This window comes from Platalea leucorodia (assembly GCF_965183815.1).
Source record: "Platalea leucorodia genome assembly, chromosome: 9".
Lineage (NCBI taxonomy): Eukaryota > Metazoa > Chordata > Aves > Pelecaniformes > Threskiornithidae > Platalea > Platalea leucorodia.
In genome coordinates, this window is record NC_138831.1 from 47,093,452 (window position 1) to 47,160,810 (window position 67,359).

Below are 67,359 nucleotides of genomic sequence, written 5' to 3' on the forward strand. Positions count from 1 at the left end.
GCAATTCACTTCACTCATCTATGCCTTGGTATCCCTTGTCTAAATGGGGATGACAGTACTTTCCCATGCCTTGGTGGTTTTGTGAGGTTTAACCCTTATTAACATTTGCAAAGCAGATTGGGACCATTGAATGTAAGGCTGAAAAGAATTTTCAAAGCTTTATTACTTGAGAGAAAAATATTGGGGGAAAAAATATCCCAGTTAGGAGCAGAAGACAGTTCCCCTTCTTGATGTGGCAGTATTCAACTCTTTGGGACCAGTTTAACCCTGTTCTGTAAGGCCGTTCTCTGGCTCAGCTGACTCTGAACGATCATGCTCTGCAACCACCTCTTTTCATACCCATTACAAAAGGTGAGCAATATTTATTGGTTCAAGCAGGGCCAAGGGCTGACATTAAGCAAATTTCAAGGGTTATTTGAAGTTAATTGAGTTTAATCATGTAATGATTTTATAATTAGTCATAGTTCCCAGTCTTGTACTGAAAAAGTCACACTTAAGAATTATTTAAAAGAAAATTAAAGCCAATTTAGAATAAGCAGGAGGAAACTACATTAGTGGTTGGTGGCACTGGGTGAGGGGACCAGAAAGCGTGCTGGCTAAATGCACTAACTGCTTTAGTGCACTGAACCTCTGCCTTTAAGCGCAGTGAGCTGAAGTCCCAGCTGGGGACTTGCAGTAAGGGTAAGGACAGCAGTAAGTTTCTGAGTGTTGGTCATGCTGACTTGGCGATATTTCTCACTGGCAATGAGCTGGACGGATCCTGCCCCAGGGGAAAAGAAACTTCAGAGTTTTTCCACCTCACTGGAGCCAGGTCCACCTAGCTGATTCAAAAGCAAAGGCCAGGAAATTGTGTTTATACAGCCTTAAGACAGGATTTGCCAGTGGAAAACTATACTCCTCAGTTATATAGGAGAAGGTAAGTCCTACAACATAGTTACTCTAGAACTTGAATCAGGTGCTTGGAAGTTGAATCTGAAATGCAATTTTTTTTTTTTTTTTTTAAAGATACACATGCAAATGGCATGCACAGCAATAAATGAGGCGTAAACAAAATCAACGAGTTCAGTGAAGTTACGACAATAACGCACCATCCATTCTATCCCCAGCTCTGCAAGGCATTCAGGACACAGGCAAATAACCACCTGTGAAACATAGCACCTCAGAAAGTAAAACTAAACCCGTGCTTAGAGATAAAGGACCTGCTTAGGGATAAAGACCTCACAGATCATACAGCTAACTACCTGCTTGGTGACAAGTACCACTGCTCCTCGCTTCCTGCTAATCCAGGACACCCCTTACAGCACCGTTACATGGTCTCGATGAGCTGGCTTTCACCATGTGGTATTAAAACACAGCATATAATGGTGGGAGTTTGCTGTGGGTTTAAACACCATGTGATTCTCTCAAGGGTGGAGGCAACATGCAAGGCAGCCTCATATATTTTCACTGTCTGTGTCTCTGAGTCTCTGTACACCATGAAAATCCAGTCTCTGAAAGTTAGCATATTCCTAGGAAGAGAAAACCCATTCCTTCCAGAGAAGAACTGGTATGATTCCCACCAAAGCTGTCCTAAGGTGCAGAAAAAGTTGGCAGCAGCATGGGAACCACCTGCAATTGTGACTTTTGGGGTTGAGGAGGTCAAAATGTAAGGCTGTAACATCTTAGAGAAGCAGGAAAGTGTTTCCCAACAATAGCTCTGGCCTGCCTCACCACCCAGTGGCAAAAGCCTCCTCCTGCTGTCCCTCCTGGTTCTGTTCTACTTCTATCTCAAACCCTCCAGAGCAACCAGCACCTGGCCCAGCTCCTTCCCCTCGTCTTGCCTCTCAAGACTAAAACACACCCGAAGTTTTACCTGTGCAACTGAGCAGCCTCGCAGGGACGCTGACTGGCTCCATGCCTTGTCCTGCCGCGCACAAGGCACTGCAAGATTTCACTGCGGGCTTCGCCCTTCGGTGTGGTGTGGAACGGCACTGTCGCCATGCGCTGGCCTGCCCACGAACGGCAGCGTGGCCGTGTTCAGGGCAGGCCCCAAGGACTATGTGACTCATCCGGATTTAAGAAGTCCTCCTGAAAAACAGTTAAGCCTTTATAGGTACCAGTTCGGTAAAGATACTTATCACCCTGCACAGAAACATAATTATTTATAAAATTATACTTCTCCTCATCACCCACTGATAATTCTTCTATAATTGTCTTGCTTATTTTCACCAAATTATGGAACTGATGTGTCCCCAGCCACTTGGCAATGATGAGCCACAAGCAAGACGAGCTGTGACAAATTTTTTCTTTCAAGTGCTCGAATTGCGTGGAAAATTCAGTCAAGGAAAAATAATGAGACAAACAAAAATTCGGAGGAAAAATAAAAATTAAGTAGAACACTCTCTAACTACAATATATTAAAAATGAAATTAATTTGATTTTTCACTTCAGAAATAAGATTTTTAAGTGATACCTTCCTAACTTTGTTTACAAATAAATATTATAAATATACATATATATTTCAACTTGAAATGACTGGTTCTGCTTTTAATGAGGTAGAGAGGATTTCAGTGATAAAGCTGTGAGACAAGACTTTCAGAGCAGCCCAGTAAATATCAGGCCTTCCTCCTCTTAAGCAAAGGAGTCACTTGGAGGCGATGCTCTACATGCGCTGCCGGAGGACCCGAGCAGTTGTAAAGCCTGACGACGCAGCGGTGTCTGCCCAGGACAGCACTGCCATTCAAAACACCACAATGCTGAGTGCCGCCTGATGCAAAACCTTTGGTCCTTCTTGAGAGAAAAATCAAGAACAAGGTCTGCGAGACCGATCTGCGTTCAGCAGGGGCCACGCCATGGGACACGTGATGTGCCCAACAGACAGGAGAATCAGAGACAGTCAACTTGGTGGCTAAGTCCTTCAGAGCAAATCCACCTCCCAGGACAGTTTCCAAAAGCTAATGCCTTAACTCCAGAAGGCGGTATTTAAAACGATGAGCCTAACGAAGGCTTCTTTTCATTTTAAACACAATCTTATCCACAGTATTCTTACCCTCTCCCTACAGCCATAAATAATACCAGTGTATTACTTAATGATATGACTTATTTATTATTTATTTAAATGATTTATGTAGAGCCTATAGCCTTAACAACTATAACGATAACGATTCAAAAACCAGAAGCAACATGAAAAGGAGATGCTTAAATAATTAAAAGCCTCCCTCCTTTCCCGAAAGAGAGCCAAGCAGCAGTGTGTTTTTCTTTCTTTAGGTTTTTAGTTCTCCTACAAGTGAAAGGGCAGACTGCCATTGGCTAAACGCTGGCTTAGCAAAGGAAAAACAATAAATCAGAATAACCACTGTTACTGTAGCTCTCGTCTAGCCTTTCCCATCCATGCATCTCAGAGGAGGGTAAGTACCACAGGACCTATTTTACAGAAGGTGAAACTGAGGATGAGGAGGTGATACAAATGGTCCATGGTCACCCAGAAGTTCACGTGCAACTCTGGGCATAAATCTTTTCTTCCATCTGCTAGACCAGACCTCATCCACCAAGCCACACTGCTTTCATATTTTCTCTTCTTGATTTTTTTTTCTTTCATGGTTCTCTGCCTTTTCAGCATTGACCGTGTTTCTTCTTTATGTCCATCTCTCTTCCAGTGCCTCTGTTCTCAACATCAAGCATTCCTCCTCCCCTGGTAGCCTTTCCCTCCAAGTTTACCTCTCCTGGCATTCACTTTTTACCCAATTTTTCCAAATAGGTTTTATCCTCTGCAACTAGGCAAATACTTGGCAACTCACAGCACAAGTGGGTAATTGAGCACAGTTGTAAGTGGATTATCATTGAAATGACTGATTTTACACAATGCAGAAAGCTCAAGGCAGCAACAGGGTGCTTTGCAATTTAAACATTGTAAAGAGAGGGAAAATATTTTCAGGTTTCATTTTAAAACTTTCTAAATGCAAAAATGGAAGCCGATTCCCCAATGGCAAGGCATAAATACACATTGTAAACTCAAATCACCAAATGTTTGCCTAGTTCTATTAAGGGGAACAGATGAATTATCAGAATCAGACTTTACAGAGCAGCTGGAGCAGTAAAAAAAACCATAAAACTTTAAAAGATATTCTGGACTACTGTTCAAACAAGCCAAGGAGACAGAAGTTTCTTGACATTGGTCTTGGGGTGCAATGAAAAAATTACCGAAGTAGATGGACAAGTATCTCCAAGAAAAAACCCTAAATACTTAAACTTTGAGATCTCAAAGTTTACACCCATGTTATGGAGCATTCACAAAAACAGCACTGAGAACTCATGGTCTTGACTGGAAAGTCCTAAAACCAAACCCAACAGCTCTCTAATCTAGGGATCCTCTCTGTCAATTTAACACAAAACTAACTCTTTAGCAAAGGGAATTTTTTTAATTTCTCACTGATTTAATTGGGAGTACAGAAAGATAAATGCTTATGGATGTTTGAAAATCTTTTTAAAAAAAAAAACACTGGACTGAGACTCAGTAAACCTATTCAATATCCAGCTCTGCCACAAACTTTCTGTGTGACCTTGGAAAAGTCATTTAGGCCTATGCATCAACATTAGGAAGCTAATCCACCTAGATAATGCAGAGAGAGAGAGACAGGCACCAAAAGAGTGGGGATGCAGACCACCTAAATAATACATAAAGATATAATTTTCTCCTACTCTTCATCTCCTCTATTGAGTATTGCTCGTTCGATGCTGCATTATCTTTATGGCGTAGACTTTTCTCCCACCCCCAATAGGTTCCCAGTTTCATATACCATCTTGAAGTATTGCATTAATAAAAATAAAAATAAGAATACAAATTCCAAATTGTTATACTTATCTCATCAGAGCTGCTTACATTTAAAAGACGTAACTGTCACAGTGAACAGCTCACAAGCAATCTGCAAATTAAAAAGGCAAATAAATGTTTTGTTAAAAGTTATTTGAGGAATGATTCTAAAAACCACAATCAACACAAGAAAACCACAGTCTGCTCAGTGACCCATTGAGAACATAAAGAGATATGAAGTTTGAATGAAAAAATTCACAACTTAATCTGCCAAACTACCTTCTTTATTCTCAGAAACAGCAAATAAAGGAAAGCATTTGTGAATAAGAACTATTCAAGACTGGAAGCAGGTACATTAGATATGGTGGACTGAGAAAGCAGATTCAGTCTGCTGGAGACAGACAGTCGCAACAATTTCCAGTGTCAAAGAAAAATCTGGCACCTTGTTAAATATTAATAAGCTGTCGAGGTCAAAATGTTTAGGTCCTCCCAACTCAATCACTTTCATTTCTACTTCTCAGAAGCCATTCAATTGGAAATACCCTTTCCTGTCTTGCCCCTCCTCATCCTGCCTTCTCACCAAGAACCATGCAGAATCAGATGAAAATGGACAGTAAATGAGTTGGCAGCCAAATGATGTTTTTGTCTCCCCTGCCTTTGCTGGTATGCATTCTGTTATTTTTAGCGAGGCACAGAAAACTTGAATACAAGAAAAAGAACAATGTGAAGAGTTGGTTTAGCAAATCTCTGCCGCATTTTCTGCAGGTTAGTGTTATTGATTACTGACACCTAAGGGTCTGACACATAATCGATAGACCTCATGACCCACATATGTGACATGGCCTGTGGGGGCTTTAGAAACAAGAATGAACATGGCAGCTCCATCCGAAGCTTTTCATATAATATTTATTTATTTATTTGCAGGCAAAGCTGTTTCTACTCAAATTACTGTCATGGTGAAAACTGGTGTCAGAGGGGTTTGCTCATTTCTTCTCCCGGTACCTGAAGACTAGAGAAAAAAAAATAACTGTTAGTGAAACAAAAATCTAACTCTACATCAGCAATCTAGGAGCTGAAACTCCCCTTGCTTCCCAAATTTAGTTACTCGCAATGAGAACTAGTCATTTGAAGGAGAAAGAACTGCTTGAATAAGAGAAAGAGGCAGAAGGTGTCTCACTATCTTACCTTTATCTTTCTGCAAGGTGCCGGAATAGCACAGACTAGCGTGGATAGCACCAGTTTGACTTCAGAAGATTGGAGGGGCTCTTTTCTGGTGCACAGTCCTCAAAGGCAGATGGTGAGAAAAGCTTTTGTACTGCAGTTTGGAGACCACAATCTTCTCCAAGCATAATTCTTTGTTTCACTGTTGTCTTCTCCCAATACAAACTGGTCGCTCAGGATTACTGCTGGGTCTCAAGGAGCTACACCAGATGTGCTCATTTCCTTGACTGCAGCATTGGTTTTAGCTGGGATTTTACATTCCCAGAGCCTTCCTTCTTCTCACAGGTCACGATCTTTGCTGTTTCTGAACAGATGTTGTCTTCTCTCAACATTGTTCCCTTTTAGTTTGAGGAGTCTCAGTGCTGAATTCCTACCTATGCAGCCTTCAAATGAAGGCAAACATCTGAAATTCTCCATCTGGATTTTCAGATATCGCTGAAGTTCTTCCTCCCATTTCTCCAGTCTATTGCCAGTTACCTCCACAATTTTTCTAGTTTGTTTGGTTTTTTACTGTCTGAGGGGCAATTACTATAAATTAGTCATTACATTGTTATTGCAATATTTTAAGACCAGCCCATACGCATAGGCCATATGCAGGCTGCTTATGATGGCACCTAAGATAAATGCAGGCATGTAATTTCATGAGCACAATGAACAATCGAGAGCACAATGAACAACTGAGAGCACTCACTATATAGTTAGTGGATCCTGGCTGGAAGAAGACAGGAAACCAAGGAAAGTTAAACATGATCAGGCAGTCTGAATACGGCTCTGGGTATGCATCTTCACCCACATAAACTGGTACTGTCATATAGCAGGGCTGACACCAAGGCTGAAGATCAGCAGGCATAAGTCTTAGTCCAGTCTCATGTTGCTGGAGCGCTCTGCTGCATGAGGGCCAGATTCTTCATTGCTTTGGAGACTTCCGTATATAGAGCAGATAATGTCCTACTACAACTAGGCACCCTGCCCAATCATGGCAAGTTAATTCTTTCCTGGATAAGCAAATCCATGCCAGAATAGCCTAGACTTTTTCATAAGTGAGCAATGGCTTTTGTACAGTATCTGCCTTTTTACAGTAATAAAGCTTGCTTTCAAGCCAGGCCCCAGAAATCACTTGGTGGGGCTATCTGAGGCCACAGAAGGCATCCTGCTGTTCTCTTCCTTGTAGACTTTATACCCCGCTTCTGTCACATTGACACTTTCCTGGCATATTTTGAAGGAGAATACGTTTCTGACCCAAAGCTACGTGGACTCCAAATGCTTCTTCCAAATCACAAAGAACCAAACTCCTGGAACCAAAGAGTTCCCACCAATAGCAAATAACCAGGACAGAAGCTAAGATCTCACAGCAATCCTTTCTTACATTAAATGCCTTACAATAGCACCTAATCTTGAAATATCAGTCAGCAAAAGTCAATTGAGAGGCTGTTGACAAGTCCCTCCACAGTCCTGTTCTCTGTGCCAGCTTCTGTGTAATGCTGGAAAGATTTCACTTCTAATAAATTCTTTGTCGACATGAGCAAAGTTTTTATTAGGCCAGTGAAGCATGCATTCTGTAATGCATGTAGTGTACCGCACTGTGTGTTGTAGAAGGGCAAACGCAGCTTAAGACAGAGGTAGGAGCAAAGTGGGGACACACATACACACATACACACACCCCACACTCACCTGGTGGCCTTAAAGCCACTACAGTCCTATAGAGGTTCACTATAGCTCAGTTCTCAGGATAGTAAATATTTCAAATGCTCGCTACCGAGCAAAGCTTGGCAATTAAACCCTTTCCACTCAAGTCCTTTCCTGAACATCTAACTCCAGTGCTTTTCTGCCCTCCCTTAATAAAAACATCGATTCCTGATGCTGGGCAGCTTCACCTCAGTGTTGTGCTCCACCCCAAGGTGGCTGCATTTAAGGGAGGGTGGCACGTAGCGTCCGGCATTCTTGGTCTGTGAAGCGTTCTGAATCCTTCAAGACAGAGAACACTATACATTTTATCCCCACACCTCTCACATAAGCCAACTACCTACTTTTATTTCTCCTCTAGTTTTCAATTTCTTGCAAGACACTGTTATTTTATGGAGAGCTGAAAAATACCCATAAGTAAGTCAGAGGCAAATAATAATACCCATTCAGTGCACCACTAGAAACCCTATGAAGATTTTCTCTTTCCACAAGACCCAGCAATATCCTGCATGAGAGATGGCCTGCTGCTATTGCTTCAGAGGTGCAATCTCTTTTTTTTCATCCTTCCTGCTGCAGAAAATTCTTCATCAGCTCTTTGTAAACACTATTTCTGTTTTACTCTGTTGTGCCACATGGGGAAACACACTGCTGGGTGCAGGATCTTCCTGGTATCTATTTTATGCCTCCGGGAGTTTTCCAGCAGCCAGCAATAATATAAAAGATCACCACGGACTGTGATGTGACCAATTACAGCAGACAGCAGTTATTTATAGAAAAGTCAGCAGCACTGAAGCTTTAACACCAGCCAGCGCACCCCTCTGCTTCCCATCACTTAGTGTGTGTGCTAGCATCCTGCAACACCCTGTGTAGCAAGGAGTTTTAAGGCAATTACCTTGGTACCTCACAAAACTGTGGAGACACATGGCATATGCCCAGAGGACACCAAAGGAGTAGCACTTTACATACACCGTATCTTCGAGCTGCCACAGCATATTTCATTTTCATAAACTGCTGACCCCAGATGTCACTTTCATTCCGAAATCCTTGTCCGCCTACTCAGCAGCATAGCACATTAGGGCACAGCACAGTCGATGCGTGTAAGACCCTGTAACACACACCTTCCTGATTCCTAGCTCTTTGCAAAGTCTCTCTTCTCATCTTCTCCAGGACCTGCTATAAGGTCTGTCCAAATATTACAGTACAAAGGCAGACAACATGTCAGCTAGATACCTTTCTGAACTTCCCCAATCACGATATAAACTAAACGAGTCGATACAGCTTTCACTCTCTCGATGCAAAGGTGGAAAATCCACCAAAAAGCTAGAAAAATCACAGTAACCAAGTGGGAGATGTTACTTCCAGGGGTCATATACTGCCTCGTTGAATCCCTGCTACAAGACAGACAATTCTGACAGTCCCTAACGTGCAAACGCCCATTCTCAGAGGTGACACGCAGGAGCAGGACTGTTGGGTGCTGCGGTTTGTAACTCAGGCACCTGACACCAGTCACTGCAGAAATTTAGATTCAAAATGGATTTTCGAATTATTTTGCTTCTGGAATATTTAATATACTATGTAAGTGCAAACCCGCTCTTGGAAGCTGAGGGAAAAAGTTCATGGCCCCTTTCTGAGGCGAGCATTTCTAGCGGAGCAGACTGCAGAATGAAATGCAATATTGCCATCTACTGCCCAGAGGTGAAAACATCCCCTCTCCGCCCGAGACGTTCAGCTGAAGATGAGATCAATGTTTCAGGACAAGGAATCTTTTAATCATAATGAAAATGTGATCTTGACTGATCCGAGGTCACATTACATTAATACAGTCTTCAAAGCTTTTTTAATAATACAATTAACGATTTCTGCCATACCATTAAGAGAATTAAAGACCAAAAAGCTTAAGGGGTATTGACCTATTCAGTTTCAGTTTTTAAAATAACCTCAAAGCAACGTGGACTTTTTTCCTTTTTTTACCCGCCCCCCCCCCTTTAAACTCCCAGATACATAATTCTTAAATGTGTTGTTCTATTTGTGTTCATGGATATCACATGTTTAGTAAAGATATGGATAAGCCAGTAGAGGGGATCTCCATTCTGAGTAGCTAACCCTTTTTATCTTGTGAACCAATAGGTCAGGCTGGGACAGCTTGCACTACGGTAAGAAGAAGAAGAACAACATTAATTAGGAAGGGCGAAACTACAGTTTGATGCAGAAAGAGACTTACTTCCACAAAGGCGCTTTAATTCATCACCCCCCTTTCTCCAAGCCAACAGTCTCATTCTCTTCCTTAACCTACCATCTCGCTAAAGCTCTCATCTGCGTCTTTGCAAATGACTTGGAAAGCTTTAAGGAATTTAATAAAGCCCAAAATATATCCTGGCTGATTTTTGCTCACAATGAGTTCACTCCTCAGTACCAGAAGCCACAAATTCAAATGGCATTTCTCAATAAGTAGTGCTATTAGTTGGCTACTAACTTTAGCCTGAGCATCCCTGGTTCAAACTGCTCCTCCCTTAGCCACCGTGCACAGCCTGGGATGCTGGTTCCCATGAACATCCACCAGCGGGACACAGTGGGGCTCAAATTCCCCGGAGGCTGTGGCCAGAAAGGCAGGACTGATGCACACCGGTACGGCTGTTGTACGAGCGAGGTCGGCATTAGAAAGCAGCAACACAGTGAATTTCACCCTAGATGAGTTCCAGTGTTCAGGAAAGATTTTAGCCAAACTGGCATTATACCACGTGCCTCTGTATCAACTGAGTTCTATTCTGTGCTTGGTTGTTTTCTTTTTTTTTTTTTCAGGCATTATATATAAAACCTGGCAGTCCATGTTTATTTTTAAGTAAGGACAAGTGAATCCAGGGTAAGTCATTTTGAATCGATTGCAGATACTGGCAGGGTTTTGTGAGGGAAAGCAGACTTGTCTGAGGCTCCACGCTACTCCTGGGCAGAATGCAAGAGGAAAGAAGCAGAACTGCGCCTGTGCATGAAAAATTGCAGATGAAACCAGGGGACTGTGAAAAATCTATAACAATAATGAAGAACACAACTCAGCCCATGTCATCACCATATGAGCTTATTGTCCCGGGCAGGGGTTCAACCATGGGATTTGGCAAAGATGATTCTTTTTGATCAGAGTTACACCAATCCGCTGCTACAAATATACAGAACAATCTAGCATCAAAGCTGCCAGGATTGTATTTCCCAGCATTTCTGGGTCCTGAGTAGCAGAATACTGGCTGCCTCCTGGATTTCTAATACCAGTGGCTTTTTCCCTTCGCTAGGACAGGCATTATTGTTTGTCCTGACCTTGCTAAGTTGAGAGGTGAATTATCAGAGTATGTCTTACCTCCCCTTCAGATCCTGTTGCTGGAAGGGGAGGGGACAGGGCTATGATTCTATCTCTGTCATTGTAATTATGCTGCATCAGAGAGACTGGCTGGTCTGAGAGTAAGTCACTGCAAGGCTGTGACCAGGCAAAGATACAGAGGCAAAAATCAAGCACTTCTATTGCTTGTAACTGAAGTCAGCTCTGTCTTTGGTAGAAACCTGCCTTCCCATTCCTCTGTAGGACCGCAGCACCACTCTGTAAGCATAGGCCTGTAAGTCAAAAGCCCAGGCAAGGACAGAGCACAGCATGGTACATCCATCTGTTGGAAGCCAAAGGCTCTCTGAAGCTCTCAGTCTCAGTTACCTCAATGAGTAGAAAGACATAAGGTCCCTCCCTCCCATCCCCAGCACGGCACAGCAACGTGCTTTGCGATCCATTTGACAACTCACAAGGATATTACCTATCGAAGTGCTAGTGTCTTTGATGCTTTAACTGTTCAGGCAGGACATGCTAAATATCATCTTGCAGAAACTTCTGATGTCTACAGGGAGCAAGACCCCTTCTTGACCTTTTCTCTTGCTATTTTGGGGTTTTGTTCTGTGCTGCTCAGAGCTGCTCCTCCATTCCAGATGCACAAAAGAGGTCAAACTAGCAGAGGTGGCTTGTGCCAAAGGCTTTGGCTTCTACCAAGAGACGCTTTAAAAGGAAGATATTTGTGCTTGTGACATAGAGCAAAGAGGGACAATACATCTTTCACTCCAATTGATTTACCCACCAACCGTCTACGCAAACAAGGATAAAAGCAGCATTTCAGTCTGTATTACAGCAGATGGGCTCTGCATGCAGCACAAGAGAAATAGCTTTAAAAAAGACTGAGCCAGCCCCAAGATCTGGAGAGGGTGGGGGAATCAGAAGGCTCTTTTATATCACACGGCTTGAAGACAGCATTTACCTAAAATGCATCTTAGTTAAGATACTATCAAAGGCTTGGAGGAGAGGGGACATGCCAAGAAAGGAGAAACTTGGAAAATGAGTCAGCTGAACTAATCCTTTTAGGAAGGGTTTGTCTCTTCTCCCTCCCCACTCCTTGCAGAAAGCTGGGAGGGGATTACTGGTTCCAGGTAGGAGGATTGAAGGTATGCTGCACATCTGTATCTTCTAAAAGCAGCATGAAATTAATGCCATTAAGCTGAGGCCACTCCTGTTGACCAGAGGGCACACATAGCTCCAAAGTGCTTCTCCTCTCATGGTCACTGACCTTTAACATACCACAGTCCAGAGAGGCTGAGCTATTAACTTACAAATCAGATGTTGCTGAATGAATACCGACATCCCCAAATGTACTCATCATGGCGAATGCAGTCTCTGATCTCGTCCCTGAGAATTTAAAAAAAAAAAAAAAAAAAAAAGAAAAAAGTTCAACATCATCTAAGCGTCAGGTGGCTGGGAGAAAAGAATTCTTCCAGATGGAGTTTATTGATCTTCCAAAAATGGAGCCTTCAGTTTAAATGAAAACCAAAAAGATTTCTTAAAAAAAACACCACCAAAAAAACCCCCAGCAACCTTCCAAGACAGAAAAATTCAATAAAGCATGGATAAAGTCTCAGGCAAATAGAGAAGATTAAACTGAGACTTCACCATCAAGTTGGATTGCAAGAGGAAACAAATTGAAAAGCAGGCTAATTACAAACTCCTAATTTTGTCTCCTGTGTACTTAAATTGTATTGCATGCTCATCAGTAACAAGAAATGTATAAAGGAAGGCCTAAGTCAATACCAAACAACTAACTATAGCTGGATGCATTCTTTGTTTATGAAGTTGAGCAATAGATTTGACAAAGCAGAAATTCTATTTGGACATCTGAATTCTGTCTGTTTCTGCAACATCCTTGATATGCAAATGTTAAGAAGGATCCGGTTAGGTAATGAAGTTTAAACTGTTCCTGCCCTTCTTCATCCACAGGAAAGGACACTAAAATATGATTTGAACTACCCCTAAAGGATTCCAAATCAACTGCTGTGTTTTACTGACCTGCCAAGGCTTTTTGTAGGGACACGGGTCAGTTAGACGGAATCAATCCCAATTACGTCAGCTAGGCACTCAGCTCTAAGGGTGCCGCTGAGCCTTTGTTTGGACACAGCCAAGCCAAAGGTGCCAAGTCAGCCTGTTTTTCAGGCTAATGAGTTCAGACAAGTTAGCTGTTTTTCCCTACTTTGGCACGTACTTATGAGGCAGTCTTTTGGATGTCTTGTATCTCATAATCAAGTAATACAAGTGAAAAGTAGTTATTTAGAAGTGTTTAATTTGTATTTCTAAACCTCTAAAAATTTTACACAAAAACAATAGCAGAAAGAAGGCATCAGAAGTTTCTGTAAGGTGACTTCTAGCAGATCCTTCAAGAGCAGTCCATGAGTGTCCGAACAGATCCCATAATACATTAATGTCATCATAGAGATGGGAGGAAAGGATATTAGCCCAAGTTACTGATGCGATAAACTAAGAGTTGCACAGAGCTCCTCCCATTTAGCACACTAATCATGGAGTGTGATATTGCAGGCCTGGAGGACTGGGAAATCACCCCAAAAATAGAGTTAGCATTGGGCTTACAAAGAGCAAGTGAAAGAACAGCGAATACTTTGAAACGTTTGCATTTCGATCTTTGATTAGGATGGAGAACTGCCTTTAATGTACAACTTCATGTTTGCACTGAAGTTTTACTATATCAATTAAAATAAACATTAAACATTTTTAAAAAATCAAAAAATAAAAATTAAATTAAATCATCTCCTTACTTAATCTGCTATTCTCTCCTTTGGAATGGTCACATATAAAACATAGTAGCAAAGGAAGAAACTTAGCCTTTAGGGCAAATATAGACCATCCTTGCTTTTCTGATGCTGAGAATATTAGCAGCATATTATATGGCAGCTGCTATTACATGAAAAAAGAAAAGCGCTCAGTAGTATGCTGGAGCAAAGTACGTAGCAGACAAGAGAAGGGTCGGAAACAGAAAATTAGATGTTCAAGTTATTTGAGCAGAGAACCATTGAGTGCTGGGAACCCATGAAATACAACCGGGAAAAGTCCCATCCAGGCTTCCTGATGAGACAAGAGCACGAAGGGATGCAATCTGGGTGCAGTCCGCATTTCGCGCTACTCTATGATTTCATCTTGGCTTCACAAATATTTGAAAACCTCAATCCCAGGCCCACTCAAAATAAACTCCACAGATACAATGAGACTGAATGGCAAACACAAGACAAGCTTTACCACACCGTCATCCTCCTTTCTCTGAACCGGTAACCTTCCTCTGAAGAAGTCAAGCCAACCAGTGATGTATTTAAATCTTGGGCACCGTCTCAAGCACCCAAGAGATGACGACAATGTTAAGCTATGTAATGGTGCCATCTCGTGGTAATAATAAAGACGACGCTGGATCAACTACATTTTCAGTAGCACACTGCAGCCATTGTGGCCACTAAAGAAAACATATTAAAACAGATACCTCTTAATTCCTCCGTGTCATTTAAGTTAACATACAGTGCATGTTCACCATTAAGACACCCACAAGCACAAAAGAATCCCGTGATGATTTACAACCACAGGTCATAGCAGCCAGGAAATGCTAACCCGTAACGGCCAGCGTGATTGTAACTGGAACTGGGTCTCTGATGATGTTCAGGCTTCTAAGAGGAATTTGAAAAATGGAAAATCTCTCTGAAAGGACAAGAAGAATGAATCAAGGTCAGGAAAATCTGCCTCACAGAGACAGATCCAAAAAACAGTGCTGTTCACTGATATCGTGATGGATCACAAGGTATCCATCCCCACATTGGAAGAATCTTGATAGTACCAGAGCCATAGCTCAGCATTAAACAGAAAAGCAAAATCCGTCATAGGAGACTAAAACAAAATGAAGTCAGACTAAAAAAATCGGCTGCACTTGTAAACACAAAACTTTAGAACAATTTGCCAACGAATGTGGCAGATTTCCCACTGCCCAACAACTGAAAATCAAAACTGTCAAATCAAAACAATCTTTCTAAAAAATGGGTTGTTTCAACGAAAACCAATGATTTTTGATACAGCAACCATGCATGAAATTGTCTGGCTTACATTATGTGAAACATCATGACAGATTAATGTAATGAAATTTCTAGCATTAGAATCCATATGTTTACTTTTCTTGAGAGCGATTCAAATACTTTATTTAGTTGGCACACACCCACCCAGATCACTGCTAACGCTGATGTTGATGTCTAACATCTTATTTGTAGGCCAGACTTAAGTGTCTATGCTTATAAGAACAATAGGTACAAATTTCCTTTCAGCAGGTCTGCCAACTCTCTCATGCACACACACTTACCTCCTTCTCTCCGAAGCAGAAATACCATCTTGTCAAACCACAACCACCAGAGTGTAGATTCAGAGAGAGATCAAATCCAAAGTTTTGAAAACTTAACTCCAAAAACTGGAATGCTCTTTCAAGCCTTTGCCAACTTTTCCAGCACTCTGAAACCATCCTACCCTTGAGTAAATGAAGATTTCTTTTAAATAAAAGAACTTCCACTGTGAGAAAAAGATGTTTGTGCTGTGGTGTTTTTTTTTTTTTTTTTTCCTATTATGTTCTATTAAGACAGTGAAGATATTGGATCTGTTTCTGCTTCAGACCCTCTTAGGATTCTTGTGATCTCCCTAAGAAGCACTTCAGACTGCCAAGAACGAGTTGCAGGTCCAAGCTTCTAAATTAATCAGATACCTTAAAGCACTAATATAACAAAAAAAAAAGAAACAAAATCAATATTCATACTAATTGTTCTGTAAGTCAACTTTTCTGAAATGATATGGAGCAAGCCTGTGTCTTCCTGCAACCTGTAGCCCAGGAGTTCAGTACTGATAAGTAGGACCTCAGAACTCCTGGCTCTGGTTCTTTACTGGATACAAATAACGGGCAAATGTCTGTATCCTCTTATTCTACTGTTTCTGCTCGGTGTGTTTCATTTGCCAGGCAGGGCAGATGAACTGAATGCAGAACATCCCTAATTGTCACAAGTTTTCATTAGAAGGATGATGTCATTGCTTTCTTTGATTAGAAAGTACCAAGCCATCTGCCAACACCATCTCATCAAATGCACCTTTGCTTACTTCTATAATATGTCCAGTTGCCATCATGAGCATTTTTGATGAAAAAGCATTACTTAGAAAACAAAAAGCTAAACATAATCAAGGAAGACAATTCTTACACAGAGGAAAGAAACTACTTTTGTGTTAAAACAGGCAGTAAAGTGGATCACTGGATAATAGAGAGGTGAAACAGAAATTCAGTTAGGGGATATTGAAAAATTACTGGGTTTTCCTCCGACTCAAAGTGTCCCTAGATACAGAATGAATTTAATCAAATTAGGTGTCTGCCCATTCCACACAGTACCTTATCCATCTTCTTCATTCTAATTCAAATTCATGTAGAGTTTCCTGGGGCCTTCTCAGATAACATTTTCTTTAAAGACTCAAGTCAGATGAAACTTCTTAACAGTTCCCACTTGCTGGAACAACTCCAGTTTACCTTTCCTTGACAATTATAATGTAGGCTGTTATATGCAAACTAGACATGAGGCTAGTCTACTAGGCTACTACAACTCCAGAATCAGCTTTCATGAGGAGAGATATAATCACTTTCTATCATGCTTAGGAGCAACTGGTATTGCAACTCTTCACAAATATTATAAGTATGTATTTAACCATACATTAAGTAAGAATGTAGGCTGCTGCACAGGAGGACACACAGTTTCTAGCGGTCTTTATAGCGTGCCCTTTGTGACTTGATGAATCAACAACCTGATGATCAACTTATAAAGTTAGTTCTAAATGCATTCTCTTTGAGACTAGAAAACCATAGCAACATGATTAAGGCTGGCACACAATTCAGTGTTTTAATTCTCTTGGCAAAAACTTGCAAGTTCCAATTATAGCAATTTTTTTTTTTTTTTAAAGAGATGCCTAGAAAGGTCTAATTTTGATGTGTCTCAGGCATATGGTTTACTGAGCAGCTCAACAGGGGAGGAGTTACTTGGATACATGAATAAATGCTATGTTAAATCACGACCTTAAACAAAAACAGGGTGAGAGGGCTATGTATGAGCAATTATACCGTACAGGGGGAAAAATATACATCCCTACAGTGTACCTACAGTGCCTGCCTACAGACCTGTCTCCCTGGAAATGCTGGATTAGTTTCTGGAAAGAAATAGCTACCTCTCCTTGTTCCAAGGCACCCACTTAAGAATTACAGGCTGCTGGATCTATTCAGGTTCACCAAGACCTTACTGCTGTTCACCACTGACCCTACCTCTTTGCAAAGCCTTCTCTGCCACTGGAGTAAAGATCTGATCCTTAAGAGTTTCACCTGTAATCATTAATACAACATTCAAGCTTTAGAAATTCCCCACTAAAAAAACAAAATCTAATACAGATCCAGCTTGTGGTGAAAGAACAAGATTTCTTTACTAAGCCATAACATGAGTAATCTAGTGAAATATGTTATACTTCCAAGTTAATTAAATGCAAAACATTAGGAAAGAGCCTACAGGAAATAAAACACGCCACATGTAATCTACACAAAGTTCTACACCCTGAACTTACACGTAGCATGATCACAGTGCCTGAATTTAAAGGCAGTTTAAGGCCTGTAGCTTGCTCACTCCTCTTCTCTGTACCAAACTTTTTCTGCGTTAATGGATTTTGTCTGCCATCTAGCCCACCACAGGGTTTAAGGCAGATTTTTCTGCTAGAAAAGCTGAAATGAAAGCAATTCAAGATCAATTGTTCTCTTTGAAAGGAAGGTTACAGCTGTCATTCTGATACCAATGTGTGTTGCAGTATCTCCCTTCCATAATGCAGGATGTGGTTTCCATAGAAGTATCTTCTCACTTCAGTATCTACAAGCCCTCCAATTATTCCCTTTCGGACATCTCGTGCAATCCAATAAAATCCTTTCAGAGCAGGGAAATAACTAGGCTTAACTACTACTTAATTACTTGGTGAGAAGAAAAAGAAAAGGACAATTAGCAAACTAAAGCTTTATTTAAAACAAAACACAAGATGGAGAACGTGTCTTGCAAAAAAATTACATCTTACCTGAAGAAATCTCTCCAGTGTTACAAATTATGAACAGTCAATTACAATTTTTAAGACCACACTGCGATTTTGCTGATTTTTGAAAGTGTAATTATGGTATAATTCTGAATTGTTCGGTGGCCTTGCCTCCAACTAAGCCCCCAGGGCCTGCCCTTTTTCTGAGTCCTTTGCATTGCTGGTTATTGCCTGCACCTTGTTCTAAGTTGTTCAGGACCCTGTGAGTTTAGAGTCCCTGCTGCTGCTGTGTCATCTTTTTCTTCTGTGGCATCTCCTGCCACTTTCTCAACACCAGGAATGTATTCAACGCCCTGAAATTAGAACCAAGACAGAGGGAACACCAAATTATACACAAACAACATAAATAGTGACTTGATTCGAATATAAAATGCCTCTGTCAACCAAGGCCACCATAACCATGCAAGGCAAGAAACTTAGCTGCATTGTTTGTATAGGACAGCTTCATTCCTGCTGCTCTGCCTGAGTTCCCAGAAGTGTCAGCATAAAGCAAACTGGGAGCACGCGGAGCCTTGATCTGCCTGGGTGGGCTCTGAAGCCATGACCACAGCACATAACGCAAGAGCGTGCACCACAGGGGCCAGTGCTGTCATAGCCCCCCAGGAGACACGTCTGAAGAAAACAAACTGATTTAATTGTGCGGCAACCAAAATGTACTGGGGAAACAACCCCTACAGCTCTTTGTTTTGCTGCCACTCGTCTCTCCTTTTTCTTTATTACTTGAAAAGGCTTCGTTACTGTGATTTGTTTCCTCAGATACATGTACCCCTAACTAGGTTTAGGCTTCCTTCAGACCTCTTAGTCTGTTTTAGGCCTCCATCCCGCAAAAAGCTAAGCGCAGTCAGATCTGCAGCTTAGTAGTGGGATAAAATAATTAGGACTGTAGAGAGCTTGGCTTACTCATTCTAAAGGTGTCACACTCAAGCTCCCTGTATATAGGGCACAGGAAAAAATCACAGTTCAGGTCAGAAAGCCACTGCATATGCAAACCTTGGAATTCACTGTATGCCAGCTTAGTTAGAGTTGCCTTGTCTCAGTAAGGATCAAACTAAAACATTTCGTGAAAACTATCACGTAATCTTTAGCCTCTCAAACTACCATAGCTATATAAATTAGCTATATTAATCAATTATATGTGTATGTATATATATTATATAGCTGTGATTGCCTACATAAACCTATGGGTCAGTAGTAAAAAACCACCTATAGTTGTCTGTGATGGTCTCTCATATTTAAACCTCACTAATTCACTAAAAAGGGAAAAGGCCACCAATGAAAAAGAAAGTAATAAAATAGCAAATTAGTCACTGTACCTTACTCATCTGGTCCACTTCTCATTGCCTGGGTTTACTGGTTTGAAAGCCTGCTTCAGCCTCTGAAGAAATTGGGCAAATAGTTTTGCCCCAGAAAGAGATTAAAAAGGAAAAAAAGTTAGCAGACTTCCATGGCAATTTTAATTTAAAACACACACCATAAAAAGCCACTTGAATGCTACCTTCAACCCCTTTTGCCTTGCTTTTGTTAATCAACCAAACCAGGGTGCCTGATGCCACTACCACAAAAGAATAAGGTGAACAACTATACTAGAAAGAAAACGTCTCTGGGTCTTTCTTAGCTTGAAAGTTCTGCTAAATAGATAATCCATTCATCTCTCTCACCAAGAAAACCCATATCCCTTCCTCCCTTTCAGAAAATGCAGATACTTTGATCAATTCAGATAAAGGATTATAAGCAATCATTTGAAATTGATTTTCATTCTTGCTCAGTCTGCTTATTTTTTGCATTAGCTTTACATTTACATGCTCTATGTGTATTACTGAACTACTTCAAAACAGCTCAATTCACTGCCTGGTAGATTTAGCAACTAGGAGCAAATCATATTAAATGATTTCTGTTCCTCCCATCAGTCCCAGAAGAGAAATGTCACTATGTTCCTGTTACTGAGATATTTGCTGTAAATAAATCTCTCCATTTTTTAAACAATAAGAATTAATTCAGAATGAACAATTGCAGCTGTGTGACAACATGCTAAAGAGCTTTATTTTTATAGATATATGTATAGATGCAGACAGAAATGTATGTATATATGTATGTCCATGTATCTGTGCACATGTATCAGTTGCAGTAAACAGAGCACTGCAGTTTATCTGTGCTGCCACTAGATGCAGCCACATAACCTTGCAAAATTTAAAATTCTGACCTCAGGGTTATAGAAACCTTTTTCGGAATATCTATGATTGCAGAATTCTCACAACAACATTAATAGTATTCAATCAAGTATTTCAAGTACTGGGGAAAGAAAATGTAATATGAGCAGAATTTTCAGTTTTTCTTCTCAGTAATTTTGTTCCAAAACATCGCATTGCAAATGTCGACAGGGATCTAAGAAATCAGAGCAGAATAAGACTTGTCTATTTTCGTGGTCGTTGCCATAGATCCAGATTGGAGCTGACAATATTGAATTACATTGTGTTTTGCTTTCTACATAACAGAGCAAGTAGGAATGAAGCACTATGTTCCCAAGTGACCCCCTGAAGATCTAAATGACGGTGCATGTATGGAACAGGTAAGCGTACAACTCCAGTGGTTTCCATTCTATGCCACATCATTTTTGTCTCCGTGTCGCTGTACCACAACTCTGGAAACACAAGCTTCTCTTTACACACATGGTAAGCAGCACACTAGGTCAGATGATAAAGGATTCCCGCACTCAGAAAATGTTTCTGCTTTATCTACTACTAACAGATAGCATGAAGCCCTGCCAAATTCTCTTGTTATTTCCTCATCAGCTATCAAACAGAGCTATGCAGGAGTCACGCTGCCTTTAGGATAAAGCAAAACCAGGGAAACTCTCCCCTAGTTTTAGCAGGCGTTATCTGTCCTGTACTCTCCCTTGGTATCTCCCTGGGTGCATGTGGTGGGTTGCCCCTGCCTGGATGCCAGGTGCCCACCAAAGCCGCTCTATCACTTCCCCTCCTCAGCTGGACAGGGGAGAGAAAATATAACAAAAGGCTCGTGGGTCAAGATAAGGGCAGGCAGAGATCACTCACCAATTACCGTCACAGGCAAAACAGACTTGACTTGGGGAAATTAGTTTAATTTATTACCAATCAAAATCAGAGCAGGGTAATGAGAAATAAAACCAAATCTTAAAACACCTTCCCCCCACCCCTCCCTTCTTCCTGGGCTTAACTTTACTCCCCATTTTCTTTACATCCTCCCCCTGAGCAGCAGCAGGGGGACGGGGAATGGGGGTTGGGGTCAGTTCATCACACACTGTCTCTGCTGCTCCTTCCTCCTCAGGGGAGGACTCCTCACACTCTGCCCCGGCTCCAGCATGGGGTCCCTCCCATGGCAGACAGTCCTCCACCAGCTTCTCCAACGTGAGTCCTTCCCACGGGCTGCAGTCCTTCACGAACTGCTCCAGCGTGGGTCCCTCCCACAGGGTGCAGTCCTTCAGGAACAGACTGCTCCAGTGTGGGTCCCCTGCGGGGTCACAGGTCCTGCCAGCAAACCTGCTCCAGCCTGGGCTCCTCTCTCCAGGGGGACAGCCTACCTCACCATCGTCTTCCCCACGGGCTGCAAGGGAATCTCTGCTCCGGCACCTGGAGCACCTCCTCCCCCTCCTTCTTCACTGACCTCGGTGTCTGCAGAGTTGTTACTCTCACATATTCTCACTCCTCTCTTCAGCTGTAGTTGATGTTGTGCAGTTTTTTTCTCCCTTCTTAAATACGTTATCCCGGATGCGCTACCACTGTCGCTGATGGCCTCGGCCTTGGCCAGCAGCGGGTCTGTCTTGGAGCCACCTGGCATCAGCTCTATCGGACATAGGGGAAGCTTCTGGCAGCTTCTCACAGAAGCCACCCCTGGAGCCCCCCGCTACCAAAACCTTGCCACGCAAACCCAATACAGTGCATAGTATGCACAGTACCGGGACAATACAAGCACAAGAAGCACACAAGTAGATTCCATATGTAAAACAGATGTAATAAACATATTACACAGTTTTAAATACTGTTTTTATAGTGGGTTGATTTTCCACTGAAGATGGATGAAATAAAGCCTGTTCAGCACATTCAGTGTAAAGGAAAGTGATGCCCAGTGAGCTGTGCACCAGAATGAAGAATATAATTTAAAAAGCAGATTTTTATTATATATTTTAGTGCCAAATTCACTTGCTTCTGCTCCCTTCCACTATAAAGATCACATTGGAATTCACAATCGATATAAATATATATATAAACCCTTCCCCCATTCCTGGTTTATACTTGCCCTCCTTCCTCTTTCTGTAGATATGAGATACCTCATTTACGTGCAGAACTGGCCAAGGCAGTTCCCAGGCCTCGTGTATTTTTTACTGACAGCCACTCTGGTGGAATTATATTTACCCATGGTTTAGGTCTTTTCTCTTTGTTTGTTTGTTTTTGTAGAAGATGGTAAAAAGAAAGTACACTCTCCTCCAGGACCCACTTTCTGTTTGCTGATTTGATTGTAGTTCTCTTCAATTGCCATTAATAAACTGAACTGAGCAAGATGGATTAAAGGAAAGAGCAACACCAGTTTTTGTTTGTTTAAAGCATGAGGAACATAAATATAATGGCTTCAGAGGAACCCAGCCTAGGGCTAAGTTCTGACTTAACTCTCCTGTGGGGTGGTGCAGACAAGATGAAACGCAATGTCTCAACTGAAGGTCCCCAACCCAGTACAAGGCAGGACAGATGTGGGAAGGCACGGGAGCAATTCACTCTGCAACGCTCCTCACTGCACTTCCAGAAAGAGACAATGCGTGCCCTTCTTTTGGCACCTAATGCTTATCACTGCTTGTGTGCATGCAGCAGAGGGGCTGTCTGGATCCCCAAGCCAGCTGAACAGATTACATCCACAAGATCCCCATACGAACTGTCAAAAGGTTTTCCTATTCTGTCGCTATCTTTTCTGAAGTAGGCAGAAAATGCTCCCAGCAAGAAGGATTTACCCTGTAGGAGCGTACTTTGAATCTTCCAAAAGCCATAAGGAAAATGGTTGTGTTTCCATCCAAGAATGGTATTGGCAGCAAATTGAAGGTAATTAAACACATTGCCCATTGGCCGTACAAATTTCTTCTTTGTAATAATTTCAGAGAAACAAACCCCTCTCTATAACCCAGACATTGTGTTGTGCAACAGGAATTTTTCGGGCTAACTTCTACCCTGCTGTAAGTGCACTGCAATGGGAGTTACAGCCACTTTATGCCAAGATTGTGCTTTGTTCAGTATCTCTCAGATGCTCTGTAGTTCAATTTCATTACCTCATAATTTCTAAGAATTGTCCTGTTTACTGGGAAAAGACCAGCAAACTGGACTGCACACTCAGTGGTTTCTCCATGTGCAAACAACAGAGAAACCACATATCTATTATCACTACCTAACCCTTGATTTTACTTCTTATCTTTATATAACTAACATGGCCAAGTTCACACTGTTTATTTTAACTAACTTCCTGCAGGGGATGACTCCATCTGAATTTTTAACCAGATATTCTCTCGCTGGCTCCAGTCTCCTGGTGCTTCCACCTCCCACAGTCGCTTCTGCTCCTCAGGATAAGTCTGCAAGAATTTCTGGCAAACTGAATAGGAGAAATCAAGGGGTAAAAGCATGAATGAGTGAAAAGTACAGTGGAAGAGTGAGTGTGTTCTATCCCGGAAATTCTCTCAGACCTACTTTCATTAGTTCCTTTGGAAATCTTTTCTTCTCTCTTCTCATCTTCCTTTTTTTTTCTTTTAGCTGGGGCTTTTAGTAAAAGTCTGTGTGGAATGACCTAAACAGGCACAAGTGAATCCTGTCTGTCTGCTTCAGTCTAGATTACTTCCTTGTGAGTGCAGAAATACAGGACTCGAAATGACTTACTGAGCCACCTTCTTCTGGCACTGCATCACAGAACTATCTCCAGACACTTAGTAGGTTTTAGACTAACAGCAGTGTGGGTTTTTCACCCTCACTACTCTGAAATGAAAGGTGTTTCAGTATCTTCCAGCTTTAACCATTAAGAATGCTACTCAAATTTCTATTTATAAACAAAAAGCTTTGTATTGGTTTGTTCTTGGGCCAATACCGTCCTCCATTTTACGGCTGCTACCCTATACTCCGTTGCTGGGGTTCATTTACTTCTTTGGGTGTGGAAAACAGGAAATAGGAAGAATTAATACAGGAATAACAGGGGTACCTGTGTCAGATGTACAATCACCTTGAGAAACCATATTCCCATAGATGACTATCGCTGTCAGTACATACTGAACATTAATATAGTTTGGATAAACAATCAAATTTAGGTTTGCTTCTGTTATCAAACTGAAATCTGTCTTATTTAGAGGTTTCCCTAGGATGTCTGCAGAGCCAAGAGGAGGCATATGTTGTAGGACAAACCGTTAAAAAAATTAATGAGGATTTTTAAACCTTCCTTAACCACTGTTCTATTAGTTCCATCAACTCTACTAAGACAGCAATCTGTAAACAACAAAAGTATTTTCATGCCCTCCTCTGTCCATTCTGGTTCACCATACTACAGAATGAATCTAGATGGGTCATTTGTCTTCAGCATTCAGTTAAGTTTAACATTGGGATGTTGAAACAAAAACCCTGATTCTGGTATGTAAACATTTGCCTCTCAGTACTGAGCAGATCACTGTCATTAATTTTATCCAAGGATATCCAAAGTAAATTAATTATTTCAAGAAAAACTACTGAAAGTAATATATATATCAAAATAGAGATATATGCTAAATGGCGTTTTACTTCCTTTTAGGCCTCTACAGCACGTTAAATAACATGCTAGTGAAACTGTGCACATTTAGTACAGAGATTTAGAGTAAAAGTATGATTGTGGTTCCAATGAAATTTAGAAAAGGCAGTGACTCAATATACCCAAAATTTAACTTATAGTATTAATACTTTTATAAAAGCAGGACCTAGAGAACCTAATTAGAACATGATACAAGTCAAATTTGTTCACTATTAGCTCTAATCTTAATTGAGATGAAAGCATAGTCTTGCAATATATCACTAGTGTTAACACATAAACAATTCAGCTTTCTGATCCATAGTGTCTAAACCATTGATGTTTATGGCTAAGCCATAGGAAAAATGGAAATTACTGGGAGAAGAGAAAAAATGTTGTCAATACTATTCCTTCCTGAAATTAGAAGTAGCAGTACCTTAGAAACTCCTGGGGTACATTTCTATACATGGGGGTACATGCGTATACATTCAGTAACAAATACTGACCAAGGGAAAGAACAGATACAGTCAAAATTTTGTTGACACTTAGGAGGAAATGGCTGTACAGTCGTAAGTCAATAGAAACATCCCCAAAAAAATTACAGTAAAGACTGTATACCATACAGAGAGAAACTTTAGGAAAAAATGCTTTTCTAAAGAAAACAGTTTTACAAATAATGTGAGCACAGATATTTTCTGTAAATTTTACTAGCAAAACCAGAACTTCAACCTGAACACAGAGAAGATATATAACTATTTAATGATCTTTTAAAAGTACCAAATGTTCAAAGCCAGTCAATACGAAACAAGTACTGATGTGACTGGATGAATGAGCAGAGCCCAGGTATATGGCTTATTAAATCTAATTTCTTACAAATGCAGTATCTACAAAAGCATTATGTGCACAGTGTAGGCTTGACAACATCTTATGATTCTTTTCCCTCTGGTGTCAAATAAAATGGGTAAGTCACTGTCTAGGGCAATGACACAGTTATATTTCTAAGAGAAAGCGAGATAAGAATGCAAAATGTCAAACAGGCAGTATGAGCTTTATGCTTCTCATTGTCTTACGTAAATATTGGCCTACTTTTCTGCAGCAAATTCCAGATGTTTCAAGAAAAGTAACCAGTTGTACGCTAACAACAGTTCAGTTCAGACAAGTGCACTGAACTCTTATACAGTTATGAAAATCCTACCAAGACCATATTGAAATTTATACATTATACATGACCCTTACCTAACGCTTCCACATCAAACAATTTACCTTGATACATCGCAGCAGAAATAGGGCAGCTGATCCCCAAGGCATCCTCAGCCATGAAAGACTGACAGAAATCATGCAGCATTTTCATCCCTAGGCCACCTCTTCGGTGCTTTCTCCGGACAAATATAGTATCCAAAACCGGCAGCAAGTAACATTGACTAGTTGTACCATCACATAGGCTCCCTGAAAGTAGACAGTAAAAAATACATGAATTTGAAAACAAAATTGGTATTGCTGCACTAACCAACCGCTGTGTGATTCTAGCCACAAATACTGCCCCGACACCTTTCCAAGGATGACCCCAACCGAGGCGCATTTGCATAGACAGTAAAACACTTTCCAGGAGGAAGGTTTCTGCCATCAAACTGAGAGGGCCTGCTTAACATGTGGCTGAGAGGTCTCACCGTAGTATTTTCGAGACTCTCATTCTTCATAATCGGACCATTCAGGTACACAGGGAACATACATAGGAAAGTTCACTTGAAAAGATATAACTGGGCTATAGCCAAAAAGGCATAAGCATTCCAAATGTAATCTCAGTATATTCCTTTAGCTTTTGGCTATACCGGTAAATTACTCCACAAACTCTTTTTATGAAATACACTGAACTACACAACACAGTATGATCTAAATACTCAGAAGGTCTATACTGCCTGATGCAGCTGGCCAGTGGAGGAGGATTCCAGAGGAAACTCCCAATACTATTTCAGCTAACAATTTCATAATGACTGCAGGGAGAGAAGAGAGGCTCTCCTGGCCTCTGCATACATTGCTGTTGTGCCTCCCTAAATGGTATGGTAATACTCTGAAGCATGAAATTTGACTGGTCCCATCATTTACACCTCCTTTCTGACTTTTACTGGTCAGAAAGTTATACAACCCTTTTACTGCATATTCAGTCTTTGATCTCCTAGTTCAGTAAATTCCACAGACAACTGTACAAAAGAATACTTCGCTCTTTCAGTTGCTGTTATCTGTCAACACATACCCAGGAGACATCTTCAAACCTTTGTTGGTAAGAGAACCACACAAAAAGTAAGTGTTGGGGTTGCTCCACCTGAAACTGGAAACAGACCCCTAACTGCTCATGCTCGTCCATCACTCGCCTCCTGGAAGTCCCTCACTCGCCTCCTTCAGAAAACAGAGCAGAAGCCAGGCAGCCCCAACAACCCAGCACGTAACAGGGAGGCAGATCACTTCCCAAAGAGGAAGAACCATGTCTGAGAAAGCACTGAGTATAATCCAAGTGATAACTAAATCACAGCAGCAGCTTAGGTTCAACGTTGCGCTGCAGCACACAAAAGTCACACCTCTGTAAAAGATGAGTACAGACATTAATTAAGGCATTTGGGTATAAAGCCATAAATAACTGAGTGGTGGATTTTAAGAAAGTACTGTAAGTGCTCCTTTGTAGGTCACTCAATTTCTACTGAGTGGTAATTTATCACATGTGTACGTGCTTTTAGTCCATTGCTTGAACTACTACTATCAGTGTTAAACTAGGGTTTTCACTGAAGGACGGTCCTTGCTAATAAACACATCAAGTCAGTCACTTGAAATCATGAGGACGTGACAAAATGCTCTACATGTGGACAAAACACAGACTCAAGTATAAGCCTCCAAACGATTAAAACTCTGTTCTCAGTGAAAACTGTCAAAAAAATTAGAACCAAGGGATTTATTTTACAATCATGTATGGTAAACTCCAACTGGAGTCAAGAGAAAGTTGATTAAGAACAGACATTCAGGGTCCAAAATTTTAATGTTCACCCTAAACAACTTAGGGTCCTATTGCAGGAGGTACATTAGCGATTCACTGTACAACTTCCCTTCAGTGCAGAATACCATAAAAGCAGAACCTCAAACTACCTGACAGCATAAGCATTCAACCCTGAAATGAATGACCAACATCAGTTCACCAACTACCTACATAGAGGATAAAGTCACCATAGAAACATCTTGCTGATTTATTTTCATTTTTAGAAAATATTTATAAAAATTTCATGCTGCTTCTATCTGGGTACATGGCAGTTTAAACAGAAATGGATATCCAGGTCTTTATAACAGGAAAAATTACATTTTCTTACTTTGTTGCTTAAATCTCATCAAGACTTCCTCAGTTTTCTTCCTTACCACTTACTAGTGTACCACTCAGTCTAGTTTTCAGTGTCTTGCGACAGGAAACTTCCATCACTTCACTAAGACCCGTTTCGCAGTGTCACAGGTCTCCCATTGAATGGCTGTTCCTAAATTCCAGTATAAGACTTTTACTTAATAGATCCATTTTTTCTTTATCACATGCCCATAGCTATCTTAAACTGAGATCTACTTCTGTTTCTTGAGTTGGTGTCTAGTGCCTTTTGCTCACAGTCGCCAGGCCTGACTTTGATTACTCTTTTCTAGGATGCCAATTCAGCAAAGCATACATGACTATATTTAATTCTAGACCCTGATTTGTCAAGGCTGTAGCTCTCCATTTAGCAAGAATCCACGTCACACATACTCAGCCATACAACAAGAGTACGTAGCTACATAACCAATCCATTCACATCCAGGCTTGGTCTACCCCTGCTTAATCAAAGTGCATGCTTAACTTCAAACACATGTTCAAGCACATTGTTGGAAAAGGATGGTTCGTGGTGGTGTTTACAACCTTTCAATATTTGTAACACATGATGGGTGGTTACGCTTTTTTCATAAGCCAAAAAATTGAGTATATCCTCAGTCCCATTGTTAGCTGCCAACCCAACAGAGATGTCGGATTCCAGCAGTGTTGCACCATACATTCTAAGAAAGGGACAAACTTTTCCTCATGAAGTCAATAGCTTTAAGGATTCCTCCACGTTGCAAGTGTCCTTATAAGTTTATTATTATCTCATATAGTCTGTCTCCTATAAATCCTGATGAGACTGCTGTGCAGCAATCCCAGGAGCTGAGTGATTTATGTCTGTGCTCCTAATTTTGTGTTGAGAAGACGACAAAAACTTGTAATGTCTAAAGGCACTGTAAATAAAGAAACCATGAAGCCATTCTTCACCTTGTCCCTGGGAAACATATTAGGAGAGTCATAGCCCACAGCCATTTGAAATAAAATAAACAAACAAACAAACCTTTGGAACAAAGGCCACTTTGTCTCTAGTTCCAATCCAATAGCAAGGAGGTTACTGTAAGCTAATGGTGGCCCAGAGGTGACCGCTAGGCTCTCACACATTTGGTTCAGAGGTTTGTTTCATTGTTGAAACACACAAACAGACTAAGTTTTGAGGTGAAGGAGGAGACGGGAAATAAGGGCATTGGCGATGGAGATGGAAGTATTCATACAGTCTGCCCTTTGAAAGCCTTTGATCTGTCTGGTTAGGTCACGAGTGCCAAATGACCAACTTATGAGCCAGCAAAATGGTAAACAGATATTACAAGGGCAGGAAAGCAGACAGCCATTAGCATTCCCAAAGAGCCACAAACCAGAAAAAAAAACAATCCAGTCCCCACATCCAACAGACCCAAACAAAACAAGGTTGTGCATACTGACTATTTCCCTGCTGAACAAGTTGGCTTGGCACACACATGTTTGGACAGGCCTTAAGCAGGCTGAGTGCTTGTGTAAAGGGTGGGGAATATTTCTGCTGAATAGAACCCAAGGTCAACCCATTGTGTGAGTTTGTATGTGAGACGGGGAACAAAGGTTCTGGCTTCAGTAAAATTAAATGAATTCATGTCTTGACTGGTATGTAGTCGTTTAATTTTTATTACAGCCAGAACCTTCAGTCTGCCTCAGAAATGCACATTAAAAATATTATTGCTAGAAAACAGAGGGAGAGAAAAGCAATTATCCAACAAGATTTCAACTAATTGTCTGTCAGGTTAACTTCAATTCTGATTTAATTTTTTTTTCTAAAAGAAATGTATGTAATCAGTGAAAAATAAAATCCTATTATCTTTTTAGGGATCTAGAGAATACCACCTGGGCCACCACAGTATTAAAATAAATTTGCAAAGGCTTGTATGAAGAAAGGTGTGAAATGGATTTTAGCTTGAGTAGCCAGTTCCAAAGACCATCTCTAAGGCTCTGGGGTAGCAAAAAGCGGAGATTGGGCCAGGGTTGCTTTGCTGCCTATTTTATATCAGCTTAGATTTTCTGCAGTCAGGTTTTCCCAAACTGTGATTTGTGGAGCAACTCTAAAGAATGAATGAGAAGCCAACAATGCATTTACTCCTGTTTCAACTGCATGTTTTACAGCCTTCTCAGAGGACCCAATTTCGCTAAGGCTGGTTTGACTCACATCACAGAGAACACCATCCTTCTCCGCACTCTTACGGCTAAGGTTTGACAAAAGGGACACAGCGAGCTTGGGAAGGGACAAGCTTTGGCAATCTGACTCCTTTGCTTTTTGTACCACACACAGCTTGGTCTGCAACTGGGCAGCTCCTATGTGTTATAGAAACACTAATACATAACAGTAGGGGGGGGAAAAAGCTGTATATAAAGAAAGAGGTTTGTTCTGTTTTGTTCTTAAAGGGACTAAGAAACTCCTGGCTCATAGCATCCTCCAACTTCCCTACTGATTTATTTGCATTATGAATCTCCTACATTCTCCTGACGTTTATGTGAAGGTGGTAAAAGTCCATTTTCAGTAATTACTAACCCTCAGTAAATAAAAAAGAAAAACTTCCAGGGAATTACATGGCCTCATTGCACAAAAAATAGCGTCAGTAACTGTGGTCATTAATCCTACATCACTACACAAAACACATTCTTTTTGAGGTTTTCACACAGATTTAGAGCATGCCAAGAAAAAAAATCTGAAAGAAATACTTAAAAGAATATAAAACAGATCTCAAACCCAGAGTATCTATAAGAAGGCTTTCTGCAAAATATTTCATTTTCAGGTTGCTGTTTGCAAAGAAAGGGACAGGGACAGGGAACTGTCGTTTCCTATTGTACCTTTAAGTAGCTACACATTCGGTGAGGTCTAACTCCTCAGCTGTCTAACATGGAAGCCACTGACATAGATAAAATTGGAGACATTTATCTTGGCACGTGACAAAGTGTCTTATCAGCCTCATTAGTGGCTTAGTACGTTTCATCAGTCTTTAGTACACCCAGTGGTAAATGCTGCATGCCTGTCATTGGACAGGAACAGGCACATACCAGAGAGGCTAGGGTGATGATCTGTGTAGTCATGAATAAATTTTGTTTTAATAAAGGTGTCTAATGCTCACGAAAAGTGATAGCCTTGAAGAACGAGTCTTCTGTTTATCTACACAACAGGTGCAGGATGGCCAGTGTCAGTAGTTGCCAAATTGTCTCAAAACCTTGACTTGCAGTTACTGCGTCTCTGAGCAAGGCGAGTGCTCAAGACCATCTGTCCCTCTTTAGCTAGACTAGCAAAAGCGATCCAGTTAAGGGTGTTCATAAGACGGATGGATGTGTGGAACTGGACCAAAATTACCAAGTTCACTTTGTACAGGCCACCTAGGAACTGGCAAATGGAAATGACTTTACAATATTGCCAAGATAGTTAATTGGAATGACTGAAGTCCATTGAAAATTCAGTTTGCATAATGGCACATTAAATCTGTAGCGAAGATAGAACAGACACTCTCCTCCTTGGTCACCGTTTCTGTGATTCACCCAGATGACTTATGTTTGAAATAGCCATGCTCCACAGATCTGTTCTGGCTTATTTGGCTCCACTGAAGCATGTTTTTTGTCATATTGTAGATAATGGAAAATTCACAGATGAGAAATACAGTTGAATACAACATCAGCATGAGACTCTCAATTACTTAGTGAAGAAAATAAAACTATAAAGAATGGCCAGGTAATTGCAGAGCATGGAAATAAAGGGAATCAGAATGACATGGTGGGCACAGAGGAAAATAATGTCTTCCTAGGACCAGAAGCAGTAACTGAGGTCCAGCACAATATAAAGTCCTGTACTTAAAGTGGCCCCTACTAAATGTTCTGACCAGGACAGTAAAAGGAAAAAGAACTTACATTATAATAAAAAAAAGTTAAAAAAAAAAAAAAAAATCTACAACAACCATGTGAAATACAACTTCTAAGAGAAGATATTTATCTTAGCCTGTTTTGAGCCTAACAAATCCATGGCTCTTCTAGAAAGTAGAGAGAATAGGATCAGCCAGAGCATGGCTGGTATGAAATTGAAATCACAGAACTTCAGAAAGAGGAATTATTTTCTAAATGCATACAGCAAATAGCAAAAAGGGGCAAAAACAATCCATTTCAAGCTTCCCGAAAAGGCTTTGGCAAAAGACTGCAGTAATTTGTGACACAGGCCAAAAACTAACAAATATAGCTGCCCAGAGGAAAAAAACACTGGCAACAAAAGACAGATGCTGACAAAGCTGGACTTGAAGAATTTGTATTTTATGTGGACCTGGTTTAAAACCAAACTGTGACTCTCAACTTACTCAAAAACAGTTTCAACTTGGCTAATACTCCACCCATAACAGACTACTGTGCAAATTTATTTTACTGAAACATGAATCATTACAGCCCATACAAGTGTTTCTTTCCAAAAGCTTTGCTCAGAAATATTTATGGACTTAAAGGAAAATGTACTATGGCAATTGAAGTGTTTGCCAATTACAAACCAGTTCATCAGCATATTCACACACATATACAAGATTCCTTTATCACAGGCTGAGACTTGATTCATCATTGATAGTACAGTAGCACTGTATCAGCACAGTGGTGTACAAGCTACACCTCAGTGTGAATAAGAATTTTGCACATCCCAAGGCAGCAGAAGAGCAGAACGCCTCTTATTGTCGCTGGCCTTTGAGACTCTATCAGAGAAAGCACCTTCGGACTGTCCTCTGGAATCCAAAGCAATCCATATCTGTACAGCTATCAAGCTGTTTCTTCTTCTCCCCTTTTGGACAGATGGCCACCGATTGCTGACTTGAACAATACATTTACCTCCAAAGATACCAACTTCTCTACGTTTAAGCTGCTGGTATCAAGATAACACCCATGAATCTTAAACACAGACTGGTAACCAGCTCCTACATGGGGGTACATACTCAGCTGCATACCTGGAGTTATTCTAATGAAGCCTTTTCCACTCCAGACTGGTTACTAGCAAGGTACCTGCATTAATACAAACTCTCTATTCAATAAAAGACCTTCACTAAAGCTTATACTGGTGCAAGTATCCCTAAAGAATCAAATACATTGTTTCTTTTCTATGCTAGTTAATCAATTAATGATGAAATCAATTAATCATCATCCTTTAAACTGGGAGTACCACAACTGGACAAAGCATTCCAGGGCTTACACCCTCCTCTACACGATGCAGCCACTGCTCCTTATGCATCCAAGGATATTGCCACTTCCCGCCACCAGCCATTCCTGATACACTGGTTTTCCACTGTGAACTGTACTCCTTTTTTCAGATAGCATTTTTTCCAGGATGCAGTCTTCCATTCTGTGGGTAGGCCCTGCATTCTTTGTTCCTAGATGTACGACTTTCTACTGGTAAAGCATATTTTATTGGAATAAGCCAGTACCTCAGATCACTCAGTGTAACTGAGAATAGAGTTTGGAGCCATCGTGTTTAAATGAAAGTAACATGGATGGCTTCCAAATCCTAGGAAGGTTTGTTCCCCAGATTAATTCTGAGAAAGATTTGATATAAAAATGTAAATGAGAGCCAGGATTATTTATACTGAAAGATAAACAAAAGGATTACATTTCTAGCTATTAGGAACCAATGGAAACGTGTCTCTAAAATGACCTTACCTTTCATCTTGACCGAATAAAAGGCAACAGCCTCGCCATTTCTCCAGAATATCTTGGCACACTCGGTGGCAGAGTGAGGTAGAAAGAATGCATCATTAGCTGACCTCCCTTCCAGCATTCCAAAAATAATGTAGTTCAGAACAAAGAGGACAATCCTTTCTCCAAATGTCTGGACCTTAGAGAACAAACAAAAACAGGCCAAAGAAAAATGAAGCAGAGAATAATATTTTACGTTTCATAAAAGGCTTCAAAATTAAAACAGGTTGGGAAGGAGGAGGTCAGGAAACACGTACACTTAATTTGGGGAAAATACCTCATGAATTGGTTCAGACAGAATAACAAAAACAGTTTTTCCTAGTGTTCCACCCTCTATCCAGAGGGCATAGAATAATTTAGTAACAATTTATAAAGCTTGACATATCTCCTGTTGTCACAGAGAGGAATTCTAAAGCAGCAGGAAAAGAATTATCTTGATTGTAGTCACAGTGAACTAGTCACAGATTTGGCAACAGGATCAAGGCATTCTAATCCTACCCAAAAGTGAAATAAAGACAGGATTCACTGTGTTATCCTGGTCAGCTCTCCCCTATTACCTGTCTTGCCACAGCATCAAAGAACTTTAGTGGGCCAGGACCTTACTGAGGGAGACACTATACAAAACAGAGAATAAATACAGTATGTCCCAAACATCTTATAATCTAGGTGTAACATGAACAACTAGTTTTTATGCCATGCTTCTTACTAGACAACCAACTGGGCAGGGAGATGGAGGAATATAAAGGAACAAGATCATATCGGTCATCAAGGTAAAAAGTGGTGCCAACAAGCTTTATACGACTGCTGAAAAAGAAAATGAGAGTTACCACAAATAACGAAAACTTACCTCTTAGCAATGAGCTAGAAGGGGCAAGTTTTCTATTTTCAGATATTTTTTCATTCTCTGTTGATACAGCAGATGCTTGAAAGCCTGAAAGCCTGTGTTTCTGCTCCAAGTTCTATCTTGCAAGGATTTGTATTTCGAAATCCCTCCAGTTCAGTTACCCACAAAAAGCCTACTTAATTCAGTGAATAATTAAACTCTATGTATGGCAGATATTAGGGAAAGATGATAAAGGAACAGAATCATTAAGGACCAAAGCGGGACAGAGAGGGCTGGGTAAGAAACAGAACTGACTTAATAGCCTCATGGCGACACAAAGCTCACATGCAGTAGGCATCTGAATTCTTAGTTGAAAATAGACTACAGGCTACCCAAATCTCTCAAATTATGAAAAACTAGTTGTATCCTACTAAGATAATTTATTTGGAAAAAGAATTACAGATACAGAAACTATTCAATAAACAACCATTTCATAAAATGGACACAATATAAACATTATTCAAGGCAAAACAAAAATCATAGCTAGCTAGATAAGACATTGTTCCAAAGGTTAGTTAACACCTCCCATCACACAGTCAGTCAAGCAACACTGTAATGTGAAGAGTTATTGCTAATGTAGTAATTCGGTTTTATCTGATTATTTCTTTAGTAGGCAGTGAGGGTAAACTAAAACCAAAAACTAATAAATCCCACAGGTGAAACATAAACTGCACGCACAAAATTGTTTGGGGAGGGTTAATGTGCATGTCACTGTGCAATGGGAGACGTGAAGTACTTGGTAAGCCACATAGCCCAGATCACACAGGTGATAAAGCATGAGCTATAGGAGACCAGAGACAATTACACATGATTGTTCTAGCTGGAAAGTTCCAGGGTAAAGGCAACCGTTTAAAACAGCATCCTTACCGAAATTAGCCCATCTCTAGAAGGATCAGCCGTCTTCACTACATCTTCAACAGGCCACCAACAGTTGTTCAAATAAACTGCCAAAACTACAAAAAGAAAAAGACAGGAGAACACATCACCTGCAAATAAATACAAAGTCAGTTCTGAACCTTTCCACAAGCAGCCTCAGATCTACTTCTCCCTCCAATTGACCCCAGTTTGATCTGCTGTGAGACAGCAGAACAACAACTGAAATAAATTTCACCTCCGTGTCCCCTGATATCCAATTTTCAGTACCACATGAGCCATCGAGTGAAGGTAATTTTTCTCAGGAATTGATGTGACTTTGGTGTGACAACCTGTGTGCCACATGAATAAAGTGCTTCCTGCATAATAGTTCAGTAGCACAGTAAGCTTGAGTGGCATTTGGGACAGAGAGTGCTACCTAGCTAAAGGTTACATTTTTGAAGTTTCTTTCAGACTTTCCCCTGCCCACATGCATACATGCCTGCATTTGCACCCATGGAAGTCAAACACAAAAGTTTTCATGTCCGCTTTATCAAATAGCTTTTCAGCTGCCTATGTGACTGAATTTCTATATATCTGTACCTTTAGAGTACAGACTCCTAACTCTCTGCACAGACAGATATTCATGGAAGTTCAAATGCATACAGAGAGGTTTCTATCAACAAAGGACAGACATATGCACACATAAATATGATACACTTTGCCCTGAAGCAAAAATGTATGACCAACCTACACATAAGTCAGGTCCTTGTGTAGATGCTATGCAAAACTTGCACCCTACTTCTTCCCATCCTTGCTGAATTTTTCACGTATACAGAAACAAGTATTTAAACCCTACTCCTACATGTTCATCTACAGAATTCATTGCCTGCCATTAGATTTACAAGAGAAAGGCTGAAGCAGCAACAGTGACACTGAAATTGCTCCCAAGCCCTGTTCAGAAAGAGAAGTTTTGACACAGGGTCATTTCAAAGGATATAGAATAAATTTTAAGGGTTTAGATTAGGTTTCAGAATAAACACAGAAATTTGATCATTTATGACCACCAACACATCAAGCTGCAAACATTTCAGCAAAAAGAACTTTTATTATCCATACAGCGGTGACATCCACCTAAAGAAAGTACATGGTCACAATTTCAGGAGTGCTCAAGAACACCAATACCTTTACTATCTTCAAATAGGGCAGCTAGCATCTTCATTTTTAGACAAAAAGATAAAATGTAACATAGGAAGTACCTTGCAAAGAACAGCATGGAGTTCACACCTCAAGTCCTAAGAGAGTGCACTGTCTACTGATTTTCTACGCTACCCAACTAGGGACAAACATAGGAAAGTTTAAATCCATCTACAAGTTAGAGACAAATTGACACACAAGGAAGAGAAACGGCTTTGACAGGATTCATCATTTACCTGTTTTACCCTCAGGTTATACAAAAGTCGCTGATGCGCACAGGTTAGTTTCCCTTTTTGCTTCAGCCTCTACCAGCTCCCGCTGGCTTTAAGGCTGGAGATTCCACTTAGCTAACTTATATTTCAAATAAATTATTAAAGCATGTGCCAAAAAGCGTTAGACTTTGTGTGCCGGGTTAACAATGAAGAAAGTATTGCACGCAAGGGCAGATGCCTGTTTACTGCACCAGATTCAGTTCATTAAATATTATGCACTTACTTGCTTGGGAGTTTCATACTCTTTCTGTGATGGATTCAATCTGTTCCCTCAATCCCTTCACTCTGCTTTCAAATGCAAGCAGCCACTGCTCCATTACACATCCATGAAACATGCAGCTACAAAGGCAGCTGAGTCAGACAAAGGGGACATAATGGGCCAAATGCTGACTTTAATAGGAGCTGCGCAGAGGTTTGGCACATAGTTCAGACACAGACACCACACATAGTAAAGGTCAGAAAAGTTTTAAAAATCTTTGAGGAAAATAGGAAGATGCATGACCATGTTCTAAGGAACTACTTTTATAGAACATTTACTGTGCTATTCAATAATTTAAATGTGTGGAAGGGAACACTAGTTGACATAGCAACTGTCACATCACATTGCTTAAGCAACCTTATCTATATGGATGCCTTCCTTGAAGGAAAAACATTTCTCCAGATTTCACACAAACATATGTACTTCGCTTTTTCTTATAATTTTTCAAGTCAACATCTGGTATGCAGTTAAATCCATCCATGCTTCCCCATATTCTCATTTTCATTTTATAATCAACTTTGAGGAACACTATTTCAAATGCGAACATGTTTTGTGAGACCACATGTTCCTTCAGTCTCCTTTCCCAGCCTTGTTGTTCTTTCCAAGACGTTCAGTTACGTTCACCTGCTCATCAGAGATCAAGTTATTGTCGACAGTAAGTTACACACGTCACCTGAACCCTGTGAATCGTGATGTACGTGATTACAATGATCTTGCAATTGCAAGACTTGATGTGCTTGATCTTGCAATCGCAAGACCAGGTGAAATGGATTAAGTCCAATAGATTTCAGTTCACAATTAATGGAGTATATACATGCTCAGTTGGGTGGCTTGCCCTGTAAGCACTAGCTTGCTAAACCTCAGTGCTTTCATCACTTGCAGTCAGACAAACATATTCAGGGTGTTGCAAGAAGCTGAGAGCCTGTGAAGCACACGATTCCATACCACTATGGGTATTTGGAATACAGTACTGAAAAACACTGAGTTGAATTAGGCACTAAGCATAATGCAATTGTGATTATGAAATATCTCCTTTTGCTAGGCAAACATGGATCCCTTCCCAACCCAGGTCTGGATTATATTTTTACTTTCTAGGCTGTGCTGGCCAAATGTTCCCACACTGGTGTGCAACTATTTGAATGAAATGTGCACATCAGGACTCTACACACAGAGTAAAGCAGAAAAATTAAAGCAACATCCAGCTGGGTACTTCTTTTTCCCCAGCCCTCATCTGAATTGCTGAAACGCGTCCCTCAGTCACAAACTAAATGAAAGGCAATGCTATATGTGAGACATGTAATTTGAGTTTGTTTAATAAATATAGAATGTACCACTTCTTTACCTTAGATAAAGTCATCTTTACCTTAATTTTGGCAGTATTTCAGATTGATTGCACAGTTAGAGAGGCTGCTTTTGCCAGATTTCCACCTTGGAAGGAGAATGGTAAATTACCCCAACAAGTAGTTCCATGCAACCGAGCCTAGGTCAGCTCCGATAATGGAGCAAGCTCAGAGATCCTACGTTAAACTGCATTCTGCCACGCTGACATACCCTGAATAGCTGTGTCCCCCAGTTCCCTAGCTTTAAAATGGAATAAGAGTGTTTCTTTCTCTCTCCCCTAAGAGTCTTATCGAAATAAATGCACAAAAACTTGGGCTGCATGCAGATGCTACAGTAATGGCAGCCATTCAAGTATCTAAGATAGATATCTTTCCTGCAACCAATTACATTTTCTTCTACAATTCGAGCTTTACTCAGTGATTTGTTGCAAATGTCTTGTGATAAATGTTCCATGGCATCTAACAGTTATTGTAAATTATTATATACAGCATACAGAAAATGCCACAATATGGTATGTTTATTTAGTGTTATAAAGACGTTAATCACCCATGCTATGCTCTGTAAGCCCTTACAACACAATTTACATTCTCATAAAAATATCTGTACAGATATACTAACAGAACAGAACACTCAGCCCATCAAAAATAAATTAAAAATGCTCCCAACCAAGACCAAGTCCTGTGGAAAAGCTACTATATCCATTTTCTCTTTGAAATATGCAGGTCATTTCAGACCACAAGCTACGCATCACTTCTGGGCAACCCACCTGATCAAGATGCTCAGATATAAATCTCAGTGTTGGAATCAATCCCCCTTTAACCTAGGTTCAAGAATTAAATGCCACCAAACTTTAAAGCTCTTCACAGGCAAACCTGTAGCTAGACTGCTAAATTCAGTATTTCTCTGAGTCTTAACTGTTAGAATTTCAGACATAAATTATTAGATTGACAATATTTTCTTTGGGAACTGTGGGAAAATAAGTATATTACAGTGGATATTATTTCATAAGTATTACATACACCATTTTATCTATGCAATACTTAACCATTATAGAAGTAAACAGAAATGAAGCTGAAAGAAGAAATCCCATCACATATGAACATAAGACACACAAGGTATACAGCTTTCTCATTGAGATTAAGGTACTGCCCAGGAGCGTGGATAACCCCAGCAATTGTCAAGGCTTTGTACAGAGTTCGTTTTAGGGGGTGAGGGATGTTGAGGAGCCACCAGGAGCAAAGGTGGAGAAGTTGGAGCAAAGCTGAAGGAACTGATGGTGTCAGGGACAGAGCTGGAGAAGAGAACTAAATTGAAGGCTCTAGCCAGGGTTTTGGCAGTCACCAGTCAGTAGAACCACCGGAGCAGAGGAAGGTTGTGGCTCTCAGGAGCAATGATATGGTCTCAGAGCATCATGTGCGCTGCGGCAGAACCAAGCAATGAGGATTCTAATGCTTCTTGCTGATTCACTATCCACACCAGGACCTGAGAAGTACACAACTAAACATGTCCTACACACTTACTAGCTGCATCTTCTACTCTGTTTCCAGTTGCTTCTCAGAAAAGCACCTCTACCCCAGCGTATCCTGGGACACCCTTGGCTGCCTTCCCCCACTGGACTTCAGAAATGTCCAAATGAAGTGGGAGAGGAAATATCAGTGGGCCGTGTTTGCATTAGCAAGACTAACACTAACAAAACTGAATTCACAGAGCAAAACATTTGGTGCGGAGAACCTGATGTTCACAAATTCTAGCCTGGTGCTGAAAACTAAAAGCCCATTAGAGGTTGGGGCACATCAGTGTGCTTCTGGAGTGCATCCTCTAATTTCATTTCAGCCAAAAGTAATCCAGTTCACGCACTCCGAGACTGCTCCTTGATACGAACTGAAGCACAGTACATGGGGACAATCAGGAAATTTGCTTCTAAAAGCACTCCTGGTGTGAAGTAAAACAAAAATACAGATGGATCGGACAGCACATGAGAAAGAGAAGAGATCAGCTACATACAGCAAGATTGTTTGCCTCTCCCATCTGCATGAAACTCGAGTTCACAAGACAAGTGTAAAGCTCAAGGGAGGAAAAAAATCATGCAACCTGTTTAGTGTTTTAACTTACTGCCCATGTCCTTAAGTAACAATGAGTTAATAAACATTGCTTTTCTCTGAAGGAATTGGTTTTGAAACAATTTGATCTGTTCACTGGTCAGAGCAAAAGGTCATACAGGTAAGCAAATCCAGATGGACTTGCCGCATTAACACAGTCTGCTGCCTTAAGAGTCAATTCCAAATCTGTTGAACTGTGGGAAAAATATTTGGACAAAATACTTCAAGTGTATATACCCATATGTACAGGTATGCACACACATATACACACATCCCAGCAGACTTTAGAGAACTAATGAAAATTTATTAAAACTCATCTAAAGAAAAAAAATCACGTCAGTCAAATTTGATGTGTGTACGAAGGTTGGCCACATGTTTATAGCATATAAAACCCAGAAACAAAGAACTTCCAGTAAAATCCTTTAAATCATACTTTTAAAAGGAAATATTAAAAGCCAGATGATGTAGGCCTTACTTAAATAACTAGACTTACTGATCTCTGTGAGACTGTTTCTGTGACTATGGGCTGGTGACTCAAGCTAAAGTTTTGCAAGGGGGTTACAGTAGTCAGTCGGTCTGTTCTCTATAATATAATAAGGTGTTTGTTCTGCTAGGTTTAAGCTTTTAATGTAGATAGCTATCATACAATTTAGGCTCCAATGTGGACTTGTTTGACTTGTTCCTGTGGGAAATTATTTTTTCCTTGTGTACATGTATCTCATTAATACTTGCTGTTCCTAATACTATTAAATCATTTAACTGAAGATTTGTGCTAAATGCATTTATTTAATAATTCTTTATTTTTGCATTGTAGTTGTTACAGATCCCCACTCCTCTTGTGCAACCTAAACTAACTGAATGCTGTTTCAACTACATTCCTTTGAACATGAGTCAGTAGGTATGCACAACTGCACTCATAGAGCGAGTTTGGCCTGCAGCGTAGAGACTTCTCTCCTTTATCACACCAGTGCCTATCTCTCTTCAGAAAAATGTTAATGTAATATATAAATTACTGTCAGGAAAGTAACTCTCCATCAATAGTTTTAGAGGGACCAGAAAGTCTTTTGACTACACTTGTAACTTCGAAAGCTCTCCTACCTTCAACTATGTGAATCACAACCCATTAGCAAACGTCCAGTTGAAATCGTATGTAAAAGAAGCTGGAAAACTTTACAGAGTTCACCTCTAACCACAGATGATTTTAATCTGGTTTTTGTTCTTATGAAGAAATTTCCTGGTTACAGAGTTTGGACTGAACAATGAACACTTAGTTACACTAACAGCACCTGTCCTAGGAGTGTAGGATCATTACCTGACACACCTGAGAACTGGACATAGAGTGCTAAACTTCTTTGCCTTACCTTTGTTGTATTATTAAGAATACTGGCTATTAAAGTCTTTCAGGCTTAATTTATAGCTTATCCTTACCAAAAAAAAAAAAAAAAAAAAAAAAAAGAGTATGTTCTTAATGACAGATGTCATTAGTTTGCTGCCACATTTGGAAGCTGAAAGTTTAAGAGGTTTCATGTGTTCTGCATTCCCTAAGTGACACAATGGGTCAATGCACGGGTTCATGCCTTTGTTGTCGATGTTCCAAAAATTCTATAGCTCATTGCTTCACAACAACTCCAACAATTCTCATTTAATCTAGGTGGGTTGCAACCTGGGCTTTTGGTACTATGCAACTTGGAGTCAAGTTTCCCATTAGTGACAGTGGTATCAAGAGTTGTTACTTATTTTACATTTGCATTTTTTCACATTTCATAGTCAAAGACACTTGTCTAAGAGATTAAGTAGGAAGAAATCAGGCTGTGTCTGAAGATACTGCGATCCTGACAGCAGGAAGATAAAACTTAGATACAATTATTGATCAAATCTTAATAACCTGTAAGTACTCTAAGCAGTGACTCATGAAACAGAAATACCAGTAAGCACATGCTGACTTCTACTGCCTGTAACACAACTGTAGTGTATCCCTGTCAGGCTGACACATGGCTGTAATAGGAAAACACTGGCATTTCTAGCAGTAAGCAAGGCAAAGCTGGTAGAGTTTAAAGAATACCTTTATTTAAAGAATAAAATGGATTTAACTTAATTCCTGAGCATGGTCTCACTGCAAATTTACCCCTCACACACCAGTGCTGGAAATAGAAGGCAATTAAACCTAGGACTGAAGACGATATCATAAAGTAAAAATAATATGAGTAAGAATTAGTAAGACCTAATACAATTTCACATATATATTTCCTCTTAAGGATTTCAGAATTCTATCCAAACGATAATGCATTAAATTTCACATCATCCTCAATTAGAAAAATATTACCCCACTGAACAAACTCAGACAGAATAACAGATTTACCCAAGGTAATTTTTCAGCTACCAGCAGAGCTCTGCATAGAATTTAAAAGCCCTGACTGTCAATCCTCCCTTCTAATCAGTAGCCCACCGACACAAATCCCTGACAGGTAAACTGAATCCTCTTCATATTCAAAACAAAACCCAAAATATTTAAATATATAAACAAGCAGACCATCTTAAAAAGAAAAGAAAGTACAACTACTCAAATTTCAAAATATTTTGACCAATTCTAACCTGTCTCTTTATCCTTTGGATCAGTTAACAGCAACATTTTGCAAGTAGGATTATTTCGGTAGAGAGGGACAAAACACACGCAGGAATCTTCAAGTTTAACCTAAAAAACAAACAAGCCCTGTAGCTGTTTGTACTGCAAAGCTCACAAGAAGTATTTCATGTATTAGATGCACTTATGATATGTTTTACTAACATGCATGGTATAAGCTTAGCACAACACGTTCTCAATCCTGAACTTCAAGGCACTGAAACATACATAATATTCTAATATTATCCATAAGTAATATTAATTTAAAAGAAATCAAGCTACCGAAGTTAGTGAAGACCTTAATGCCAACTTACTATTAGTACATAATCTGGCTTTGAACACTGTTACATGCAGACAAATGGTGTTATGAAAGATCAGACACAGCAAATAAAAACAAATACAACTTGCACTTCTTACAGCACTGTCCAGCTGAGTACTTGTGGTGTTTTGCAAACAATGAATTAAGCCTCAGGGTACAGGGAGTATCAAAGCATTAGGGCAGTGACTGGGCAGTTTATCTGTGAGACACAGGGAGGGTAGATAATTGGCACAAGGTAGTTATGTTGAAGGCAAAGCTAAAATCAAAATGCAGCTCTCAAGCTCTCAGTCTTAGACCAAACTTCTAAATGATGTGACACATAAACACAAAATTACTGTGCTCAAACAGCTCTATATGCATAGAGATGACGATTTCCATATGAATATTGCAAATGCTCTCATGTAAGTTTAGGTACAGGCAAAGAGCGTGCATAATTTAGCACAGTATGTACTGTACTTTCAAAAATCTGGTCCATTGTGTATGTGTGGGTGTGCCTCTCTCTCTAATTGCACCCATTTGTCAGTTTGCTATGAAACTCAAATCAGTCATGTGATACATTTAATATTTCTTGGTGCATGGAAGGAGTAGTATGAATATGGATTATTCAAGATAACAACTTTAAGTTGAAACCAGTGTTCACTAGCTTATGAGTGCCAGAATCCTGGGATCATCTATGCAAACACTGGACGCCAGGCAAAAAAATGAAAACTGCCTGAAATCTGTATTCATGAGCTTCCCAAAATCTCAGCATGTTCCGGAGATTCAGTCGTTCTTTGCATGCTTCAAATATAACAGCATCGGTGTCATTATGGCACCTGGGAGCGTTAGTATAGAGAAAAGGCCAGTACTATTCCCAATACTGCTATGATTGTTATTTTGTTGTATAAGGTAATGTGCCTTTCACAGGTGCTAACAATATCAGCATAAGCCAAGCATAGCTTTCTGTATATGAACGCTGCCAACGTGCTTCCATCCTGACTTGCAATAATCCTTGCTATTTGTGTACTGAATACTTGACCAAAGACCATATCATACCAAAAAGAAGCCCTGTGACCCGAGCAAGTGGGCTGACAGCCACTTAACACTTGCTAAATAATTATTCATGGTTGCCGGTCCTGCCACTTGAAACCTGCTTTAATTCCGATGCACAGAGAAAAAAAAAAAAAAAAGCCTGGTAACTGCAGCCATTATTCAAACACCAAAATCCTCATCCTTCAAGTTGTAGGTATATAACAGAGATTGTTAGCTGAGATGTTCACTGGGGATGGGAGCTTTATCTTATTACATTTAATTTATTTTTAATTACAAAATATCAACATTCTTTGAGCTATTTGTTATAGAGTATAAGGAAAAAACCAATACAGCGAGAACGTTACCATTACTTATGCCCTTGACTAGCTGTCTGACTGCAGATTAGATTAGACCTGAATTAAATGAATGCAAAGAGAAATGTGTTGCTATGAGACTCAAATCAGTCATGTGACATATTTAAGGTCTGATGACAAGCCATAAAATCAAGACAGTTCTGAATCAAAAGCCAGAAGTCCACCTTTAACTCATCTCACTGTGTCTAGCTATCGCAGGAATACACACACAGCACTGCTTGGGGTTTTAACTTACCCTCCCTTCTAATGGAACAGCAAATGAGCCTCTAAAAGTACAACCAGGCATGAAAGGCTGAGGTAACAGAAGCCCTAAACTGGGGGAGCCTTGCATTTTCGGGTTTGTTCGTATTTAACCTTGCATGGTCCACTAGAGGGCATTCAAAGAGTATTGAAAGCTAGTTACATTCACGGCTCAGAGATGAAGCTACCCACCTGAAACAGCGTTTTTCTGGAAACTACTGCATATTATTTTCCTAAATTATAGAAAAGCCACCGTATTCCAAACATTTATTTCAACTAATCCACTTCCCGGTTTGATAGTACAATAACAGTTAGCCCAGCACAGCTTTTATGATCCAGAAAATGCCCAGAATGAAAGGTTTCATAGGTTGACTGAAGTCGGAATTTTTAATAGGCCTGCTCAGTCATCTCCAATGCATTCCCCCCAGGTGGCTCAGGAATGGACCCTAAAGCATTGGCACCTACTGTATTTATACCATCTATCAATCACATCTGATCAGAATTCCTCTGGGAGAATCCATATCCAAAATTATCAATATAAGTATTGGAAAGAATGGAAACAAAAGACAGACTATATCTCAATACCGTGTAAACTGCACAGTAGAGGCAGAACACAGAGCTGTGCCATGGTATAAACATCTATCAAATTCACTTTTGATTCAGGCCTATAAGGAGGCAGGTCAAGATGCAAAGTTCAGCTAAGTACTCCAAACCCTCATCCACACTCAGAGGGTTTTAGACTTGTGGTTTAAGCTTATCTCTCAGTTGCAGCATGCAAACTATTTGAAATAATGCAGGGTTTGCTGATTTTAAGAGATTTGTATTCTGGCCACACCAGTTTACCCCTATTCACAGACAGACCATGAGCACAACCAACAAACTAGTTTGCAAGTATCTAACTTGCAGTACGAAAAACATCAGCCTACTACCTCTTCTCCACCAGGGATCGAAAAAACATCAGGAGCAGACGATGATTTCTTCAAGAGTTTTTCATAGTATGTTTCAGCATCTGCTTGCAGAACCTCTGGATCTCCTGCTAACGTATCTACCAAGTAAAGGCAACCTGTAGTTAAAATAAAACACAAGATATTTTTACTTTTCAAATGAACTAAGAAACACGAGTTTTAAAACCTCAGCTTCCCCAGCAGCTGCTTGGTGTAGCTGGGCCCTTATTGTTCCCGTTAGAGCCTGTTGTATAATCCTAGTCTAAAATAGTAAGGCTGGTAAAAACCTATCTATATGTTATTTACCTCTTGACATGCAATTTTACAAAGTAGAACCATGACAGCATCAAATCACATTTGTCTCCTTTGAATTCAACAAGCACAGTCTCAGGTGTAAGCAAACTGCTTTAAAGCTGGAAGAGCAAAAAAACTGCTTCAAAACACAGCCTGAGTTTTAGTACTGCCCAAAAATATAACAGGAAAAGAATTCCAAAGCTTCCACTCTTTCCTGGAAGACTGCCCCTTTATGGGTCAGTCCATGATCTGTTGTGTATCATTAGTTTTCTCTTTCTTTTTTTCTGAGTAACTTCAGTTGGGCACTTTCACAACAATGAAACAATGTCAAAAAAATATTAAAATATTTACCTGCATAAGAGCTCCCAAAATAGCAACCATCATCTTTTATGCAGTGTAACTTTTAATCCATGTGACTCAATGCTGAAGGGTATTCATGCAAAGTATTTGTTAAGGTCATGCAAAGAAAAATTACATACATCTGATGCCTGTTACCTAGATGCAAAGTCCAACTCTGTGCTCATGAGGAACCAAGCAACCTCTTTCTGATACAACAAACCAGACTGACTGGTGGCTCACCACCAGCTCAAGATAAAGAACATCAGAAGAAATGGGTTAGCAATCCAGACAGCATTCTGCCAGTCTTCTATCACAGGAAGGAAATAGTTTCAATTTAAGGGGCTTTCAATCAACAAGCTACACCTGCAACTCTTGTAAGCCCAAACTGAAGACAAAATCTTCTACCAAACTGCTATAGTTGGAATCTTATTTCTGAATCCTCTGTTTTTAATCATGGTTTCCTCTCCTGTGGCAGCTCCTATGACCCAAGTTTAACGTGAAATAACTGCACTGATAGTAAGGGCAAAGTAAACGGCTGAGACAATGAACAGTCTTAGGAGGGCCATTGCAAGAACTGTCTATATTAAGATTCAGAAAAGATGAATCATAAAAGTACTATATTGAAAATTATACCGTTCCATGTAAAAGTAGGAGCATGGGATTTGCAGTACCAGGTCAGACTATTCACCCACAGTCCTACCACCCTCCCTCTGGCAGCGATCAGTATCTGATTCCTCAGCAAAAGGGTAAGAGACTACAACTGATAATTCACCACCACCCAGCACTGCTTAAAATGCTTTAAACACTGTTTTCCTGCCCTTTGCAGGCAATCAGCTTACATCCTGAGGCTTGACAGCAAAGCTATGTATTCAGAATGCTGAACAGAAGCTACTCTGTAAATGGTTTTCATAGTAGGTTTGTATGTGACAAAATGGGAGAGAAAACAGCATTGCAACACTGGCAAGTTGAGTCACATAATAAAATCCCAGCCAGTACTTAGTGGTTACAGTTTTCTTTTGCAGCGGCCTTCCCCGGTGTGCTGTGTAACACCATTGAGCACAGAAGCCATATAAGGGAAAAAAATTAAAGATTATTATTAAAAACTGAAGTAAATTTACCAGTAAATTAATTCTTTGCAAAAGAGCAGCATGTAAGACTTAAGTTTAGCACAAAGAAAAATATTGGCCATGCTAATAAATACTATTCATGAGATGCTGCTTAGAAGGCTACCTCCTGCCATTGTTAAGCCAAAGCAACTTAACAAGCACAATCATGCTTTCTGCTCACTGAACAAAACAACTAGTACCTTCAAAGTTACACTAACTTTCTGGTACATAATATGCTTGTATTCTAAGGTAACAGTGACCATTTGAAGGATGAAATAATGTCACAGATTAAATAATGAGGCATTACAGAAAACTTCTGATCAACTTTCCGTTAATACAGGTTTCCATGGAAGTAATTTTCGTCTCTAAAAAACACTTTTAGACTTCCAGTTAACTTGTCTTTCCTGTGTAATACTCTGAAAACGCCCAAGTGAGTTAGGAGCACATATTCCAATAAAGGGGAAAATCTAAAAATTTTTCATGAAGAAAACAAATCTGTCCCGGCTTCTGTATATAAGGGAGGCAGGGGAGAGAGAGCGAGCGAGAGCGAGGTTCCTTTAGGGACAACAGGGAGCAGAAGCCTAACTTTAGGTACCCCAGAGTGTCCTCAAGAAGTCAGTTGTGCTAAGGCTTGCTTTTGTGAACATCCCCCCAAAACTTGCACACACATGCACATGCCACTAATACTGTTCAGCTGCCATAGGCAGGAGAAAAATCACTGGTTTGAAATTTTTTTTACGTTAACTAACGTGTTTCCCAGTTTTCCCCAGTACAAAGTGAAGAAATTATATTTGCCCTCCTGTATGTGTCCCTTTTATGCTTTTTTTATATACAGAAACCAAAAAAAAAAACCTCAACAAAGTCTAACCATAACTATTGCTATGGTTTGACTACAACAACAATTATTGCTGTCTAACAGGATGTTATAAACGTTCCAAAATCCAATGCAAAATAATTTGTTAACTTCACTTTAAAAGAAAAGCAGTGCTACTCTCCTGTGAGTGCTTCAGTCTGAGGCCCCTATCAGCATCTTGGGATACCAAAATTGCAAAGTTCCGAGGACAGCCTTTTAACCTAATTTGAATTACAGGATTTCATTCGAGTTTGATCTTACCTAGCGGCAACAAAAGAGCACATTGTGGCAGCCAATCTGCTAGACACCCAGCGAGCACTCCTTTCAAACAGGCGACGTGCACAAAGGGTTACCATCTGCGGGAGGGAGGGAGCGAGGATGGGGGGGGGGGGGGGAGCGAAGGGGGGCAGGAGGGGTGAGTCATAAAAAGGGGGCCTCTTGCTGCAGCCACAGAGGAGGGACCATAAACCATAAGGAGAGTAAATTTAGAACGGGAGGCCTACTGCATTAGAGGGATTCCTGACATTCGCGCTGAAGTGGCTGCCATCTTAAATAGCCAAAGCTGGTAAACAAGGTCAAGACATCATCTAGGCGGATTCTACAGCAGCAGTGACCATGAAGGGTTTACAGACAGGTACCAGAGGTTGTCTTTTACAGGGCACCGGCATTCAGGGCAAAGGAGGAGGAAGTGTATGCAATTCCACTGAAAAAAACTTAGCTAGAGATAAATAAATGAGAAATCTCAATGGGCATATTTCCCTTTCAAGCATACAGAATAGATTTTAAAGCAAAAACTAAAACTGCTTCTGCTTCTCCTCTCTTTTGTTTCCATGGAGCAGTCTGGGCCACATTCTCCAGCGAGGATGTGTAAGTGCATCTCCTCTCACTCTAGTGATCTGTCATCAATTTGCACTAAGAATCTGATTTTTAAAGTGAAAAGCCACAGCTAAAACCAGCTATACTAACAAGCAGGCACTGCCCATACAACCCAGTCATCTTTATGAGATACTACCCTCCAGCACCTATAGGTACCTCCGCCTAAAACATCATGCAACTCTGCCAATAAGGCATAAACCAAGGCCCCTGTTTCAGTCCTGATCCCTAAACTCAGCTTTTTCTAAACCCACTGCTATTCCACCTCTGATTTTCTGAATTTTATGGTGGTTTCATGAAGTGGACAAATATCCTTCTTGAGAGGTGAAAGTCAGACAGAGTTCACTTGACTTATGATCCAAAAAGATCATATGTGGGAATCCAGATTTCTCTGATTAACATGCTTATGTTCTGCATCAGGTAGATAAATAACAAATGCAATCACAAAATAGAAGACGATATTCTACCTTAAACTAGAAATTAATTTTTGTAGATTAGAGACAGACCCCCATCATTACAGATTCAGCAAGAATTTCATTCTATCAGTTAAGTAAGCAGAAAATATTTTTCCATGGGCAAAAGAATTTATTCTCAATACAACAGAAAACACATGCTGCACACACTCGTACATGAAATTCCACAAGCGAAACTACAGACTGCTGTAATGCCCGAAGGTAAATGACATGCTTCAATCTAATCAGCTATTCTGAAGATGCTTTTTGATGATCCTTCTATATCCTCTGCAGCTAAGCCCTGTGTCATAATAGAAATAATTTAACTAGAATATACATAACCACAGACTTACCTCATTAATGTAATGCTACAGCAATTCATATCACTATTATATTCCTCAAGCTCTCTTTCACTAGACTAGCCATTTTAGTACCTATGGTTTAGTTTTACTATTTTGCCATTATCTAACAGATCAGTTACAACTCTGGACAATCAGCTCTGCCTCTTTGTAATGTGTTCTGCTCATTTAAGTTTCAAATTAGTATGTATTGCCAATATCCTTAAGTCGTTTTTAACCATGAACCCAATACACAATTTATTAAACAAGAGATAGTTGCTTTCATTGTTAAGAATTTTCTATTCCTGCGTTCATATGTAGCTTATTAATACTGTTTCCTTAAGCCAACAAGTTGGTGATGCAGTTATTTCAGACTAGACACACCATTGGGTTGATTAAGACGCATTAAGGTCTTGCTGGTACTCCCAGGAAAGACTTACTTGTTGAAAAGCCCATTTCAGAAATTTGTAAGAGCATTTAGGATGCAGCCAGATTGTAAAGCAAAATACATCAACCTCACTGTAGATGAAGCATGAAAAGTGTTATGTCTGAAGTGAATTAATCATTTATCCTACAACTACTTTTTCATGTTCTACAAACACAGAGAATGATACTGCATGCATCCGTTCAGAAGCGTATGTTTACAGAAGAGCCGTCAGTCACCACAGGATTTGTACCTGGACTCTGCATCTTTGTACCTTTATGCAAATTTGTGCATGCTTTTACATGTACAAGTATGAAAAATACTTAAGTGTGATCTCTAGTGGTGCAGAAACAAGATAGATTAAAACAACCTAACATTTCTAACTTTCAAGTGTCATTTTTTTATTCAGTTTTGCCATTTCTAATGCTTGCAATAGCAGTAGTGGTTTTATTTATTGGTTTTACTATTGGCTTTATTTTCATGCCAATATATTTCACAATAAAAAAAAAAAAAACCTTCGGCAGATTCTAAGTGTTTCTGACAGTACTGTGAGGTTTTTTGTCCAAGAAGTATTTTCCCTTGTTTTTTTTTTAAATCAGAAAACACGTTGCAATATGAGACAAACATATGTGCAGCAACACAAAAAGACTGTGTATCATGTCAATATTTAGGAGGGAATGTTCTTGTAATTAAACGAGGCAACTGAGACCAGAACTCCTAAGATTTATTCTTAACACAGGTGTGTTTTTGTGGCCCCCAACAAATCACTTCATTTTCTCTCTGGTTTCTTATCAGCTAAGTGTATGTCTTATCTACCACTTCAAAAGGGTGTGACGTTTTCCTTATCAGTGCCTCTGAAGTCACAACATAAAAAGATAAACAAGTCATATAACATAAATTGTTCTCTATTCTCCTGTGGACTGTCACTGCCACGCTATGGTAGCACAACCACGACAGTGTCTAGGATCTAAAGGTAAATTCTTTTACCCTTCTGAATTGTGCACATATAACAAAAGCGCTATCTATTACCCTCTTGCAGGAGTGGGAGCTCTGTGTTAAACAGCAGTGCTTTAGCATCAACTCTTCTCTGTTCCTTCCAATGAGCCTGAACAGCTCAATGCATGTGGTTATCATTAGACAACCATATTTGTTTAACCTTTCAAAGGAAGGAAGAGGTCTTTGACACATTCCCGGGAGTACATGCAGAACCTGACTCTCATATCCTGAATTTAATCGAGCAAGTACACGTCAAAAACCCAAGTTCTAATGTAAGTGAAACTTCAGGATCATAACAACATGTGGTGATCACGGAGCTAGTGGGCAAACGCCGTGGTGTGTCATCTGTCCAACATGGCAAGGCAGCTCTTAACCACATGCTGTACATCATTAATGAAAACAATGTTCTTCCCTACTGCATTGCTTTTCACCATTACTAATAGAGCAATCACTCTTGGAACATAAAGGATGAAAAAAATGCATTGGTGTTAACAGGTTTCTATGTTTCAATCCAAAAATGCCATCTATATATTACTTACTATTCTATCACAATTCAAATGGCAAGAGGGGCTTCAGAAGAAAAACTAAAGACAAGTTTCTGTCTGTAAATAATTTTCTGCTGTGGAATCAATAAAGGAAGGCAGAAGGGAAATAAATAATCCTAATCCCATTGCCAATTAAGAAACCAAACAGATTAAATAGATGAGTTCAGCTGTAGCTATACATGTCATTACTGCTAATTCTGTCACTCAAATGGAGGGCAGACCAAATGTTAGGCATCCCGAATGCAGGATGCTCTCGTATTATCCATCCCATTCCTGCTAAGACATTTTTACTACCGATTTCAGAAAAGGAAGAAAAAAGCTCTAAGTATACACATCTATTTAGGAGAACATAGATGAGCAAACGCAGAGACAAGCCTAATTCTGAAAAATGTCAAACACCTTCAAGTATTCACTTCAGTGAGCTCCGAAGGCCCTCAGAACCTTGTATGACCAGGGTTTATAAGTCACATGTGTTATTTATTTTCCAAAACTTAGAGTAATCTGCAAGTTATGAAATGGAAAAAAAAAAAATAGACAAGGGAATTAAATAATTGATTTAAGTATTTAGCTCTTTTTGGAAAAATATCTAGATGAAACCACATTATTTAAAATGTTTTCAAATCTAGAAAAGCAACTGCATATTGAAAGGATCATATAACAAACAGCACTGATCAACTCTAACCTGCAGTACTCCCGCACTGAAAGTCCCAGCAAACAGGTTCCAACTGTATCTGTTTTCCCTCAGATGGATCTTTACCAGTGTTACACTTACAAAAATAAAGCCACACCCAACTCACAGTACAGATAAATTAAAATACATCTGTGTAAACAGGCTATCCCCTGTCCTATTATACACAGAATGCACATCTGGACTGGCATGTTTTGCACAAAGCTCTAACCTAACGTAATTGAAAAAAGCTGAGGTATTATGGCCCAGAAACAGACTTTATAAATAAAAACTGTAGCATACTGTTAAACCATGGAAGTGCTACCAGCTGTAACTATGACATATCAGGAATTCATACTTCTGCACATTTAACTCTCCTTTTCACAGAGCTCAGATGTAAAAAAGAAGGAGGGAGCTTACAGAATAACTCAGAGAAGATGTAGTCCTGAAGAAAAGCGACATTCAGGATTGTAATTAATTAAGGCTTTAAGGTTCATGTTCATATCAGGTTTTCCTCAAGGAAATTCCATTGATTCAGCGGGATTGCTGCTAATACCTCTGAACCTGTGAACATCACAATTGAGTTCTTAATATGTACTGGTTTTCATACAGCCAAGAAATGGGCAGAAATGTTCCTCGAAAAGTCTAACTTCAACTGCTGAAGGCAGTGGTATGGATTTTCTTGCATATCTAAGAAAAAAAAAAAAAACAACAACTAAATTTGTCAACTTAATTATTTGTCTACCCCCTAAACAAAATAAAATATACAAGAAAAATACACAAGTTTTCCAGAACGACTGTGTCTCTACCAGGGGCTTTTTCCAGCACAGCTATGTCAGTGCTACATCTCACTTCACCATAACCATAGCCAAAATAGCTATGCCAGCAGAAGTTCATAGTCCAGGCCTGACCTCAAATTACAGTCTGACTCTTAAAATCTAAGCAAAGAAGAAATGGGAGGCCCTGCACGTCACTGAAATATGTCACTGAAGTATTTTCATTATTCAAAGAGTCTGATTTGAAAGGAAAATGACAGAAAAGATTCCATGAACAGCAGCAGAGCTCTTACGAATCACAAGTTCAAATGTAGATAGTGGTAACTCAATCCTTTGCAAAGATGGAAGACAGAAAAGAGGATATATTGGTCAAAAGGCATCCTATAACTTAAGGGAAAAGAGGAAGACAATGTCTCCCATACTGATAAACAAGGAATAGTGAAATGTCAAGAAATGACAACTGAGTTTGGCAAATGGTCTAGCATGAACACGATTTCATCCTATGGGGAGAAGCCAGACAGACTGCCAGTTAGGACAGTTTCAGAAAACAGCCATATTTTAAGACCAAGGAGCATTTAAAATTATTACTGAAACACCCACTGTCACAACCTGGCACCAGGGCTAGTATTTAAGTACCCCATTAAATACATTTCCCTGTTACCACCATCATTCAAAGCAGGTGTAGGAAACCTAAGGCCTACACATGGCCCTTATCTTCATTTCATACAAACTACGGCAGTATGTGTGACATACCAAAAGTACCTGCAAGCCCTGGTTTGCTATCAGAAAGGACAATGTTCCGCAAACGAACGATGTAGCAATGAAAATATGAGACAACTGTCTAGATTTTCAGGGATATCAGTTTCAGATACTGCATAATTTGAGTTGCAAATGCTTTACACATCTGACAAATCTACTGCTCCCACCGGTAGAGTGCATACGTCTGCCTAAGAAAGCCCAGCAGCCTTTCTCCAAATTACTTGCAGGGAGCAATTTGTACAGCCAGACTAATCTCAAAATAAAGCAATTAATTTGAGAAAAAAAAGGGAAGAAACAAAAAAATCCCCTCCCCCAGTAATTTTCACTTTGCTAAATTTATTATGCGGCTGCAAATTAATACGTCACCTGCACTAGCAGTCACAAGCCTCTTAGCCTGTCTCAGAGCTTGCTTTAATAAACAGCTGCAAGTAGTGGAGGAAATATGTAAACATCTCTTGTTTTTCTGTGCCATTGTGTCAGCTATTCTACATGTCTTTGAAGGTGCTCCAAAATCAGCATGGCTCTGCTTTTCCCTTTTTCTCCTTTTGGGAGGAGGAAGAAGCAGAGAAGGAAGGACAGGCTGGCAACAGAGGGCTAACTGTGTGCTTGCTGTGCTCTTGACAGTAAGGCTGAGATTGTTTAAATTCAGTTTACACAGGCTCTTCTGTAAGGACAAAAGAAACCACTGCTGGTGGTTAAAAATGCAAAAGGTTTTGATTGTAATGGCTTGACAATCAGCCAAAGATATAACTAGGGGGAAAAACACAGCAAGGCAGCTATGACCAGAATGGAAGAAACAAGGAAAAACACATGGCTTGACTTCAGAGCAGAAAATTGACTTAGGCTTTGCATAAATGACAGCATACCTCCAAGCTTGCCTGATCCACAGTCTGCCTGGAATGAGAACATGTAGTCTAAAAGCAGAGCCTATTAAAAGGCATAATGTTTCTAAACAGCATCTGTTACGTACTAATAAGCATTACTTAAAGGACACAGGCCTTAAATTGCTACCAAACGTGCACTTATCTGAAACTGCTGCAAGGCAATCATTACAAAAATGTCACATGACACCATGGGAATTTGAATAATATAAAATGTTTTTATTTAGTTTGGCTTGAAATCATTACGTGGAAAAAATATGGAGGCACTTTCTGAGATTTTGAAACTGTGCAACTTCACAGGAATGAAACACTAGCAAGAATTACATCAGCGGAGCCATTTGCCATCTGTTGTCAGTAATACTATAAAGACCAGCCACCAGATAGCAGTTTCAAAGGTTACAAACACAACATTTTTAAGCATCCACAGACCTCTCGGTAACTGAGCAGGACACAGTTTACTTCGGATATGTGCGACCTGAGGGTCTGCCAATCATTTTGCAAAGACAACACACCAGAACTGTGAATTGCCACACAAAGTGTTTGGGAGTCTCTCAGCACGCAACCATTATAATGTGGAAAATACATACCAGCCTGTTCTACGTAGGTTCTTATAACGTACTCACAACCATAATGTCTGCACACCTCCCACTTGCAAATTTAAACTGGCTAGACTTTCTCTTGTGCTGTTTGTTTTCTCATACTTTTCCCCAAGGGAAGGAGTGTATTCACTGCAATGCTATTATGGAAAGGGACTCGGGTTTGTTTGCTGGGTTTTGGACTGTATTTTTCCTTTGAAGGAAGTAGTTAGGATTTTGTTTCCTGTTTTCTCTCCTTCTAGACCATAACTACATATTTATGTTAAAGAAAGCAAGGTTTCAGTAACGTGCCTTACCTGTGGCACGGAAAGCGAGGAGGTTATGACAGCCCTTACCTCTTAGATACAAACACTCCTCAGTCTGAGTAAAATTCTACCTGTTCCATACATGAGTTTTTAGTTATACTGAAGGAGTATGGTTGTTGAACTGTCTCATCTTAGAGCTTTCAGTAGCTTTTCTAGATGTGGGGGCCACGTTCATGATATATAGTGCTACCCAAATTTTGTGGGTCCACCTTACAGGCTGCTAACCTCCTGCCTGTAAACTGATTAATACGGAATTCATGGAGGGCGGGGAGACTTCTGTCTTCCTAGAGAGACAGATGGAAACTTAAGGCTTCATTAGTGGAATTGTTAAACTAGAGGTACGGGTTCCTCATCTGGTAACTATTTCTCAGGCTCCAGAGTAGTATATACATTGTTACCCACCAAATGTCCTTCCTAGACTTGCTGTTAATACAAATCTGACTTTCAAAGTGTTTTAAAATCAAAAAGCACTTGTGACAAGGCTGAATTTAAAACAAGAACCTCGAGTTCTAGGTCAACAGCTGGCCTGTTTCTCAATGGCACGGTTTGCCTAGGACCTATAAAGGGGCTTAGAAACCTGGAAGTGTCAGCAGTCTTGCTCTATGAAAAACAGCTACAGGAACAGACCTCAAGACCTAGTTGTAGCATCCCAATTACAGCACGACATCATAAAATGAAAAGCACCATTTGCACAAGAAGAGCTAATGGCTGACTCCAATATGCTCTTAAAGCGTGCTGTATACTCAGCCTATTGCCAATTGTTCCATAATTATTTTAAACATAGGTATATCCAATTAAATAACTAAGCCAAAACTCAGACGATACCTAAAAACAATGGCATCTGTTCCAAAAGAGGAAGGGGATGGAAGAACAACTATTCTAAACGTTCAATTTGAGAGTAATGAAAAAGTCAGGGAAAAAACGTAGACGTTAACTGAAGTGCCCAACAGTACAATGCTTGCTTGGACATGAAAAACCAAGTCCCACTCATCTAGAGATATTTTATTTAAAAACATCAGCAGAATTGAGACTCTTCCAAAAAAACCCAATAGCATTATTTCAAATGTTTGACTTTCATAAGTGGCTGATAGGAGGGAAAAAACAGAGCAATCTGACTACAGCGCATTTAGCCATGAGCAGCTAGAGGAACTAATGAACAACATCATTATTTTACTGAAGGGGATGAAGTAGGTGCTTTAGATAAACGGCAGCAACTTAAAATGCGTTTCAGAAGATAAATTCACTTTCTCTCCATTTACCTGCTAGCGTGACAAATTAAGAAAGAAGAGTATAAAAACAGAGCAGGAGGGAAAGCAGTGCAAAAGCTAACTGAGGTGATGCAATGGGCCCTTATCCAAACAAGTGCGTGAACAGAGATTCTTGGAAGTGCTCCTAGTCAAATATAAACCAGGAACACTACACACGCCAGACTCCCTCGGAAATCCACGCTGGAGCATGTGCAGAAGATCCACCTGTCCTAAAATCAGCTCCCTTCCCAAGCGCTAGGAGCACTGCCATTTGGGAACTAACATAATGTCTGTTCACTCGAAAGCGGTGTAAATCCACCACGTACTGAATGGCTGAGTTCTCTCTATCGGTCTCTGCTGGGCAGAGCAGCTCTTTGCCTACTGTCAGAAACACCAGTAAATTAACTTCTGCTGAAAGGAGATGAGGCACGAGTGGCTTTTTTCGACAAAAAAAAATTCATCGTTAGAGACCACGTACTTCTTGTTCTACAGTCAGCTTGTGATCAGCAAAAAGTTTTTACTGAATACTTTTTAAAGAAAGGGTAAGTCCTCTGCAGTATAGAAAGCCTTTTGTATCTTACCTCTACACCAAACTGATCCAACTAATTATTCTTCTGTGGTCAAGAAGCAATGTGTTCACTGCTCCTTTTGTCCCTGTTAAACCATGCTTCTTTTGTTAAACCATGTTTTTGCTCAGTTTGGGTAAACACTTGCTGATGCCGCCTGAGATTTGGCCTTTAAAACGTGGAAGTATTTTTACACAGTATTCCCTCTGCTGTTTAGTAGCTCTCGAGTACTTAGCCATTAAAGTCCCAAACTCCCGCACCTGTGCTGTGAGACCTCTAAACCCACACTGGACACAGGCGTTTGGGGATGAGCCCTTCGCCAGCATCACCTGCCGAACCAAAGCTGACAGAAATCATCAGGCCGGCTCCTCTCTGCTTCAGGACAGGTTTGGACTAGCCTAAAACCTGGAAGTTACCTGTGGGCTTGGGAAAAGGGCAAAAAACCCCTGTAGCAGCCTGCTCTGGTTGACCCTGCTTTGTGCAGGGGGGGTCGGACCGGACCATCTCCCTCAAGCCAGCCTGTGGAAGCAGGGCGCTGGGAGCACGGCAATGAAGAGCCGGGGCTTGCCCGGTCATGACCGCAGGCGACTGAGCAAAGTTTTCCTGGAAAGGCCCGGGTGTTTTGCGGCGTTGTGGCCGCCTCTGGAAAGCCTCAGCCGCGGTGCTGCGGGGAGCCCGCCATTTCGGAGCGGCGGGGGGACGCGCCGCGGGCTCCTCACAGAGGGCGCGGGCTGGCGCCGGCGGCGCCCCCGGACAGCCCGGGCGGGCGGTGCGTCAGCCAGGCACCGCCGTCCAGCCTCTGCGGGCGGGCAGCCGGCCCGGCGTGAGGGCAAGAGCAGGAGGGAGGCGAAGCGAGCGGGGCGGCCGCCGTGAGGAGGCGGCGTGAGGGGAGAGACGGGGCAGGGGGCGGGGAGGAGGCCAGGCCGCGGGGGAGCTCCCGAGCGCTCTCCGTCCCCTCTTACCAGCGGCGGCTCTTCCTCCTCCCTCGGCCTCCATCACTTCCTCTGAGGCGGGCTCCCACCGCCGCGGCCCGCCCCCGCCCCGGACGGGGTGGCGGCGCGGCCCGGTCCCGCGCAGGGCGGCGGTGGAGGGCGGGCCCGGCGGGGCGGGCCGGCGCTGGGCTGAGAGGAGCAGCGGTCGTGGGAAGGCGGGGATGGCGGTCGCGGGGCGGCTGGGGAAACAGAGGGACGGGGGAGGTGACGGTGAAGGGTCTGGAGAAGTTTCTCTAGGCGCGAAGGCTGGAGAGGCGAGGGGAGGCCGGCTGCAGGCCCCGGCAGGGCGGCCGCAGCCCTCGTCCTCCGCCGGCAAGGCCCGGCCTTCGGCAGCTGCCAGCCCAGCAGCGCGGCTTCGCTTATAAAACTCCGAACACAGCTTCCAAAGTCTTCATTTAAAATGCCCGGAATGACAAACCATAGAGCTAACGCCAGTTTCTTTAAACTCGGGTGGCAGAGGAAGAACGTTTACGAGGGAAAATAAGTACAAAAGTGACATTTTTGTAGCATTCTTTAGCCACGTACTGCAGTGATCGCTGTCGGTGTAAAAGAGGCTTTTTGGAAAACCTAGGCGAGCAGCCGGCTGTTTGTTATTACAAACCGTGAAATTGAGGTACGGAGATTAAAATGAACACACAGTTGTCAAAATTAGAAGGTAGAATCCAGATGTTGACTCCTGGGAGCCTTCCTACCGTGGGTGTACGATGGCTTCATTATTTCTAAAATAGCAGACACAAGCGTCAAAGATGTGAAAAGTACATGGAAATGACAGCACGTTTGCACAGAAATAAACTTACCTTTGCACTTACACCATCTGGGAACGCCACCGTGACCTGGAGACAAGGTTTCAAAACAGCGTCCCGAGTGCTTCACGTTATTGTTATGAACTCTATTGCCCGTCAGCAGAGTGACCAAACACTCCCTAAGGTTGCTCCTCCTTTCAAATGATTTAAAACATACTAAAGTAGGTTTGTATTTTCTTTCCTCAACAGGACAAAGTGATCTCAGCCCGTACAGTGATGCTCTCAAAAAAGCAGCTGTCACACAACCACACTTCACAGCACATCGGTGGATTTCAGCACATTCTTGTGATCACTTGAAGCTTTGTACCTTCCACCGCTCCCCATGTCACACTCAGCCCAGAGGTTTGGCTGTGCCATGGTCCAAGGCCTAGTTTGATGCAGCATTGCTGTGTGACCTTGCCTGAGTTTCACTGAGAAAATTGTTAAGCTGTGAGAAAGTACCTGAGCTAAAGCCATGAAAGACAAGCAGGTCAAGTCACAGAAGTGCTATTGTTGGGATGACAGTAGTTAGCTGGTGAAAGATTCAAGAGAAACGATACAGAAGGAAAGAAAAGCAGAAAATGTAAAGATAACTCAGTAATGCTGAGGATCAGCCCAGACCAACAAATGGCAGAGACCAACTTTCCCCAGCATATTGAAAACATCCTGGCCAGATAAGACTCATCAGTTTCTTATCAGGAGTGGTAAGCATATTACTGTTTAGCCTAGTAATCTGTTAGTCCTAGCTATCTATTTTGCATATTAGCTGATAAATAATTACTTAAATTGTGTGTATCCTGCTTGCAGGGTCTCTTTGTGCATGGTAAATGCCACCTGGACAAAAGCAATCCATTGATCGTGAGTTGCGTGCTCTCCTGCTAAAGTACTTTCGCCCTGCATTAAACTATTATAAACAATTCAAAATAAAATTTAAAAAATCTGTCCATACACAGCAGTTAGTTTTTGCTAATACTGCAAGAAGACCAGAACTGAAATTATAACAGCCACCCAACAGCTTGTCCGCATTTAGATTACATACATTTCCATTATTGCTAAGCACTGGGTATACACCAACGGTATCAACTGCAGAAGAACTAATATAAATAAGGCAACAACATAGAATATATAACACCTTCTATCCAAAAAAAGGTAAGTGAAATTGCCGTTACGTTTTTCCATTTACCATTTCTGTGGTGTTTGTCATAGAAGAGGCATTGGTCCACAAGGAACAGCGAGCTTTACACCAAAATGTTTGTCTCCTCTCTTTGAGACATTGCATTCCATCTACCTAAAGACCAGCTTCGGTCTTTCCTGAGGATCGTTTATTTTTATTAGAATGGAAAAGAAATTCAGAGTGTTAGATCCTGAAATTTCTATTTAAAGTCCCATTATAGTTTAATGTTAAATAGCATAACAGCTTGCTTTCTCCCTCCTTTCATTAAATGTTGAGCAGCTGAGATAAAAATTGGAATATATTAAACACTTCCACTTAACAGTTTAAAACATTGGTCAGTGCCTGCCAATAACAAGAAATAAAAAATCTATACATAAGTAATAATAAAAGAGATAAAAATTAAAGAGCTGTTTCTAAATGAAGGGCCATATTCAGTTCTTGTTACCGTCATTACTAAAAAGCTATTCGAGCAGTGTTCTGGCAGTTCTGCAATGTGGTCAGAATGCATTTGCAGAAAATACATTTTTCTCTTACTCAGCAGTTCAAATAATTTTTAAATGTATCAGACAACTGTACAGAAAAATATTCAAGGTGATAACCAAGGCTTTCATAGTTGAGTTGCTTCCATTTCTTCTTTACGTCAAAATGAGTGCCATGCCAATCACATTTGTGTATAGCAAGAAGAAAAACAGCCAGTGTTTAGCTGAGTCAGCTGTATCTATGACTTGCCTTCAAATATCCAGGGCTTGCTTTCTTAATTATGGATGGGGAGATTAATTTGCACAGACCTCAAACATCCAGTGACTGGGGTATCTATTGTTATGGGCACATATACACATGTGAGTGCTAATATTAATTCATATTCATATTTATTCATACTTTCACAAAAATTTCAAGAGTAGCTTCGACTTCTTCAGCTGAAGAAATGTTAGAAGAAAGAACAGGTTTCATTTCTGAATAAAATTCTCAGTAGAACTTAGGCCTAACTAGAAAATGTTATTATTCTTTTTTTGAAGCTACCATATCCTTTATTTTCTGCTTGTTACGGAAACGTAATGCAGCTACAGTACATGCATTATTCCCCCAAGTATACTACCGTGCATATAAAGCTTGGGAACAGAAGCAATCAATTAAATCAGTGCAAAAATGAATTTCAGTGCACTTCAGATTCCTGGTTTATTCAAACCACTAGCATTCCTCCCACGTTTGCACAAGCATACAACAACACTGGGAACATCTCGGAATCTTTACTACCAAATCAGCAAACTTACGGAAAGGGACAGACTTAACTGTTGAAGTCAATACTTAACTGATGAGTCATTAAAAAGTGTCTTGGGGTTTTTTTCCTGTAAGTTGCTATCAGCTTCTTCGTAAAGGATTAGTGAAATAATCATCTTCCTTGGTCTATGTTTTTTCTACTCTCTTTTACCAGTTGTGGAAACTTTGCAAACTAGTACTACAGTCCAAGCAGATAATATCAGTTGTTTCAGAGTGCATGGATCTAACAGACTTATATATACACTATGCAAGAATATATAATAAAATACCTAGTACTTTACAGCATTCAAGCAATACTCTTCATATATATACATATCTATAAAGCAGCTATAATGTCCCAAACAAAACACTTACATAATTTCTCATGCAAGAAATTAATTAAGCAACTATAGACCTTAAATCTTGCTTTATTCCTTGCGTATGCTTTGTTCATTAGACCACTCTGTACGTAGATTTTTTTAGTTGAGAATATCTAGGAGTAGAACCAGAAGTAACTATGAGAAGCCTGGTATGTCATTGTCCTGTTCAGTATCATAGGAAGAGTTTTACTAACTGATCACACAGAAAAATGAATTGATAAAAATCTTAACTGACATAGGAGAATGTAAGACTGTAGAATTTTAGACGTAATTCACTGATGTTAGTGGCAGATTTTGCCTTATTTAAAGCTGCAGAGAGTTCTGTGTTTACTGTATTGGCTGCTTCTTCAGCCTCAGCAGCTAGCAAAAGTCAGTTTTAGAAGTTGTATTAGTCAGGGGAAGAAATGGATGGTGGAATCAGGGTCCTTTTATTTAAAAGAATCAGCAAATTTCTTTCTGTCTCAGCACAGGAGGATTTAAATGATAGACACAGCTCATAGCTCTAAACCCCATTCAGCCACCACCCAATCGAAGAGATTTCTTCAGAGATTTTTTTTTTTTTCCTTAAGGTCTCACAATTAGCAGCTCTCTTGAGATTATACAGTGGCTTTCTATTCTTAGCATGTTTCTTCCCTCCCTCTCTCTCTCACACGCGCGCACACACATACACTTCCTACTCAAAACAAGACCCAGCGAAACCCTCTGCCCACATAGTTACAATTCCCAAGAGAACTTTCATATGCTTTTGTTTTGGGCAGTGACAATGTGCATATGTTTTGATTTCAGGCCCCCCCCATTGGTTCCCATGCTTCAGCTTAATGAAGACAGACCAGCTATTAAACTCGCCAGTTTCAGCAAGCTATAACCCAGCTTCTGGAGTTCCTTTGACCTTGCAAGTTGGAGTGAGATTTTTTTTAATATGTTGCCTATTCAAGGATATTACTGAGTAAATGTTTTGCTTTAGCAAATGCAGACATTTTCCCATTGGTGTTTGGTTTTTAAAGTGTAAGGTGCTTGGACTCTTTTATAAAGAGCATGAGATAAAGATCAAGATTAGTAAATTAGATAACTGCTATGAAGAGGAACAGCAAAGTTACCCCGAGTTTTTTAAGTCGGCGAGAAAAAGTGTAAGAACAGTGGAAATGGACGGATATGTTTTTGTAGTTAAGTCATTCCTCATGATTAAAGTGAATTACAACTGTGCTAAAAATAGAATATCCACAGAGATATAATAAAATTGATTCAATTAATCTTCTGTTTACTTGTACATAAAGAGGTTTCTGATGAAAAATATTGCTGGGTATTTTGCAAGAAGTTTCTTTAAGCCTTTCCTGTTCTTCCTAAATACTATTACATGCCTGAAGAATGGAAAAGAAGTCTGGGGCAGTCCCAGTCAGTCAGCCGGTCAGTCAGGCTTCTAGCTTTAATACAGAGACGTAACAATTTTTGCTTTGAAACTTACATGAATCACAAATCATCCCTGTCAGGTGAATCCAGACACATCACTGTTTGAAGAAAAAAAGGTGATCCAAATGAAGAAGTTTGCCACAGATACATGAATTATAATACTGTTTGGAACTGAAAGACAACAAGATTTCAGCTTCTGGAGATTTCATGGATTCAAATTCCAACACCGTGGTTGTAACTGGTAAGATCTTTATTTTATTCTCCTTTTAGCTAGAGATGGTATGTACACACGCTTGATCTTTGTCATAAACAGTTCCCTAGAGGGAAAAACAGTAGCAAATGGTCATACTAACAATTCCAAATGGAAAATAACTTTCTGCTGTGCCTTCCTAACAAAATCAGATGCATGTCAGAGGAAAGAGACTGCAGTCTGCCCTCCTTACTGCCATCCAGTTTGGTTTGTTGTTCATTCTCTCCATGTTTTAATCTTTGTTGACATTCTCTCTGATCCAAACCACATAGCTCAAGGCAGTGCAGGCTAGTATTAGATAAAGCTTACCCGAAAGGAGCTCTGAAGCAAGAAAACCAGGTTGCATCACAATGTCACATAGTCAGTGTCCAGAATTAGAGCAACACATGGCAAGTTTCAGGGTCTCAGTTTCATGGCAAGGTAAGGAAGATTTAAACCGGAGATGCTGCCTCATCACTGCTAAACTAGACCATTAAATTTAAATATACCAAAGGAGCATGCCTGAACATGCAGCACAAGGGACCAAATTTGGAGTTTCTCTCGCTGGCTGTAACTACTGCTGAATCACAGCGGCAGAACCACCAGCTAGAGACTTCTGAGCTTTAAAAGGTTAAAGCTCTTAAGGAATGCTGCTACTGGCAATTCCTCTTGTTGCCACTGGCTCATCTAAAGGCAATCATTACACATATCTTGACATGTGAGTTGCTGGATAATTTTCCACTGCAGGTCATGTGAGGACATAGGAATGAGGTTGAAGCTGCATCAAAGAGATTTGCATCTTGCTGTTTTCAATTAAACACTTTTTTTTTTTTTTTTCCAATAGCTGCAAGATGGGCAGAACTAGTTTGGCTTGCTTAGACATAACTGCAGTTGAACTGAATAGGAGTGCAGAACAGAGCAAGAAGCATTTGCTAACCTCTTAGAAGGCTGACAATCTGGGTCTCTCCTATGGTATTTATGGCACATACCCTTGATGGGCATGCTTCTTAGCACCTTACTAGTTTTTTCTCCCCTTAGATAGCTAGTTAGGTGCAGAAATCTATTTGTTCAAATAGTTTTAGACTAGTGTGTTCCGTTAAAGACACAGGTGCATCTTTAGGCTATTACAGAGATTATCACAGCATGCCTCTGTTACATTTTCACCTGCTCATAATATAAACCTGCTGGCAGTGAGCCCAGTTTATTATATACTGCCTAATAATATTCAGCCACTTAGCTCTCCAAGTTGTTGCAGGTATTTCAGTACTGTAAAACTCTCTTACATTTAGCCATTTCTTTTCATAGAACAATTTTATCCTAGGCAGTAGTTTCTCATGGCCACCACTGACATGCATGTATTTCATTGTGAGCTATTTAATAGCTTTACTATAACTCTACAGTTCTGCACACACGTGTGCAGAAACATGAACAACAACTACAGCTTCAGAATGGAGTAGGTGTCACCCTGATTTTGCTCTGAAAGCAGAGTGGGACTAGTGAGGTTTTATGTTCCCTGTTAATGTGAAATGAGTACTATATTTCCCCTGTTCCCTCCCTATAGTACAAACTTAAACCTGGGGAAAACATTGTCCAAAATATTAGCACCATCAAGCTTTTCATAGAAAGAGAAAAGATTGATCTGTTATGAAATAAGTATTAACAAATTAAGAAATGCTTAAAGTCTAGCATTAATTAAGCTGTCATAAGCCTGCATTTAGGCTTAGTGGTCCCCCACATACAAACACCTTTCACTGTGCAAAATAGCAATCATATGTTGTCAACTATTTATTTGTCCATTTAAGGATTTTTAAATATTTAAGAGTTATAGCATTAAAACCATTTCACAAACTCATTTTCCTGCCATCCAGTATCTAAGACTTGGCAGCACTCTGGATTGAGAACAGTAATTGAGACTAATAAAGATAGCGGGAGTTTTCCATCAAAGTTTTTTATGACAAAATGCCCATCTGGCTTGATGGGCATTCAGTTGGGTTTTTTCTTTTTATTTAAAAAAAAGTCTTTCACAAAAGAGGATGAATAAAATTAAATGTAGTACTTTGGATTTAAGGAGTCCTTTTCCCTTTCCTCCTCTCTTTCCCTATGGGGAAAAAATGAAGGAAGAGATTTTGCCCAGCACCACAAAAAGCACATTTTCCCTGACAGAAAACTTAAGTTTTCATTACTTGGGATTAAAAAAAAAATTACAAATGAAATAAAATTTTACTCTTTCAAGCATTTTCCTTAAATATGCCTATCTCCTCCTTCATGAGCTTCAACAATAAGAACGGTACATTGGCTGTGACCTGGGCGTATTTAACACCAGATCTTTTGGTAGTGGTATTTCTGTGGATGATGATCCTTGCCCAAAATCATCATTTACATGATCTGTCCTGTTGGCTCCAGTACGTTTACCAGCTTCAGTGAAGGTTATCTCATAAGTAAGCCTTGACATGAATGAAGACTGCAGGATTAGTTCTTACATCAAGGCATATAAAAAATGAAAATACCATTCTCTTAAGTGTTATAAAGGCTAAATCCTATCTAAAAAACTCAACCTCCATAACCAAGAGTATGAAGTTAAAGAACAAATATGTGTGTGCATATATTTTGGCACCTAATCTACAATTGCAGAGCAAGCATAGGTTAAAAGCACCTTCCTTTCTTTTCAGGTTTTGGTCCCTTTAGACAATACCTGGTTAATTCTAGCTGGGAAGCAGTGA

At 40.3% G+C, this 67,359-nt stretch overlaps 2 protein-coding genes across 2 annotated transcripts in view; one reads left to right on the forward strand and one right to left on the reverse strand.

The window, feature by feature from the left end:
- Positions 1–18,207: 18,207 nt before the first annotated feature.
- On the reverse strand, positions 18,208–59,414 carry LOC309594750 (protein FAM169B-like; the record flags this gene model as incomplete). Its single annotated transcript, XM_082321048.1, is given in 11 exon segments — positions 18,208–18,358; positions 18,360–18,463; positions 19,484–19,504; positions 19,508–19,545; positions 23,646–23,774; positions 26,187–26,369; positions 33,955–34,129; positions 35,741–35,826; positions 43,486–43,585; positions 46,387–46,520; positions 59,381–59,414. Coding segments are annotated over 11 exon segments (1,116 nt in total). The 3' UTR covers positions 18,208–18,246.
- Positions 59,415–64,574: 5,160 nt separating this feature from the next.
- The window catches only part of PGPEP1L (pyroglutamyl-peptidase I like), a gene marked incomplete at its 3' end in the record, with an annotated part of 11,444 nt that continues 8,659 nt past the window's right edge, over positions 64,575–67,359 (forward strand). Inside the window, exons 1-2 of the mRNA XM_082321690.1 lie at positions 64,575–64,651; positions 67,309–67,359. The exon at positions 67,309–67,359 is cut by the window's right edge and continues 2 nt beyond it. Coding sequence (XP_082177816.1) covers positions 64,618–64,651; positions 67,309–67,359 — 85 coding nt within the window. The 5' untranslated portion in view covers positions 64,575–64,617. The remainder of the gene's footprint in view (positions 64,652–67,308) is intronic.